General features: G+C 41.9%; 1 protein-coding gene across 1 annotated transcript; it reads left to right on the top strand.

Moving 5' to 3' along the window:
• The first annotated feature begins 46,595 nt into the window (after positions 1 to 46,595).
• CD8B (CD8 subunit beta) lies at positions 46,596 to 60,827 on the top strand. Its single transcript, XM_073562055.1, has 5 exons — positions 46,596 to 46,964; positions 49,443 to 49,544; positions 50,072 to 50,164; positions 54,552 to 54,588; positions 59,805 to 60,827. The coding sequence occupies exons 1-5, from the start codon at positions 46,637 to 46,639 to the stop codon at positions 59,815 to 59,817; spliced, it is 573 nt and encodes a 190-aa protein (XP_073418156.1). The 5' UTR covers positions 46,596 to 46,636; the 3' UTR covers positions 59,818 to 60,827.
• Positions 60,828 to 72,089: the final 11,262 nt, after the last annotated feature.

Raw genomic sequence — 72,089 nt, 5'->3', positions numbered from 1 at the left:
GAAATAACAGTCATCATGATGATTTTTTGGCTCTCTCCACACCATTGGAACACCAAATTTGAAGCTTTTTCTTTGTCCTTTGCTCCATTTTCGTAATAATTCGATACATGCTTTGCACACTATGTGTGGTGCCCAAAACTTGTCTTGGTCCCCAAGCATAACCCCAAAATAGGCAAAATACACTTTTTTTACGAAGTCTGTTATGTTTCTTCTATGTTTTGGCAGTGTATATTCACCACAAATGTAACAGAATGAGTCTGGATCGTTAAGACAACTTCTTCATGATGAGTTCATGCTTTTCACTGGAAAACAGACAACAACATAAAGTTAGTGCAAAAATCAAGCTATGAACAAACTTTTAGAACACTAATTAACACAAAACTATATTGAGAACTGCTCAGTTCAAGTACTAATCCAAAGAAATTAATGAGATGATGCGTCGCATTTACCAACAAGTGCTATAAATAAGATACCAAAAATCTCAAAAACTTGAGCCAATCTGGCAAAACTGATGACATATTCAGAATCAGCACCCCAAAAATACCCCAAATTCATTAAAATATTTTGGACACCAGAAAAAAATTTTTTTTTCGTTGACCTGTGTAATAATCCGGATGTGACCTTTACACCTCTGTCATACATGATGTGGCAAGGGAATCCATAAAGATGAAAAATGTGCTGAATGAATTTCTCCACAAGGTCTGGACCGGAGAGAAGGCCTGGTACAGGAGTGAAATAAGCCATCTTCAAGAAGCATTCCACCACTACCCAGATGACAGAACAGCCTGAAGACATAGGAAGGTATGTAACAAAGTCCTTAGCAATATGCTACCAAGGGACTGAGGGCACAGGAAGAGAGGTAGTATTCGTCCATATGGGATTTGACTTGGAGTTTTACAGGCACAAGAAGGGCAAGCGGAAACAGAGTCCATGATTTCCTTACGCATGGTAGGCCACCAATAGTGATGACATATGAGCTGCAAAGTCTTTTTTTTGCCCAGCATGTCTGGCCGTCATCCTGGCCACCTTGGGTGAATGTCAGCATTGCAGAATTCGCCTCTTATCTGATTCTTACACTAAAGTTTTTACCGGTGGAATTTGGAACAGGTTTACCGGAGCCACAGTAACCATATTGGATGGCTCGATGATGACTTTAGGTTCTTCCTCTTGATATGCGGCAGGAAGGAACCGGAAAGTGCATCAGCTTTGGTGATCTGATCTTGTCAGCAGGCCAAAAATGCAGAATAAAATAAAAATCGGCAAAAAATAACAACCAACTAGCTTGATGTGGGTTCAGTCTTTGCGTGCACTGCAGATACTTGTGGTCAGTATAAATGATGACAGGATGGACTGATCCCTCAAGAAGGGACCGCCATCTTGATTGCTAACAACTCTCGGTTGCCAATCAAAAATTTTTAAATTTGGTGCCCAGAACTGGACAGAGTCGTCCAGATGAAATCTGGCCAACAAGGAGTAGGGGTGGAGTAATTACTTCACTTGGACTGTATGCTTCTGTTACTGCAACCCAGAATTTTGTTTGCCTTTTTTTTATGCTGCATCACGCTGTTGACTCATGTTCAGTCTTTGATCTACAGTTGTGGCCAAAAGTATTGACACCCCTGCAATTCTGTCAGATAATACTCAGTTTCTTCCTGAAAATGATTGCAAACACAAATTCTTTGGTATTATTATCTTCATTTAATTTGTGTTAAATGAAAAAACACAAAAGAGAGTGAAGCAAAAAGCAAAACATTGATCATTTCACACAAAACACCAAAAATGGGCCAGACAAAGGTATTGGCACCCTCAGCCTAATACTTGGTTGCACAACCTTTAGCCAAAATAACTGCGACCTACCGCTTCCGGTAACCATCAATGAGTTTCTTACAATGCTCTGCTGGAATTTAGGCCATTCTTCTTTGGCAAACTGCTCCAGGTCCCTGATATTTGAAGGGTGCCTTCTCCAAACTGCCATTTTTAGATCTTTTCACAGGTGTTCTATGGGATTCAGGTCTTGACTCATTGCTGGCCACCTTAGAAGTCTCCAGTGCTTTTTCTCAAACCATTTTCTAGTGCTTTTTGAAGTGTGTTTTGGGTCATTGTCCTGCTGGAAGACCCATGACCTCTGAGGGAGACCCAGCTTTCTCATACTGGGCCCTACATTATGCTGCAAAATTTGTTGGTAGTCTTCACACTTCATAATGCCATGCACACAGTCAAGCAGTCCAGTGCTAGAGGCAGGAAAGCAACCCCAAAACATCAGGGAACCTCCGCCATGTTTGACTGTAGGGACCGTGTTCTTTTCTTTGAATGCCTCTTTTTTTCTCCTGTAAACTTTATGTTGATGCCTTTGCCCAAAAAGCTCTACTTTTGTCTCATCTGACCAGAGAACATTCTTCCAAAACGTTTTAGGCTTTTTCAGGTAAGTTTTGGCAAACTCCAGCCTGGCTTTTTTATGTCTCGGGGTAAGAAGTGAGGTCTTCCTGGGTCTCCTACCATACAGTCCCTTTTCATTCAGATGTCGACGGATAGTACGGGTTGACACTGTTGTACCCTCGGACTGCAGGGCAGCTTGAACTTGTTTGGATGTTAGTCGAGGTTCTTTATCCAACATCCGCACAATCTTACGTTGAAATCTCTTGTCAATTTTTCTTTTCCGTCCACATCTAGTGAGGTTAGCCACAGTGCCATGGGCTTTAAACTTCTTGATGACACAGCACACGGTAGGCACAGGAACATTCAGGTCTTTGGAGATGGACTTGTAGCCTTGAGATTGCTCATGCTTCCTCACAATTTGGTTTCTCAAGTCCTCAGACAGTTCTTTGGTCTTCTTTCTTTTCTCCATGCTCAATGTGGTACACACAAGGACACAGGACAGAGGTTGAGTCAACTTTAATCCATGTCAACTGGCTGCAAGTGTGATTTAGTTATTGCCAACACCTGTTAGGTGCCACAAGTAAGTTACAGGTGCTGTTAATTACACAAATTAGAGAAGCATCACATGATTTTTCGAACAGTGCCAATACTTTTGTCCACCCTCTTTGTTATGTTTGGTGTGGAATTATATCCAATTTGGCTTTAGGACAATTCTTTTTGTGTTTTTTCATTTAACCCCTTCACTACCAAGGGTGGTTTGCACGTTAACTCCCGGGCCAATTTTTACAATTCTGACCACTGTACCTTTATGAGGTCATAACTCTGGAACGCTTTCATGGATCCCGGTGATTCTGACATTGTTTTCTCGTGACATATTGTACTTCATGTTAGTGGTAAAATTGCATTCAAATAACTTGCGTTTATTTGTGAAAAAAACGGAAATTTGGCGAAAATTTTGAAAATTTCGCAATTTTCCAACTTTGAATTTTTATGCCCTTAAATCACAGCGATACGGCACACAAAAAACTTAATACATAACATTTCCCACATGTTTACTTTACATCAGCACAATTTTAGAACCAAAATTTTTTTTTGTTAGGAAGTTATAAGGGTTAAAAATTGACCAGCGATTTCTCATTTTTGCAACACCATTTTATTTTTAGGGACCACTTCACATTTGAAGCCACTTTGAGGGGTCTATATGATAGAAAATACCCAAAAGTGACACCATTCTAAAAACTGCACCCCTTAAGGCGCTTAAAACCACATTCAAGAAGTTTATTAACCCTTTAGGTGCGTCACAGGAATTTTTTGAATATTAAAAAAAAAAAAACATTTAACTTTTTTTCACAAAAAAAATACTTCAGGTTCAATTTTCTTTATTTTACCAAGGGTAACAGGAGAAATTGGACGGCAAAAGTTATTGTGCAATTTGTCCTGAGTACGCTGATACCTGATATGTGGGGGGAACCACTGTTTCGGCGCATGGCAGACCTCAGTAGGGAAGGAGCGCCGTTTGACTTTTTCAATGCAAAATTGGCTGGAATTCAGATCGGACGCCATGTCGCGTTTGGAGAGCCCCTGATGTACCTAAACAGTGGAAACCCCCCAAGTGACCCCATTTTGGAAACTAGACCCCCCAAGGAACTTATCTAGATGTGTGGTGAGAACTTTGAACCCCCAAGGGCTTCACAGAAGTTTATAACGTACAGCAGTACAATTAAAAAATCATATTTTTTCCACAAAAATGATCTTTTCACCCTCAATTCTTATTTTTCCAAAAGTAACAGGACCCTAAAAGATATTGTGCAATTTATCCTGAGTGTGCTGATACCCCACATGTGGGAGTAAACCACTATTTGGGCGCATGGCAGAGCTCGGAAGGGAAGCAGCGCCATTTGACGTTTTTGGCTGGAATTGAGATCGGACACCATGTCGCGTTAGGAAAGCCCCTGATGTACCAAAACAGTAGAAACCCCCCACAAATGACACCATTTTGGAAACTAGACCCCCCAAGGAACTTATCTAGATGTGTGGTGAGCACTTTGAACCCCCCAGTGCTTCACTGAAGTTTATTTTCCCAAGGGTAACAGGAGAAATTGGACCCCAAAAGTTGTTGTCCAATTTGTCCTGAGTACGCTGATACCTCATATGTGGGAGAAAGCTACTGTATGGGCACACGTCGGGGCTCGGAAGGGAAGTAGTGACGTTTTGGAATGCAGACTTTGATGGATTGGTATGCGGGTGTCATGTGCGTTTGGAGAGCCCCTGATGTACCTAAACTATTGAAACTCCCCACAAGTGACCCCATTTTGGAAACTAGACCCCCCACGGAGCTTATCTAGATGTGTGGAGAGCACTTTGAACCCCCAAGTGCTTCACAGAAGTTTATAACGCCTGGGCGTGAAAATAAAAAAAACATTTTTTTCCGCAAAATTATATTTTTGCCCCCAATTTTTTATTTTCCTAAGGGTAACAGGAGAAATTGGACCCCAAAAGTTGTTTTGTAATTTGTCCTGAGTAGGCTGATACCCTACATGTGGGGGTAAAACACTGTTTGGGCGCATGGCAGAGCTTGGAAGGGAAGGAGCACCATTTGACTTTTTCAATGCAGAATTGGCTGGAATTGAGATCAGACGCCATGTTGCCTTTGGAGAGCACCTGATGTGCCCAAACAGTGGAAACCCCCAATTATAGCTCCAACCCTAACCTCAACACACCCCTAACCCTAATCTGAGCCCTAGCCCTAACCCTAACCCTAGCCCTAACCCTAGCCCTAACCCTAACCCTACCCTAACCCTAACCCTAGCCGGAAAATGGAAATAAATACATTTTCTTTTAGTTTTATTATTTTTCCCTAACTAAGGGGGTGATAACGGGGGGTTTGATTTACTATTTATGGCGGTTTTTATGCTTGGCAGCTGTCGCACGCTAAAAGACGCTTTTTATTGTAAAAATAGTTTTTGCATCACCACATATTGTGAGCTATAATTTTTCCGTATTTTGACCCACCGAGTCATGTGAGGTCTTATTTTTTGCGGGATGAGTTGACGTTTTTATTGGTACCATTTTCGGGCACGTGACATTTTTTGATCGCTTTTTATTCCGATTTTTGGGACGCAGAATGAACAAAAACCAGCGTTTCATGAATTTCTTTTGGGGGGTGTGTTTACACCGTTCCGCGTGCGGTAAAACTGATAACGCGTTTTTATTCTTCGTGTCAGTACGGTTACAGCAATACCTCATTTAGGTCTTTTTTTATGTTTTGTCAGTTTTTTGCAATGAAAACAATTTTATAAAAAAAATAATTATTTTTGTATTGCTTTATTCTGCGAGCTATAACTTTTTTATTTTTTTGCGGATGATGCTGTATGGTGGCTCGTTTTTTGCGGGACAAGATGACGTTTTCAGTGGTACCATGGATATTTATATGCGTCTTTTTGATCGCGCGTTATTGCACTTTTTGTTCGGTGGTATGATAATAAATCATTATTTTTTGCTTCGTTTTTTATTTTTATTTTTTAAGGTGTTCGCTAAAGGGGTTAACTAATGGGACAGTTTTATAGGGCAGGTCATTACGGACGCGGCGATACCAAATATGTGTACTTTTATTGTTTTTGTTTTTTTTTATTTTGAAAAAATGGATTTATTGGTGAATATTTTTTTTTTTTGTTACTAATTTATTTAGCGATTTTTTTTTTTAATTATTCTTAACACTTTTTTTTTTTTTTTTTTTACTTTATTACCTTGTCCCAGGTGGGACATCACTGTCCTGTGACAGATCGCTGATCTTTCACATCACAGATCACTGTGACAGATCAGCGATCTGTCACAGGCACTGCTGCAGACTTCCTCATGCTTGCGGTTTGCAGGCAGTGAGGAAGTCAGCTCCCTGCAGGCCCCCGTCGCCATCTTGGATCCGGGGGCCTGTAGGGAAAGAGCCCCCCGCAGCAGCGCTGCACATTGCGCTGCCGTGGGGGGCTCAGGGAAGCACGGAGGGAGCCCCCTCCCTGCCGATGCTTCCCTTTAACCCCCGGTACACCGCGATCGCGTTTGATCGCGGTGTGCAAGGGGTTAACGTGTCGGGGGCGGTCCGTGACCGCCCCTGACACATTGTGCCGGGTGCCAGCTGTGATAATTAGCTGACACTCGGCCGCGATCAGCGGCGCTCACCACGTGGGCGCCGCTGATCGCGATGACGCAATATTCTGTCCATGGTAATTAGGTCCATGGTCACATGGACGGAATATTACGTCAATTGTAGGTAAGGGGTTAAGACAAACTAAATGAAGATAATAATACCAAAGAATTCGTGTTTGCAATCATTTTCAGGAAGAAACTGAGTATTATCTGACAAAATTGCAGGGGTGTCAAAACTTTTGGCCACAACTGTATTAGTATCCCGAAGTCTTTTTCACATGTGCTGGTGCTTAGCCCTATTCCTCCCATTCTGTATATGTTTTTTTCATTTTTGTAGGATGTAGATGTAGGACTTTGGTTTTTAACAGGGAAAAATGCATTCTGTTGGTTGCTACCATCTGTTCCTGTTTGTTTACATCTTTTTGTATCTTCTCTTCTCTAGTATTAGCTGTATCTCCTTGCTTTATGTCAACATCAAATTGAATCAGTTTACCATCAATCTATGTGTGTGTGTGTGTATGTGTATGTGTGTGTGTGTGTATGTGTGTATGTGTGTGTGTGTGTGTGTGTGTGTGTATGTGTGTGTATGTGTGTGTGTGTGTATGTGTATGTGTGTGTGTGTGTATGTGTGTATGTGTGTGTGTGTGTGTGTGTGTGTGTGTATGTGTGTGTATGTGTGTGTGTGTGTGTGTGTGTATGTGTGTGTGTGTGTATGTGTGTGTGTGTCCGGGATCGGCATCCGCACCGTCGCAGCTACAGCCACAAAATTTGGCACAGTCACACGTCTGGACCCCGAGAGCGTCATAGGCTATGTTGTGAGGTGAAATTTTAACCCCGCGCGTTCCAATTCACCAAACAATTTTGCCCCTATCTACATAATGGGGAAAAAGTGAAAAGGAAAGGAAAAGTGTTGGAGGCAAATTGACATCTGCCAGATGTGAACAAGGGGGACTGAAAGAATGAGAGCGATGGCGCCAAAGAGTATATACCGTACAGTTGCTAAGGTGGGGCCCTGACATGGGATACTCGCCACACACGGGGATATGAACACACACACAAAATGCGCCACACACTACCATGTGCTTCCCCACATAGACCACCCTCAGCACACATTTCACCACACATACACCAACCTCGCCACATAAAAGTCCAAACACAAAAGTCGCCACTCAAAACTCGCCACGCTGTCCCAGAGCTGTTTAAAAGATGAAAGCTGAGCTGTGATTGGCTGCTATCAGCAACAGTTTTCTTTGTAGACAGTTGTGGTAACTGAGGCCTATTATTCTTATCATTTCTATGGTGTTATCGTCCTTCTGTAAAGCTGGAAATAACACAATTTATTACCGTGCCAACACAGACCACCCTCTGACACAGACTGCAGGGGGAGCCCAGTATCACACAGGATAGGATTAGATACACGGCTCAGCAGTCAGTATCACACAGGATAGGATTAGATACACAGGTCAGTATCACACAGGATAGGATTAGATACGCAGCTCAGCAGTCAGTATCACACAGGAGAGGATTAGATACACAGCTCAGCAGACAGTATCACACAGGATAGGATTAGATAGGCAGCTCAGCACACAGTATCACAGAATGGTATTGGATACACAGCTCTGCAGACAGTATCACACAGGATAGGATTAGATACACGGCTCAGCAGTCAGTATCACACAGGAGAGGATTAGATACACAGCTCAGCAGATAGTATCACACAGAATAGGATTAGATACACGGCTCAGCAGTCAGTATCACACAGGATAAGAATAGATACACGGCTCAGCAGACAGTATCACACAGGATAAGATTAGATACGCAGCTCAGCAGTCAGTATCACACAGGATAGGATTAGATACACAGCTCAGCAGTCAGTATCACACAGGATAGGATTAGATACGCAGCGCAGCACAGTGTCACACAGAATAGGATTAGATACACGGCTCAGCTGTCAGTATCACACAGGATAAGATTAGATACGCAGCTCAGCAGTCAGTATCACACAGGATAGGATTAGATACGCAGCTCAGTACTGTACACAGTGTCACACAGAATAGGATTAGATACACGGCTCAGCAGTCAGTATCACACAGGATAGGATTAGATACACAGCTCAGCAGTCAGTATCACACAGGATAGGATTAGATACACAGCTCAGCAGTCAGTATCACACAGGATAGGATTAGATACGCAGCGCAGCACAGTGTCACACAGAATAGGATTAGATACACGGCTCAGCTGACAGTATCACACAGGATAAGATTAGATACGCAGCTCAGCAGTCAGTATTACACAGGATAGGATTAGATACGCAGCTAGTACACAGTGTCACACAGAATAGGATTAGATACACAGCTCAGCAGTCAGTATCACACAGGATAGGATTAGATACATGGCTCAGCAGTCAGTATCACACAGGATAGGATTAGATATACAGCTCAGCAGTCAGTATCACACAGAATAGGATTAGATACACGGCTCAGCAGTCAGTATCACACAGGAGAGGATTAGACACATGGCTCAGCAGACAGTATCACACAGGATAGAATTAGATGCACGTTTTTTTGTGTAATATAATCATTATAATTTGTTATAACTAACCACAGTTGGTTACTATGCCCAGGCAACGCCGGGCTCTTCAGCTAGTTCTTTCATCTAAATCGTTGATAAAGATGTTGAACAATACAGGGCCCAGGACAGAGCCCTGTGGTACCCCACTTGAGACATTCTTCCAACTGGATGTGCAGCCATTTACGACCACTCTTTGGGTCCGATCACTAAGCCAGTTATGAATCCACCTAACAGTTGCCTTGTCCTTTACATACTTGGACATTTTTTCAATAAGGATTGTGTGAGATACTTTGTCAAATGTTTTGCTGAAGTCAATATAACAGGTTTGACTTCAGAAAGGTAACTTTTAAGGGACTCCGAAAGAGGATAGTAGGGATCCAATGGCTGGATGTCCTTAAGGACAGAAATGTCCAGGAAGGATGGGAAATTTAAAAAAATAGGATTCTCAAAGCACAATCATTAACAATTCCTAAAAGAGGGAATAGGAAGTATTTAAGGAAACCAAGATTGATGAACACAGAACTTAAATACACATTAAAAAGGAAGAAAGAAATGTTTATCAAATGGAAATAGGAATGCATATCTAAAGAAGAATATAATGTTGTTTGTAGAACCTGCAGGGCACAAATCAGATTAACTAAAGCCGATAGTGAATTAAAGCTTGCATGAGATGTCAAGAGCAATAAGAAGGGATATTGGGGGTATTTCGAAAGTCAAAGATGCTATAGGATTTTTACAGGATGAAAATAGTGAAGTGGTAAAAAATGATGTTGAGAAGGCCGAACTTTTAAATTTCTATTTTGCATGTTTTCTCTCTGAAAGTAAATGTAAACTTAATAGCAAAACCACAAAAAGAGGACTAAAAATCCTTAAAAAATTCAAGGATTAATACAACAAAAAAGGGATAGCATTGTTTACTAAAAATGGAGGCAACACAGGTGCAAAATGTTGATGAACCAACCACTCACAACCTACCAATTCATGGAGGGTGTGATTGATAAGTATTATATTGCACAAATGCAGCTTATATAGGGCGCTGTTCACATACAGGTACAGTGCCTTGTGAAAGTATTCAGCCCCCTGGAACGTTTCAACCTTTTCCCACATATCTTGCTTCAAACATAAAGATACCAAATGTAAATTTTTGGTGAAGAATCAACAAGAAGTGGGACACCATTGTGAAGTTGAACAAAATTTATTGGATATTTTACATTTTTGTGGAAAGTCAAAAACTGAAAAGTGGGGCGTGCAATATTATTTGGCCCCTTTACTTTCAGTACACAAACAAAAAGCACAGAATGACAAATGTGCAAAAATACCTTAACAGTAGTCAGCAAGTGCTGATAAAAGGTAATAACAAACACAGGGTATTTAGTCGATACGTTTTTTTTGCAAAAAAATGTATACCAAGCTGCCTCACCAACGTCAAGGTAACCCGTATTGAAGCAGTCCCTATCTAATGTATTAAAAACCTGAACATATGAACAATGTCTAAATGAGCAGGATTAAGACAGGCGCAATGTGAACAAGTCTGTTGGACAATGTTCATACCACCCTGACTGAAACACAAACATGCATGTCACATGTGTGCTTTTAATCCAGTTTTTTTCGTGCTTATGCATGATTTGAGAGACCCCACCCCTCTCTTGTGTGACATGCCCATAAGGAGCTGTCTTGCTTTACGTGCCCATACCAGAAAGCGCCTGTCTTAATCCTGCTCATTTAGACATTGTTCATATGTTCAGGTTTTTAATACATTAGATAGGGACTGCTTCAATACGGGTTACCTTGACGTTGGTGAGGCAGCTTGGTATACATTTTTTTGCAAAAAAAAGTATCGACTAAATACCCTGTGTTTGTTATTACCTTTTATCAGCACTTGCTGACTACTGTTATATGTCTTATTGCAAGGTATTTTTGCACATTTGTCATTCTGTGCTTTTTGTTTGTGTTTCAGTCAGGGTGGTGTGAACATGGTCCAACAGACTTGTTCACATTGTGCATGTCACATGTGTGCTTTTAACCCTTTACTTTCAGTGCAGCAAACTCACTCCAGACGTTCATTGTGGATCTCTGAATTATCCAATGTTGTCCTAAATGACTAATGATGATAAATATAATCCACCTGTGTGCAATCAAGTCTCCGTATAAATGCACCTGCTCTGTGATAGTCTCAGGGTTCTGTGTGAAGCACAGAGAGTATCATGAAGACCAAGGAACACAACAGGCAGGTCTGTGATACTGTTGTGGAGAAGTTTAAAGTCAGATTTGGATACAAAATGATTTCCAAAACTTTAAAAATCCCAAGGAGCACTGTGCAAGCGATCATATTGAAATGGAAGGAGTATCATACCACTGCAAATCTACCAAGACCCGTCCGTCCCTCTAAACTTTCATTTCAAACAAGGAGAAGACTGATCAGAGATGCAGCCAAGAGGCCCATGATCACTCTGGATGAACTGCAGAGATCTACAGCTGAGGTGGGAGAGTCTGTCCATAGAATAATAATCAGTCGTACACTGCACAAATCTGGCCTTTATGGAAGAGTGGCAAGAAGAAAGCTATTTCTCAAAGATATCCATAAAATGTGTCATTTAAAGTTTGCAACAACCACCTGGGAGACACAGCAAACATGTGGAAGGTGGTGCTCTGGTCAGATGAAACCAAAATCAAACTTTTTGACTTTTTGGAAACAATGCCAAATGATATGTTTGGCGTAAAGGCAACACAGCTCATCACCCTGAACACACCATCCCCACTGTCAAACATGGTGGTGGCAGCATCATGGTTTGGGGCTGCTTTTCTTCAGCAGGGACAGGGAAGATAGTTAAAATTGATGGGAAGATGGATGGAGCCAAACACAGGACCATTCTTGAAGAAAACCTTTCCTACAAAAAACGGAAGTAAACGCCCAGTACAAATAAATCATAATCCATCTTTATTCAAACATTTATATAAAAAATTCAGACAATGGAGATACATATACAAAAAGTAGGACTACTAGCCACAGATCACTTTAGCACAATTGTAGGATTTTGAAAAAATTACATACAATATTAAGAAGATACTCCTCTACTGGAGATAAATATATATGACCAAGTAATGGTCTATAATAGAAATAAGAATCCTCAAAAAATCCTAAAAAACATGTTGGTGTTTACACAATGAAAGAATATATATTGGTATCTACATGAAAAGTTGGATAGATGTCCAACAAGTATTGCAAAGAAAAAGATTTTTTCAACATGCATCAATATGTACCAGCAGCACTTTCATAAAAAAGGGTCCTTAATAAGTTATTAAACATGCAAAAGGAAGCTATTTCATGTACAATAACTGCTAATGCCATAGAGTGAAAACCGCTATTTTATATATAATTATTGCTAGTGCCATAAAGTGAAAAACCACCTATAAAATGCACTAATGCAATACACCTTCAAAATGTAACATGGCTCAATAGACTTTAAAACAATTAGCATAATGATAGTACGCCTGCAAAGTGCAGATAGTGCACAGCAGCTTAAGTAAACATATGGAGATTTAGTCCACTGAACACATCATAGTGTAAAAAATAACACCTTTGAATTGGACCTGACCTGAGAGTAGTCTTGGTGCCCCGACGCACGTTTCGCATTTAGCTTCTTCTATGGGGGAAAGTATACTTTGCTGGAGTACTATCATTATGCTAATTGTTTTAAAGTCTATTGAGCATTGTTACATTTTGAAGGTGTATTGCATTAGTGCATTTTATAGGCGGTTTTTCACTTTATGGCAATAATTTTATATAAAATAGCGGTTTTCACTCTATGGCATTAGCAGTTATTGTACATGAAATAGCTTCCTTTTGCTGACTTGCACTATTGCATGTTTAATAACTTATTAAGGACCCTTTTTTTATGAAAGTGCTGCTGGTACATATTGATGCATGTTGAAAAAATGTTTTTCTTTGCAATACCTGTTGGACATCTATCCAGCATTTCATGTAGATACCAATATATATTCTTTCATTGTGTAAACACCTACATGTTTTTTAGGATTTTTTGAGGATTTTTATTTCTATTATAGACCTTTACTTGGTCATATATATTTATCTCCACTAGAGGAGTATCTTCTTAATATTGTATGCAATTTTTTCAAAATCCTACAATTGTGCTAAAGTGATCTGTGGCTAGTAGTCCTACTTTTTGTATATGTATCTCCATTGTCTGAATTTTTTATATAAATGTTTGAATAAAGATGGATTATGATTCATTTGTACTGGGCGTTTACTTCCGTTTTTTGTAGGAATTGTTTATGTAAGGGAAGTGCCATTATTAGGCTGTTGGATTTCTTTTTTGGTTATATCTTGAAGAAAACCTGTTGGAGTCTGCAAAATACCTGAGACTGGGACGGAGATTTGTCTTCCAACTAGACAATGATCCCAAACATAAAGCAAAATCTACAATGGAATGGTTCACAAATAAACGTATCCAGGTGTTAGAATGGCCAAGTCAAAGTCCAGACCTGAATCCAATCGAGAATCTGTGGAAAGAGCTGAAAACTGCTGTTCACAAACGATCTCCATCCAACCTCACTGAGCTCGAGCTGTTTGCCAAAGAAGAATGGGCAAGAATTTCAGTCTCTCGATGTACAAAATTGATAGAGACATACCCCAAGCGACTTGCAGCTGTAATCGCAGCAAAAGGTGGCGCAACAAAGTATTAAGTTACAGGGGCCGAATAATATTGCACGCCCCACTTTTCAGTTTTTGAATTTCCACAAAAATTTAAAATAACCAATAAATTTTGTTCAACTTCACAATTGTGTCCCACTTGTTGTTGATTCTTCACCAAAAATGTACATTTGGTATCTTTATGTGTGAAGCATGATATGTGGGAAAAGGTTGAAAATGTCCAGGGGATGAATACTTTCGCAAGGCACTGTAAGGCACAGTATCTGGCTTGCAGCCTATTAGTGACCCCCATACTATTAGATTAGGCGGGCTGCCCAGTACTATCTAATGTAAATGTAACAACTAATCTTCACTGTACTAATGAAACATTAGAAAAATGCACACTATCTAAAAACAGAGAAATAGTTAGGGATTACTTACCTAACATAAATGAATTCAAGTCTCCAGGTCCAGATGAATTACACCCCAGAGTACTAGAGGAGATAGCAGAGGAAATTATTGAACCACTCTCCATAACCTTTGAAAATTCTTGGAGAACAGGAGGAGAGCAAATGTTTTCCGTATCTTCAAAATGGGGAAGAAGGTGGACACAGGGAACTATAGGCCTTGAAGTCTGAGTCTTGACAGGTCCTCCTCTAATTTTCCAAAATTCAATGATAGCATGATTGCTGCCTCATAGGGTCCCAGCCACTCTTACCTCTTCAACCATTTCCTTCCTGTTTATAAGGATTAGATCTAAGGTAGCAGACCCCCTTGTCTTCTCCTCTACTTTTTATAAGATAAAATCTGCAAGAAAAGATAAGAATTTACTGGAACTGTTGCCCTGATCTTTTGCCTGAGAGGGATTCCCAACAAATTTCTGGATGGATGAAATCTCCCATGATCACTACATCATATTTTTTGAGAACATGATCAGCTGATGCATAAATAGTTCATCCATATCTTCAGCTTGCACAGGCGGCCTGTAGTAAATGCCTATAGTGGTGTCCTTTCCGTTGTTCTCTTCTTGTATTCTTACCCAAACAGTTTTCACAGAAGCTTCAATCTCTGTGGAGATTGTAACACCGCTGTGTTTGTACTCTGTTTAACCTGCCTTACTCTACATATCTCTGCTTTAACCCTTCGCTCCTTTCCCCATAATGAGCTGGAATGCTGTTGTCAGGTACCTGTATGGATGCTGCTCAGTTCCCGGCTCCGCTGCGTAGCCGTACATGCGTGAGTGTCTCCGATGCGCTGCATGACCACCCGCATGTGTGGTCCCTGGCTGCCGCAGTGGAAGCTACCCACGGGTTGCAAGGTCCTCTGCAGTTGTGCATGACTTAACATGTGTGTTCAGGCTTGCAGCCACTGCCAGGTGTTCTTTGCTATGCTGATTTGTTTCTGGCTGTGCTTAGGGTGCGCGTGGCCACACCTCCCCAGCTTTTATGAGGAATGAGTGTGTGCTTGAATTGCTGTCCCCAGCCTAGCGCTGTGGGGCAGCTCCTATGTAAAGTTCACATGCCCTGTGGGGCATTGCCCGAGCTTCGCATTAAGTTTCTGAGTCTTGCCATGTGTGTTTGGTGTTCAGTTCCTGTTCTGTCTGTGTGCAGTTCTAGGGGAGCTGATGCCTGTTTTTCTGCCTGCTCTGGGGACTGAGTACCCAGATCCGTTTCTGTTTGTGTCTTGTTTTTTCCGCCTGATCTGAGGGCTGAGTACCCAGATCCGCCTTTCCTGGAGACTGCATATCCAGGCCCATTTCTGTTGTCTTGTTTTTCTGCCTTCCCTGGAGGCTGCATATCCAGGCCTGAACCCTTGATCCTGTATCTGTTCCTGTACCTGACCCTGTCTGACCTGTGTCCTCTGTGTTATGTTCCTGAAGTCCCTCTGTGTCTGGGACCCTGTACCCACCTACTGAGAACTAACCTGGGTTCGTCTTTTAAAGATGGAGTCTGGTGTTTTTACTGAGCGTTTACTATGCAATGCTCAGCTAACTCCATCCTGCCCCAGTCCAAACAGGCAGTGCTTGCACCATCATGATGCTCGGAGCTTGACGGCCATAGTTTGGAACCTGACGACCGCTGCCTAGTGCCTAGATGGTGTCCGATGTCCGGAGTCTGGTGACCGCTGTCTGATTCCCGGAGCTCCACCCCCGCTGCCTGATCCTGTGCCGTACGTGTCTCTGCCAATGATCTGAGCTGCCATGGCGGTGTACCTGGACCTGCACTGTCCGTGTCTCTGTCAATACATAGTAACATAGTAAGGCCGAAAAAAGACATTAGTCCATCCAGTTCAGCCTATAAAATTCTGTCAGAATAAATCCCCAGATCTACGTCCTTCTACGCTCCAGGAAGACATCCAGGCCTCTCTTGAACCCTTCGACTGAGTTCGCCATCACCACCTCCTCAGGCAGGGAATTCCAGATTCTCACTGCCCTAACAGTAAAGAATCCTCTTCTATGTTGGTGGAAAAACCTTTTCTCCTCCAGACGCAGAGAATGCCCCCTTGTGACCGTCACCTTCCTTGGTATAAACATCCTCGGAGAGATATTTGTATTGTTCCCTTATATACTTATACATGGTTATTAGATCGCCCCTCAGTCGTCTTTTTTCTAGACTAAATAATCCTAATTTTGCTAATCTCTCTGGGTATTGCAGTTCCCCCATCCCCTTTATTAATTTTGTTGCCCTCCTTTGTACCCGCTCTAGTTCCATTATATCCTTCCTGAGCATCCATTATATCATTCCATTATATCCTTCAATGATCTGAGCTGCCACGCTGTTTATGGTTCTGTGCCGTCCGTGTCCCAGCCGATGACCTGGGCTGCCACGCCAGTGTCCTGATATCCAATCTGTGTCCAGATGTCCTGATGTCCTGCCTGTGTTCTGATGTTCTGCCTGAGCCCTGATGTATCCTGTCCAGATGTCCTGATGTTCTGCCTGTGTCCAGATGTCCTGATGTCCTGCCTGTGACCGGATGTTCCGATGTCCCGTCTGTGACCGGATGTTCCGATGTCCAGCCTGTGACCAGATGTCCTGATGTCCAGCCTGTGACCTGATGTCCAGCCTGTGACCAGATTTCCTGATGTCCTGTCTTTGTCCTGATGTCCAGCTTGTGTCCAATGTTCCGATGTCCTGCTTGTGTCCTGATGTCCAGCCTGTGTCCTGATGTTCCACCTGTGTCCTGATGTCCTGCCTGAGTCCGATGTCAGTCTGTGTTCTGATGTCCAGCCTGTGTCCAGATTTCCAGTCCGTGGCCCTGGTGGTCCAGCCTGTGCTCTTGAGTCGGTCCCATTTGTGTTCCTGGATGGATTCCTCCTCCGTGGTTCTCGGGAGTCTCCAGCTCTGTTTCCCGGTGACGGTCCCGCGAGTGAGCCCTGTATCTGATCAGCCGATGCCCGGTGCTGTAGTCCCAACGTTCCTGGATCTGTGCTATCCGTTTCTTGTTTATGTTCCGATATCCTGCCGGTTCCCTGGGGTCTTACCCGTGATGGCTCCTGCCATTGTCAGCAGACTGTCCGAGGTAGGTGTCTTATGTTCTCCTGTGCCTGTGCTACTCCTGAGGCCTGAGAGAGAGGCCATCCTAGTATGCCCGTGCCAGACAACCCTGGACTGCATCAACCAGTGATGACCCTAGCTATCGTCTGAAGTCTGCCCGAGGTCGGTGTCTGATGTTCTCCTGCTGTGCCTGTGCCTCTCCTGTGGGCCGAGAGAGAGGTCCTCCTAGGATGCCCGTGCCAGATGTTCCTGGACTGCATCAACCAGTGATGACCTCCTGCTTTGTCTGTCAACCTGAGATACGTTCCCTTCTTGATGTGCGTAATTGGGAACCTGGTGTCTAGATGTCTTTTGCTTCATTTAAGTAAACTTTATGTTTCTTCATACCTGAAGTTGTGCTGTGTCTTTTAGTTCTGCATATGGCCATCTTGTCCACTAGCTCAGCTGCCACGGACCCCGGTCGCTACCCTTCCCTAGTCGGGTAGGCCTGGGTCCACATTACACGATCACCTGGGACGCATACCCTGTCGTTGTTATGGTTTGACGACGTGGGAGCGTTGGCTGGAAGGCCACATTGCGTTCGCGATCGTAACAGTGATATACGCTTTTCTAACATATAATGCGACACCTCCTCCCCGTTTATAAGTCTGTTTCTTGCAAATAAGTTGTATCCTTCTAGCTTTGTATTCCAATCATGTGTATTGTCCCACCAAGTTTCGGTGATGCCAATAACATTATATTTCATTTCCTGCGTTAGTAGTTTTAATTCTTCTTGTTTGCTGCCCTACTTATTTGTATAGAAACATCTTAGTTTGTGATCGGTTTCTCTTTCTCCTTTGTGCTGGGTCCACACCTGGTGTCCTGTGCCTGCTCCCTATATCGGTAAGCATTGCCCCACTTGATTTGCATGTTTGCCATGATAACTTATATGGTTATGAGTACTTTGACTTCAGTTGGGGGCAACTCTCTGCCCGGGTATTAGTACATCTAGGTGGCATAGTACATTGGGCTTGGGGGTCTTAGCTTGGTTCACACCTGGTGTCCCGTGCCTGCTCGCTATATTGGAAAACGTTGCCCCACTTGATCTTCATGTTTTTTATGACAACTCACACGGTTATGAGTACTTTGATTTTATTTGGGGGCAACCTTTTGCCTGGGTATTAGTACATTCAGCTGGCATAGGACATTGGGATTCTCCCTCAGTCTGTCCTTCCATTTTTGCATTTTGCACTGTCTATTTATGTACTTCATTGAGGTTGTTATGACTGTTTTGATATGATATAATAAAATTTTGCATTTTATATATATGCTCCTTTTTCTCCTTTATATCTTGCATGGAGCTTGCGCTTTATCCAGTTTTTGGATTATTTTTGTGCTATTTTTCACTTTTGCCTCTGTAAATATCATGCTACCTGGTGTTGCCATTACGAGAAGTAACTCAGCCTGGTTCATCAAATTCTTAGTGGAACGCCTTCAGGAAGGTTTGTAAATCCGAGACTATCGAATCTTCTCTTTCCCACAAGGGGTTGATCCATGCAAGGGTCTCTCCTCCAAGATGAGACATCAAAAAGGCTCTCTTCCCACGATCAGAGGGAAACTGGTGGGCCAACAGTTTAAAGTGCATCGAGCACTGATTGATAATGGTCAGATTGCATGGTCACTGCCAAGGTTAATGCCACTTGAACAGGAGCGGATGCAGTGGCTGATGTCGGAGCGTCCAGGTGGGTGTTAGCAGTCAGCAGGTAAGATAGGATCTTGTCTTGCTGATCTCTCTGAAGGGTCATCTCATGGTACATGTCTGAGACTGAAGGAGTTTGAGAGTCAGCTGATTCCATGGACTTTAGCAAAAGGTTATGCACATGAGTGGAACCATTGTGCCAGGGAAAGCCTGGAAGGGCATACACGTGCTACTCCAGGACGAAGCCATGGCAGCTAACCCCTACGGGGAACAACGAAGCAGGACCGGCCAGTAACTGGTTAGCATTTTAGGATGGTATGGCACAAGTAGGACTGGAACAGGAACATGGGACGGCCACAGTGCAGGATCACAAATGCAGGTTCTCAGGTGCAAGTTCAGACTGGGCAGGTGAGCGGCACAGGTGCAAGTCAGATAGATCAGGATCGGGACTAGACTCAGGCTGGGTGGATTCAGGTATGGGTACAGCAGGGTGAACAGGGACAGGTCAGGAGTACGGGAACCTTATAACTAACTAGCAGGAAACAGACTGAGTTGCTAAGGCACCTCCCACTAGGGAAGGATGCCTTATATACAAGATGTCTGCCAGCTATTGGCTATGGACGTGCTTAGTAACGAGCGCGCTGGCCCTTTAAGAGTCAGGGATCGCACACTCTAAGGCTATGTGCACACGTTGCGGATTCTGCTGCGTTTCCGCAGCATTTTTGGCCTTGCGGAAATGCAGCAGTTCCGCAGACATGGTACAGTACCATGTTAGCCTATGGCATTTCGATCCGCTGTGCTCACGCTGTTGTTTTTTTCCGCGCGGTTTTGCTTGCGGTTTACAAACCGCAGCATGTCAATTGTTAGTGCGGATTCCGCATCGGTTTCACACCTTTAACATAGTAGAGGTGTGAAACCGCAGGGCAAAACCGCAGGCTAATCCGCAGGAAAACCGCAGGTCACTTTACCTGCGGATCCACGCGGAAAAACCCGCAGGTGAATCCGCAGCGTGTGCAGATAGCCTTAGTCCACTCCCAAGAGACTTGCATGCTGCACGCAGGTCTTGGGAACAGATAGACGTTGAGGGAGCTCCAACACGTAAGTACACATGCTGGCGTCTTTGCAGGGAGGGAGAGGACATGTGCAGGGGCACCGGCTGTATCCTATCAAAACTACTTTAAGTTTGCTTCCACATGAAAAGGTTTATTGTTTTATAATATTTAATGATAAGAAAAAACTTCCTCAATTGTAGACATTTGTTAATAAATATCAAGCCCGAGACTTTGTCCACGCTTTTAATTTTGGGCCTCTATGTATTTGAGTTTGACATCCCTGCCTTACAGCCTATCAGTTTTCTTTGCTCTCAGTAGAATGGTGGTAACTCAACCAAGAATAACTGCAGGCATTGAATAGATTTGATCAAGTAGGGCACGTGGGCATGCCTACTACATTTTTGGTTTTAGATTATTTCCTTCAAAAATTTCCATCTTTTGGTATTCACTGGCTAAATAGCTCTTGGTTTTGATTGCTTCTTTCATCTGATGTAGGAACTCTTTCATACAAAGCTCCCTGGGGAAAAGTATGCAAATTAGTTCTCAAGAAAGAAGAAAACTTTGAGGAGGGGATAGATTATACGCCAGTCTTGACAAGAAGTACTTAAGATGCATTCATCATGCTTCTTGTTGGATTTGAGTTTTAGGATGAGACATTTTGCTGAAAGAGGACCTTTGTCCGGGTCAAATGTGGCAAGGTTTAGTTCCTAGATTATTCCCACTGTTGCCCTGAGTATTCTCATTTTTTTTCTTTTTTAAAATCCACTATCCGGTTCTAAAGGTTTGAGCTTTTTTCTTTATGCTAATTTTTGTAGTCTTTACAAGGGTGTGTAATTCACAATTCCTCAGGGGCGTGTTTTTTTAGCTACTTTGCATTATTACTCAGATCACCATCCCACTTTGTAAAGATCATAAAAATTAATGCTAAATAAAAGGGCCCATATGTCTGGAAATATGTGTCAAGTCAAACCAAAATCTTCTTGAAAAAGAAAAGCATCCATTTGTAGACAACTGTTTCAGGGTTCATTCCCCTTGTCAGTGCAATGTAGGAAGCTGGTTGGCTGGGTGAAGAGGATATTTACATATTTTTTCTGAATTTGGTATATCTTGTGTGTGTCCATGTCAGAAGAGGTACTCCAATCATGGGCTTGAGTACATTTCTACCATTTACACCTCTTTCTGGTGCAAGACTATGCCCCTGCAGAAAATGTTGGGCAAAAAGTTGTGACTTTTATGTGCCAGGTTAATGATTTCCTCTTTGTGCCACATATAGTTAGGTGCCCTGTATGTCAATGTGTGACCAATTAAAAGAGCTTCAAACCCTTCAAGGGTAATCAGCCAAATTAGAGACACCCATCTGTACAAATAAAGCATCATGCTGCCCTGCGTGAAAGTGACAGTGTAAGGGGTCACAAGGAATGGTTATTCCCCACATTTATCCCTGTATACTAATGGTTAATGTTTTACCTTGTAAATAATGTTTTATGCCTGTTTGCTATAGAATGTACACTAATGCTAGGGAAAGTGCAGTACAGTCTATAGGCCAGTAGATGGGGATACTTTGGTGTAGATAGTTAACATAGGAGGGACCAGCTGCGGGTAAGCTAGGGGGTTTTCCTCTTTTGATTGAGTAGGGCCAGGGAGCCCAGAAAGCCCAGTAGGGCCAGAGAGCCCAGACAGTCCTGTAGGGCCTTAGAGCCCAGGACAGCACAGTGACCCCGCAACGTTTACAAGATAGGAGCCCAGACGTCCAGATCTTGAGAACTGAGGAACCTAGCAACAGTGGAATGCAGGGCAGCTCCAGAATGTGGCAGCTTACTACATGGGCAGATGCCCTTATGTCTGGTGCGAAACAGACAGGGGAGCTCCTGAAGGTAGTAAAGATGGACAGAAGGAACACTACGGTACCAGACGAAACAGTACAATCCGGGAGCATTCAAGAAGAAGTAGGGAAAAACACAGGAATAGACAAGGATGTATACTGTGATTTTCCCTGTGAAGTTTCTGTAACTGAACTGGATGTACTGTGAAAGAAAACAAGTAAAGTTGTCTGTTACAAGTTGAAACTGGACTCTGTCTCTCTTTGTGTAAACCTAATAGGAGTGATCTGATCCCACAGCAGACCAGAGGGGACCCTGATGGTTCAGAAGGCGTCACAAAGGATACGCTGCAAAGGGGACATTGTATGCAAGTGACGGGAGACCAGGGCGTGGTTGAGCAATTTATGTCAGCCACGACTATGGCCCTGGCTCTCCTCACAACCAAACGGTTCAGTTCTCCACATGGCATGGGAGTCATCATACACCATTCATAGAATCATAGAATCATAGAATCGTAGAGTTGGAAGGGACCTCCTGGGCCATCTGGTCCAACCCCCTGCTCAAAGCAGGATTCGCTAAATCATCCCAGTCAGATGTCTGTCCAGCCTCTGTTTGAAGACTTCCATTGAAGGAGAACTCACCACTTCTCGTGGCAGCCTGTTCCACTCATTGATCACTCTAACTGTCAAAAAGTTTTTTCTAATATCTAATCTGTGTCTCCTCCCATTCAGTTTCATCCCATTGCTTCTAGTCTTTCCTTGTGCAAATGAGAATAAAGTTGATCCTTCTACAATGTGACAGCCCTTTAGATATTTGTAGACAGCAATTAAGTCTCCTCTCAGTCTTCTCTTTTGCAAACTAAACATTCCCAAATCCTGCAACCTTTCCTCATAAGACAGGGTTTGCAGACCGGTCACCATTCTGGTCGCTCTTTTCTGAACTTGCTCCAGTTTGTTGATGTCTTTTTTAAAATGTGGTGCCCAAAACTGGACACAATATTCCAGATGAGGTCTGACCAAAGAGGAGTAGAGGGAAATAATGACTTCACGTGATCTAGACTGTATGCTTCTGTTAATACATCCTAGAACTGCATTTGCCTTTTTTGCTGCTGCATCACACTGTTGACTCATATTCAGTCTGTGATCTATTAGTATACCCAAGTCTTTTTCACATGTGCTGTCACTTAGCCCTATTCCTCCCATTCTATATATGCTTTTTTCATTTTTATTGCCCAGATGTAGTACTTTGCATTTCTCCCTGTTAAAAACCATTCTGTTAGTTACTGCCCACTTCTCCAGTTTATTTAAATCTTTTTGAATCCTCTCTCTCTCTTCTCTAGTATTAGCTATCCCTCCTAGCTTTGTGTCATCAGCAAATTTAATCAGTTTACCCTCAATTCCTTCATCTAAATCGTTGATAAAGATGTTGAACAATACAGGGCCCAGGACAGAGCCCTGTGGTACCCCACTTGAGACATTCTTCCAACTGGATGTGCAGCCATTTACGACCACTCTTTGGGTCCGATCACTAAGCCAGCTATGAATCCACCTAACAGTTGCCTTGTCCATTCCATACTTAGTCATTTTTTCAATAAGGATTGTATGAGAGACTTTGTCAAATGCTTTGCTGAAGTCAAGATATACTATATCTACAGCATTTCCTTGATCCACCCAATCAGTGATACCGTCATAGAAGGAAATTAAGTTAGTCTGACATGACTTATTAGTTACAAACCCATGCTGACTCTGTTTGATCACTTCATTCTTATCCAGGTATTGACTTACATGTTGTTTAATAATTTGTTCAAAGATCTTTCCTGGTATAGAAGTCAGACTCACCGGCCTATAGTTGCCTGGGTCCACCTTCTTCCCCTTTTTGAAGATAGGAACAACATTTGCTCTTCTCCAGTCTTCTGGCACTTCTCCTGTTCTCCAAGAATTTTCAAAGATTATGGAGAGTGGTTCAGAAATGTCTTCTGCTATCTCCTTCAGTACTCTGGGGTGTAATTCATCTGGACCTGGAGACTTGAATTCATTTAGGTTAGCTAAGTGTTTCCTCACTATCTTTCTGTTTATAGATATCCTGGATTCTTCTATTCCCTTAATAGGACAGTGAATAACAGTTGGTGTTACATTTCCTTTCTGAGAGAAAACAGATGCAAAATAGGAATTTAAAAGTTCAGCCTTCTCAACATCCTGTCTTACCATTTCATCATTTTCATCCTGTAAAAATCCTATAGCATCTTTGAATTTTCTTTTACTTTTGACATATCCCCAAAATCCTTTATTATTGCTTTTGACATCTCTTGCAAGCCTCAATTCATTTTCAGCTTTAGATAATCTGATTTGTGCCCTGCAGATTCTGCAGACAGCATTATATTCTTCTTTAGATATGCCTCCCTCTTTCCATTTTATAAACATCTTTTTCTTCCTTTTTAGCATGTGCTTAAGTTCTGTGTTCACCCATCCTGGTTTCCTTAAATGCTTCCTATTCTTCCCTCTTTTCGGAATTGTTAACAACTGTGCTTTGAGAATTTCATTTTTCAAGATTTCCCATCCTTCCTGGACATTTTTGTCTTTAAGGATATCCAGCCATTGGATCCCTCCAATTATCTTTCTGAATCCCTTAAAATCTGCCTTTCTGAAATCTAACCTTGACGTCTGAGTCTTCACAGGTCTTCCGCCTCTAGTTATCCAAAATTCTAAAATAGCATGGTCGCTACCTCCTAGGGTTCCAGCCACTTTTACCTCCTCAACCATTTCCTCCCTGTTTATAAGGATTAGATCCAAGGTAGCAGTTCCCCTTGTTTTCTCCCCTACCTTTTGTAAGATAAAGTTGTCAGCAAGAGAGGATAAGAATTTCCTTGACCTGTTAGTTTTGCCTGAGAGAGATTCCCAACAAATGTCTGGATAGTTGAAATCTCCCATGACAACTATGTCATATTTTTTGGAGAACTTGGCCATTTGATGCATAAAGAGTTCATCCATATCTTCAGCTTGCACAGGCGGCCTGTAGTAAATGCCTACAATGGTGTCCTTTCCATTGTTCTGTCCTTGTATTCTTATCCAAACAGTTTCCACAGAACTCCCAGTCTCTGAAGCTTCAATCTCTGTGCAGATATACGCGTTTCTAACATACAATGCAACACCCCCTCCTCGTTTATCAAGTCTGTTTCTTGCAAATAAGTTGTATCCTTCTAGTCTTGTATTCCAATCATGTGTATCGTCCCACCAAGTTTCAGTGATTCCAATGACATCATATTTCTTTTCCTGTGTTAGTAGTTCCAATTCTCCTTGTTTGTTGCCCATGCTTTGTGCATTAGTATAGAAACATTTTAGTTTGTGATTGGTTTCTCTTTCTCCAATATTTTTATTAATTAGATTCTTTCGTCTTTGTTCTTCCTTTCCACTTCTATTAGCAGAGTTCTCAATAGCATTTGTCAGGTGTATGGCTTTTTCTGGTCTTTTGCTTCCCTTCCCATGTTGTTCTAGTTTAAAGCTCTCCTTACAAGTGTAGCAAGGCGACTTCCAAATACATGCTTTCCAGTCTTCGTAAGGTGCACCCCATCTCTAGCAAGTAGTCCATCGTATAAGTAGTTCACTCCGTGATCCAGAAATCCAAATCGTTGCTGACGGCACCATCGACGTAGCCAGTTGTTCACCTGCAGAATCTTATTCCACCTCCTTGTTCCATGGCCATCCACTGGGAGGATGGAAGAGAAGACCACCTGCGCTCCCAGTTCTTTCACTTTCTTGCCTAAGTCTTCAAAGTCTCTGCAGATGGTTTCCAGGTCGTTTCTTGCGGTGTCATTTGTCCCCACATGTAGTAGCAGGAATGAGTAGTCATCTGTAGGTCTGAAGAGTCCTGATATCCTGTCAGACACATCTTTAATTTTTGCACCTGGAAGACAGCACATTTCTCTTGAAGTTATATCCGGTCTGCAGATAGCGGCCTCTGTTCCTCTCAACAGGGAATCCCCCATGACCACCACTCTCCGTTTCTTCTTCACAACATTTTTCTTTCTCCATCCAGGAGGACTCTGAAGGCTTACAAGGTTGCTGTTTGTTGGCAAAGTCTTATCCTGATGTATTTCTTCATCGTTTTCCTGCGTGAGAGCCTGGTACTGGTTTCTGAGCAGTATGGGTGCTGACTGCCTCCTGATCCTCCTGCTTCTCTGGGTCACATGTCTCCATTCCTCTGTTTCTTCAGGTGCACTTCGAATTTCTTCTCTTTCTGTAACATGAAGAGATAATTCTGCTCTGTCCAAGAACTCTTCACCTTCCTTAATGATCTTCAACGTAGCCAACCTCTCTTCGAGATTTTGCAACTTTTCCTCCAACAGGGACACAAGCTTGCATTTGTGGCATGTGAAGTTCGGCTTTTCCACTGGTAAGTCTGTGAACATGTAGCAAGAAATGCAGCTCACCAAATGGCTCCTGGCCTCTTCCATCTTGAGATTTCTTAAAAACGATGAAAGATGAGCCAAAATTCGCGCGCCGATGGGCGCGCGGTTTTTCCGATTTCCTCTTTTCAGCTGCAACGGCCAAAACCCAGTGATCGTTGAGCTCGCGGAGACTCTTCACTTATCCCAGAAGGCACTGGGAATATGCAAATGATCTCCTCAAGACTCTTCCCCTGGTTTTCCGATTTCCTCTTTTCAGCTGAAACGGCCAAAACCCAGTGATCGTTGAGCTCGCGGAGACTCTTCACTTATCCCAGAAGGCACTGGGAATATGCAAATGATCTCCTCAAGACTCTTCCCCTGGTTTTCCGATTTCCTCTTTTCAGCTGCAACGGCCAAAACCCAGTGATCGTTGAGCTCGCGGAGACTCTTCACTTATCCCAGAAGGCACTGGGAATATGCAAATGATCTCCTCAAGACTCTTCCCCTGGTTTTCCGATTTCCTCTTTTCAGCTGCAACGGCCAAAACCCAGTGATCGTTGAGCTCGCGGAGACTCTTCACTTATCCCAGAAGGCACTGGGAATATGCAAATGATCTCCTCAAGACTCTTCCCCTGGTTTTCCGATTTCCTCTTTTCAGCTGCAACGGCCAAAACCCATTGATCGTTGAGCTCGCGGAGACTCTTCACTTATCCCAGAAGGCACTGGGAATATGCAAATGATCTCCTCAAGACTCTTCCCCTGGTTTTCCGATTTCCTCTTTTCAGCTGCAACGGCCAAAACCCAGTGATCGTTGAGCTCGCGGAGACTCTTCACTTATCCCAGAAGGCACTGGGAATATGCAAATGATCTCCTCAAGACTCTTCCCCTGGTTTTCCGATTTCCTCTTTTCAGCTGCAACGGCCAAAACCCAGTGATCGTTGAGCTCGCGGAGACTCTTCACTTATCCCAGAAGGCACTGGGAATATGCAAATGATCTCCTCAAGACTCTTCCCCTGGTTTTCCGATTTCCTCTTTTCAGCTGAAACGGCCAAAACCCAGTGATCGTTGAGCTCGCGGAGACTCTTCACTTATCCCAGAAGGCACTGGGAATATGCAAATGATCTCCTCAAGACTCTTCCCCTGGTTTTCCGATTTCCTCTTTTCAGCTGCAACGGCCAAAACCCAGTGATCGTTGAGCTCGCGGAGACTCTTCACTTATCCCAGAAGGCACTGGGAATATGCAAATGATCTCCTCAAGACTCTTCCCCTGGTTTTCCGATTTCCTCTTTTCAGCTGCAACGGCCAAAACCCAGTGATCGTTGAGCTCGCGGAGACTCTTCACTTATCCCAGAAGGCACTGGGAATATGCAAATGATCTCCTCAAGACTCTTCCCCTGGTTTTCCGATTTCCTCTTTTCAGCTGCAACGGCCAAAACCCAGTGATCGTTGAGCTCGCGGAGACTCTTCACTTATCCCAGAAGGCACTGGGAATATGCAAATGATCTCCTCGAGACTCTTTCCCTGGTTTTCCGATTTCCTCTTTTCAGCTGCAATGGCCAAAACCCAGTGATCGTTGAGCTCGCGGAGACTCTTCACTTATCCCAGAAGGCACTGGGAATATGCAAATGATCTCCTCAAGACTCTTCCCCTGGTTTTCCGAATTCCTCTTTTCAGCTGCAACGGCCAAAACCCAGTGATCGTTGAGCTCGCGGAGACTCTTCACTTATCCCAGAAGGCACTGGGAATATGCAAATGATCTCCTCAAGACTCTTTCCCCTGTTTTTTTTCCTACTTGTATGAGTTCCTGGTGTCATAACTAAACATATAAAATATACATACACTTCCTGTAGATCCCTCCATAGTGTCCCAGGTGCCATTTTTCAACACAAGTCCAGGTCGCACGGTGCTCGAGATATACTGCGCCAACTGCATTGTCTTGATGATTTGCCCATGTGCTTTTAGAGTGGCAGAACATTACTCGGACAACTATGGTGTACTTATGTGCTCATGGTAAGAGGGTATTCAACAAAACAGCTCCTTGCCGCTTTCCTGCACATCATCAAGGAAAATTTCTCTTTACCACTTGAGGGAGCTTTGTGCATATAGATGTATACAGCAGATCACTGAGTTCAATATGCAGTGAGCTCCCCCTAGTGGTTGCTGCAGATGGACAAAATGTAATCATTCAACTCAAGTTTTTTTATTTTTTTTCTCATTTATTGTGATTTTTGATTGGGGCTTGTTCCAGCTTTTGTGCACAAGAAGAAAAGTATTAGATACTACAAGCAAATATATTACTAATTAAATAAAGATTATAAAGTGCTTCCATGATCCTCAGTGAGGAAAAGGTGGATGTGAAATTAAAAAATAAATGGAGAAGCTTCATATTATATTCTAGTAAGTAGATGTAAATGTACAGACTGAGACACTTTACTTCTAGCACATTTTAAGCAGTTTAGCAGGGGCTGTGAAGTGTATGTATCCTAGATAGGATGTTAATGTGGTGAATTCTGTGGTGAGACCTATCAACATGTTGGTTTATCTTCATTCTGCATCTCCTGCTGCCATGTACACAGCTCCTATACACCCCGTCTGAGCCTGAAATTTCTTGAAGTTATTTTCTTCCTGTAAAATATGACTGTCCTCTATTGTTTATTATATTTTCATCTTGTGAATATTTGTTAACTTTTTTATAGTTATTTTTACTATTTTATGCTTATTTTTTTATTTATATTTTTAATCAGTATTTATGGGATTATCCAGGAACTTAAAATATTCTAAGAGGAAATTTAATAAAAAGAAAAATAAAAACCAATACTCACCTTTTAAATCCCCTGCTTCTCCAGCGCCCGTTCTCCTGTGGTTTTTATATATTTTTATGTAGTGAAATCTCCCACATCCATGGGACCACTGCAGCTGATGATGGACCTAAGCAGTCCTGCTAGGATGTACAGCAGGAAAACACATTCACCAAATGTTTCCTGCTGACCTGGACACATGATGTAATAGTGGCTTCAGAACAAAATGAAAACTTTTTTTATTATCATTCAAAGTATGTGGCACATAATGAGTTAACACCCACTTTGGAATTGACAAACTATCAGATAGTTTTCATTGGGGGCGTTTACTTCTCCTACTGAATGATGCCACCCAATCATAAGCAGGCAGCAGTAACACAATAGGAAAAGAACACGCCCCCACAATAGCTTACAGCTGTTTTCTCAGTGTGTGAGATGAAATCACACTTATATCTGCTGTGCTCAAGCAATTTGTTACTCCTTCTGTAGTGAGGACAGGCTGTCATTACATCTCACATTAGAGCAAGTAGAACAGTGATGCAATAATGACAGCTTGTTCTGATCTCACTACAGAGCAAGTTCAAGTTGCTGTGAGCACAACAGACATACAGTGGGGAAAATAAGCATTCAATAGACTGCTGATTTTGTACCTTTTTCCACCTACAAAGAATGGAGAGGTCTGTAATTTTTAGCGTACGTACACTTCACCTGTGAGAGACAGAATCTAAAAATAAAAACAGAAAATCACATTCTATGATTTTTAAATACTAAATTGCTTTTTATTGCAAGAAATAAGTATTTGATCACTTTCAAACCAGCAAGAATTCTGGCTCTCACAGTCCTGTTAGTTTTTCTTTAAGAAGCCCTCCTACTCTGCACTCATTACCTGTATTAATTGTACCTGTTTGAACTTGTTACTTTTATAAAAAGACACCTGTCCACACACTCAATAAATCATACTCCAACCTCTCCACCATGGCCAAGATCAAAGAACTGTCTAAGGACACCAGGGACACAATTGTAGACCTGCACAAGGCTGGGATGGGCTTCAGGATAATAAGAAAGCAGCTTAGTGAGAACACAACTGTTGGCACAATTATTAGAAAATGGAAGAAACACAAGATGACAGTCAATCTTCATCGGTCTGGGGCTCCATGTAAGATCTCGCCTCATACGGTAAGGATAATTCTCAGAAGGATCAGAAATTAGCCCAGAGCTACATGGAAGGATCTGGTCAATGACCTGAAGAGTGCTGGGGTCACAGTCTCAAACATTACCGTTAGTAACGCACTACACCGTCATGGATTAAAATCCTGCAGGGCACGCAAGGTCCCCGTGCTCAAGACAGCACATGTCCAGACCCTTTTGATGTTCACCAATGACCACCTGGATGATGTAGAGAAGGTCATGTGGTCAGATGAGACCAAAATGGAACATTTTGGTCTCAACTCCACTTGCCGTGTTTGGAGAAAGAAGAATGATGAGTACAACCCCAAGAACACCTTCCTAAATGTGAAGCATGGTGGGGGAAACATCACACTTTTGGGGATGCTTTTCTGCAGAAGGGACAGGACAACTGCACTGTATTAAAGAGAGGAGGGATGGGGTCATGGATTGCAAGATTTTGGCCAACAATCTTCTTCCCTTAGTATGAACATTGAAGATGGATCATGGTTGGGTCTTCCAGCATGACAATGACCTGAAACAAACACACAGTAATAGCAACTAAGGCGTCGCTCCATAAGAAGCATTTCAAGGTCCTAGAGTGGCCTAGCTGAAACTCAATGTTGCCCAGCAAAAGCTCCAAAACCTGAAAGATCTGGAGAAGATCTGTATGGAGGAGTGGTCCAAAATCACTGTTGCAGTGTGTGCAAACTTGGTCAAGAACTACAGGAAACGTCTGTCTTTTGTGAACAAATGTTTCTGTACCAAATATTAAGTTCTCTTTCTATTGTAATAAACACTTATTTCATGCAATAAAATGCAATTTAATTATGTAAAAATCATACAATGTGATTGTCTGGATTTTTTTTAAGATTCTGTGTCTCACAGGTGAAGTGTACCTCCGATAACAATTACAGGCCTAATACTTATTATCCCCATGGTAAGTGCAATTACTGACTCATCTACGGATAGACAGTGTGGGAAAGCAGCAGTACAGCACAGCTGACATTGCTTCGAGAGGAGGAGAGCTGATACCAGGGTTTGTAATATGACACAGCTAAACTCAGCTGCACTGTCCCTCCCCCACAGGGATATTTTTTGAAAAGTGTTTGTCATCTGTTCTTTTCTCTCAGCACTTCCTAATCATGCAGGAGGTTAGACCAGGAGATCAAAGCTGTATGATTACATCTCATACACTGAGAAACCTGCTTTAAGCTAAGCTGGGGGCGTGTTCTTGCTCCGGTGTGCTGCTGCCTGCTCATGATTGGTCAGCATCATATAGGGAGGAGAAGTACACGTCCCAGAGAAAAATCTTCTTGGACTTAACAACACTTACCTCATTAGGTGCTAAACATTTTGATTACTAATTGGTGAACTAAAAATTCCGCTGCACAGCCACTTTTACATTCTGTGTCTAGTTCAACATGAAAAATTTGCTGAAAGGTGCTCTTTAACCTCTTTGTAGAAAGGCCAGTCTTATTTTTACTACTTTTATGTTTTATCTCCCAGAGCTAATACTTTTTTAAATTTTTTCCATTGACCTCACTATATCAGGGCTTGAATTTTTGTATTTATTGGGATGCATATGACTTTTTGAAAGCTTTTTATTCTCTTGTGTAGTGGGGAAAGGATGAGATGAACAAAACATGACAATTCTGGCTTTTTCATTTTCACAAATGCAGAAACATCCAATATGCTGATTTCTTTTATTTATTATTATTTTGTGTAGCCTCTTTCCCCTCCCCCGAGCGGACTTGCTCCATTAGTTGCTTGAGCACTTGTACAAGACTCAGTATATTGAAAGTCTACCAAGCTATAAAGCCCGGTTGCAGGCTGGAGTTCAGAGGACCACGAAGATGACGTTGACGGACCTTCAGGAGGACCTCGGCTGCCATTGTAACCAACTGGCACCATGCTAGTGTGTTGCGTTGGAAGAGAAAATGCAGTTCTTGTAGGAAAAGGAACTAACTCCAAACTGTTTTTATTTCTTAATAAAACAATATATTTTAGACTTAAGGGGAATCCTGACCTTTTTTTCTGAGCCAGAAAGCATAAGTCATAAGTATAAGGAGGTTTCCTGATTACTAATAGTATGATCGCAGACAGAGCGGGGGAGGAGGGTTCTTGTCATATGGTGCTCTTGAATGGGAGTCCTCATACCCAGCATCATGGAGAATAAATACAGTTTGGGTTTTTTGGAAGGAGAAGGCCAGATTGGTGCATCATTTTGGACCCATTCACATCACATTTTTTAACTCTGGATTGTGCACTGAAGACTCAAAGATTACGGTTCCCTCATCTGTCGCCCGCGCTGCGGTGGAGTCACAATACAATCGGTTCGATCCGCAACTAGAGAGGTAGAAGATGACCGGATGTAGATGTCAAATTGACAGCGAGGATCACTTTACGCCGCAAATTTTCAGCTCAGTAAATCTATGTTCCTCACGGAAATGTACATTTAAATATGGATGTTTTGTGCAGGCAAAATGCAGAGAACAGGAGAGAGATGGGAGGTTGGTTATTTTTTAGAGGACTCATTTTAGTACACAACTTTGTAAAAAAGACGATCCATAGCACAAACCATTGATTTCCCCTGAGGGCAAAAAAAAGGATTAATTGTCCAGTTGGTCAATAGTTAGACAGTGCTGGTGGCCATGTACAGTGGAAGCAGGTACGGACTCGGGCTGAAATTCAGTCCTGGCATTTGAAATCACACAGGCCCATGCTGTCCCTGTCCCCAAGCATCAGATAGGGATATATTAGTAATATTACCCTGGATGGAGGAAAGGAAGATTTACTACAAGACCAATATTTCTAATGATACACGTGGCCTGCTGGGGTAAGTGATGGAATCAGCGACTTTGTTCTACATCACAATTCTTAGCAGTATAGACGTGTTGAGAACACCAATTCTGTTAACAATGTAGCAGACATGGCAGCCCATGACTAGGCAGAATTGCCAGATGGCCAGTCCGGCCCTGAGCTGAGGACTAGGTTCTGCTTTAGGGGTTTATACAGTTAAAGTTAGAACAAAATAATTTCTTGATTTCTTCATCTTGGCTCTACAAAGAAAGAAAGTTCTCTCTGAACTCTTTATAAGGTCGGGGTCACACTTGTGAGAAACTCGCACGAGTCTTGCCTCTTAATATCCAGCACTCGGAACCGGAGTGTGCGGCTGCATGTATTTCTATGCAGCTGAGCGCTCCGATCTGAGTGCCGAGTATTGAGATGCGTTGAGACTCGTGCGAGTTTCTCATAAGTGTGACTCCGGGGTACGTCAGCAAATAGTATGTGTATATACAGTATGTGTGTGTGCATATATATTTATATATGTATGTGCGTATAGATGTATATGTGTGTATATTTAGTATGTGTATGTATATATACTTTTTGTGTATGTATATATATGTGTGTATATATATAGTGTGTGTTAATATATATACATGTGTCAGTATAAATGTCTGTGTATAGATTTATATGTGTGTGTATAAACACATGCCTTGGAAAAACTAATGTTTATTTGGTCGTGCCAATCAAGCTTCTTTGAATTGAATTTGAATTATATCTATATATATTTGTGTACAATTATATATGTGTATATTTTTATATACATGTTTGTATATATATGTGTGCGTGTATATGTTTATGTATGTGTATCTATATATATATATGTGTGCTTGTATAGATTTAGAAGCGCATGTGTGTATATATGTGTATATATTTATGCATGTGTGTGTAGTGTATATATATATATATATATATATATATATATATATACACACACACAATTATGGCTGAGGTTGTCAGTTACGCACGGTACGGTAGTAATAATGCACTAATAAAGAAATCAGTGCAGAAAAATCTATGAAAACTGCAGATAAAGACATTTGCATCCTCTTTTTCTATAAAATAACTTTATTTAATTTTTTTTTTTTTGCTTTATTTTTATTTCTTTTATTTTGAATTCAAAATCTTTACCTCGTTAGACGACGGTGACTTTCAGAACACGAACAGAACGTTCATTACATTGTTAATCTGAAATACTCTTTTAGGTCACAGAAAGTAAGTCAAAAAAAAAAAAACTGTTCTGCAACATAGAAAAGTTCTTGTATTTGTCACAAAAAAAAAAAAAAAAACATTGCAATGACCAAAAATAATATGGATGATTACAAAAAAAAAAAAACGAAAAATAAAGGTAGATCTTAAAACTCAGGGGCCCAAATTTCACATATGTAACCTACCGAATACAACTTAGAATGGCGGCGTCTTAGTTTTTTATTTTTTTTTGTATAATGTTTTTGTGGCTATAAATGAAAGGTTTCCAGGTGCAGAGCGCAGAAGTGTGTGATATGTGATGTCCCAGATGTCGTGTAGCTGGAGACATAGGTCCCGAAAGCGTAGAGCCAGCTGGAGAATTAGACTTTTAATGTTTCGGCCATTTTTATTTATCATGTGTTTATTTTGCTATTGATGTTATAACATTTATGTATTAAATTCATTAATTTTCTACTTTATAGACGGTAGGTACAAGAAGCGGAAAACCTCCTGAATACTTTTTTTCTTCTCTTTGAAGATGAACCTAAATACAAAACGTAAAAAAAATGTAGATATTTGTGTCATATAGCCGACACTTAGACACATGGGCCGTATGGGAGGACGCTCTATAAGGAAGCAAATTAATACGGAGCAAATTGTGTCAGATTCATGAAAATGGCGCCACGCCGTGCCTACGACACGCCGCTGGTCTCTAATCAGTGAGGCCTAGCCGTGGACGATTGTCATAAATTCAATGAAAATTCGCAATTACCAAAAAGGACAGTATTCTTCTAGAGAGGCGGTCGTAATTAAAGAAGAGGGACAAAATACACAGGATAGTAGAGAACTTGGAACTCTGGTCTGAATTACAGGTGGTCTCATCGAAGCGGTCAACTTCTGAAGAGGTTTGACTTTGTGCCCGGACCGTGTCGGGTGTCGGCACCATTTCTAGCATCTGATTTCATTTTTCTAGTACGGTAATTTTATTTTTGGCTAAAAAAAAAAAAAGCCAAATTGACTTTGAGATGGATAGATACAGAGTGGCTGGTAGATGAGAGCCATAGATGGTAGGGAGAAGATGACAGACTTATAGATAGACTGAAGAGGCAGAATTGAAGCAGCATTAGGGTAACAATCAATGGGGTGCTCGCCATCCAGGGAAAGACACGGACTTTTATATTCACCCACTAGTGTAAATGTGACAGCTGCAAACAGAATCCTGAGCCGTCCTCAAGCTGCGCACGTGGGGGGGTCTAATACTTATATGTGGTGTTACTAATAGCGGAATTCTGTATCATTATATGGGATTATTATAAGTACTAAACTCCCAAAGTGCACTGCTTGAGAATGGCCGGGGTGGATGGAGGTGGAGTGATTCCTTCTTTTCTCTGGATTAGATACATATGGGATGGATAGATGATAGATAGATAGATAGATAGATAGAAAGAAAATAGATAGATGATAGATAATAGATAGATAGATAGATAATAGATAGATAGATAATAGTTAGATAGATAATAGATAGATGATAGATAGATAGATAGATAGATAAATAGATAATAGATAGATAGATAGAAAGAAAGAAAGAAAATAGATAGATGATAGATAGATAATAGATAGATAATAGCTAGATAGATAGATAGATAGATAGATAGATAGATAATAGATAGATGATAGATAGATAAATAGATAATAGTTAGATGGATAATAGATAGATAATGGATAGATAGATATGATAGCTATAGATAGATAGATAGATAGATAGATAATAGATAGAAGGATAATAGATAGATGATAAATAATAGATAGATAATGGATAGATAGATAGATATGATAGCTATAGATAGATAGATAGATAGATAGATAATAGATAGATATAGATAGATAATAGATAGATGATAGATAATAGATGGATGGATGGATAGATAATAGATAGATAATAGATAGATAATAGAAAGATAATGGCTAGACAATCGATAGGTAGATGACAGATAGATAATAGATAAATAGATAGAAATTGGATAGATATGGGATATATTGATAATAGATGGATAGGGAGAACTCCAATATGAATAGGCAATAAGTGGGGGTACATTATCGACCCATCTCAGTCTTTTTGCCTCCAGAATAAATCATCGGTCAGTTTTTCTGAAGCATCTTGTAGAGAAATAGAACAGAATCTTGTAGAATAGAATATATCAAATATCATCAATAAGAGAGGAAATCATGATAATATTGGCGGCACAATGCCATATAGCGTCTTATAGCGTAAAGCGCCACGTCACACCGGACACAGCAAGCGGGGGCATCGTCATCATCCCACAGCATTCCTTATTATCATCCTCAGAGCTCCTGCGTGTATGTCTGTAATCCTGCACAGACCTCATAGGTAGGACGTGTGTCCGGAACGCGTCTGCCAGAACTTTCAGCCTTACACGAGGTGGTCGGTGGAGGGTGTTTGTGGATTTTAATGACTATATGAATAAATGCTTGGAGTTTTTTTTACAGGATCTGCTGCTGCTGGTGGAATTCCTCTCGTATCTATGTGTGCAATGTTGTACAGACATCGCACCTCATCGGTAGAGACAGATGCAGATATTGGAGGGATATGGACTTTATTAGGCCGTATGTGATAGATATAGATAGATATGAGTTACAACACATGGTGAACTTTTATTTATCATTTGTTCTGATTTTTTCCAGATTGTGTTCTGAATTGTTCCTTTTTTATATGTATAAATATATAAATTTTTTATGTGCTGGTAAAATATGGATGGTAAAAAAAAAACCACAAAAACCTCCACATGTAAAAATGCAAATGAAAACGATGATTTAAAATAAAAAAGTTAAAAAAAAAAACGGCCCATTGACTTCTTCAGGCAAAAAAAAACACATATTGTTAGACCAGGCTGTGTACCGAAAAAAGGATTGTCTGTAAAAATAAATTCCATTTTTCGGGTCTTGTATGAATGTAACGATGTATTGGGGGGAATGACATAGATGTCAGGAGGTACTGCGGAGGTTGTCAACTGCGGAGGTTGTCAGCTGTGGAGGTTGTCACCTCCCTCTTTCTAGACCCAATAATCTAAAGGTAAAAGACCCTCTAGAATAAATCCTATAACAATTGATGTGATGATATATGGTGGAGTGTGGTGTGCCCTTCATATGTGTCTACACATGATGCCCTCTAACCCTCCCAGTATGGCCACCATTGACCCATACAGGATGTCTGGGTGACTTGCTGGCTTCTCGATAGAGGATGTGATACGGGGGGATTGGCTGCGGCCGGCACACGTGTGTCTGGAGGAGGATGCTTGTATATGGCTTACACAGAATCAGCTGCGAGCGTCTTACATCCAAGTGTTCTGCAGAGATGAAGCCGCTCAGACGGAGGGGGTCCTGCATCACACGCTGCCTCTTCCTCATCGGTTTCTGTGTCACAGGTAAGCCGGTTACAGAGGGGAGAGATGAGATGATAAGAAATCTAGGACATAAGTGGCAGCCAAGCATGATATTATGTTTTTTTTACTGACTCATGTTAAGTTTTGATAGAAAACAATTCTACATAAGACCAGAACCATATTCAGGGGTGTACCTACCATAGGGGCAGGGGTCCCAATCGCACCCGGGTCCTGGAGCCTAATGGGCCCCAACAGTCCCTGTAGCCCATATAACAAGACCAACACTATTAAAGACTTGCAAAAATTGAAGGCCCCGTTTGAGCTTTTGCATTGGGGCCCATGAGCTTCAAGTTAAGCCACAGGCCATATACCTCATATACCAGTTCTGGTGTAATTAAGGGAACAAAAGGAGCCATGACTGACTTCTAGGCTAACGTCCTCCACCTTGCACGTCCTGATTCCTTGCCCCCACAGCACGTTAGGTTGATAAACGCCATCTTGCTCTGTGAAAATTTCATCCCCATTCCGTAAACTCAACCTTTAGGATTCTTAATGGGATCGCTCCGATCGACACTTATGTAGGCTCGGGCGGGGGGAATAACTTTATAGGTTACTAGCGAGAACTATGTATCACATATCGATCATTTATCGAGGGGAAAAAGTATACAAAGAACCACATTTTTCAGAACAATACGGTTTGTGGCGATCAGCAAATTTTTTTTTATTAATTTTTAAAATTTCTCTCTATTCTGTATTTTTGGTTCTTCTCTTTTAATTGCTTGCGGTGGTCACCAGCAGGTTTAATTCTGTCTATTTTTATGTTAATAATGTTCTTTTCAGATAGTTTATATCTATATTTGTATACGAAGTTATACGTATTTATTACGATTACTAATATGTATTATATTATTATTTATTATTATTATCTATTAATTTTTTCATTGAGAAAAAAATACATTTTTACTTTTGGCCTTTGTCTTACATGATCGGACAGTGAGGCCACGATTTAGATGAAGTTATGGTGTATTCATAGAGTAACGTCACCATTGACCTTCTAATAATCAGTTATACCGCTGTCAATTGCCTTTTTTTTAACCACTAAAACAAAAATGAATGCACAAAATACAAACATTGAAACTTTTACAATTCTGCCACAAAACTCTGGAAAAGAAGAATAAAAAAACCTGTTACCGTGTTTATTTTACCACAGGCGCAAATTTTTGGTTTCTTATCAATTTTTAGGAAATAAAATCACATAAATATTCACTAAAAGAAAGATTTACCTTCATTTTTAGAACTTTTTTAAATATATGTTTTTAAGAAAATTCTCTATTCTCTATTTGACTGTAAGGATCCTATCAGAACTGGGTGGAGGAACGGACCAGGAAGTTTAAAAACTTTTTCAAAAAAACTTCAGTCCAGTTTTAGACGTCTGTTTTGCTAAAAATGAAACAGAAATTGAATTGTGTGGATGTTTATTAGTTACGTCCCGAATTGATGGCAGGGGGAAGGAAATATTTAGTGCATTTTTTTAAAAAATTTTTAGTAGTATTTATATTAATGGGTGTTTTTTTATCATTTTCAAGTGAAAATTAAATCATTTTACAGCAGATGATTATGACAGTCTATAGCCTCCTACGCTTCATGTTAAAACTCAATTTGAGAGTGAAAACAAAACACCTTCCCAATAACCGGTGTTATCGTGGGGGGGGGCGATAAACAGTAGCAGCGTCTTAAATTGTCGAAAACAATTTAACACAGAGATATCTCGATTATTTTCTGCATTTTATTATATTTTCTTGATTCGATTCTTTTATTAATTGATATATTACCCCCTGCTTGTTTAATGCTGTTTGCTAAAATTGGCCTAAAAAATGGAAAAAAAAAAATACACAGAGTACAAAAAAAGAAAAAAAAGATGAAGAAAATGAGGGGGTCACAGAATATGTGGGATCCATAAGGGTGAAGAGGAGCTTAATTTATGTATTTTTCTTTTTTTAGTCACCATCAACTATGACTAAGAGAGTAATATTTTTAATATAAAGTCACCTATGAGCTAAATACTATACGGTCACATGATAATGGCCAAGGACTAGATGGATATTTTTTTATTTGGATTTTTTTTTGTCATATTTTTTGTTTGCTTGAATCACTCAATAAAAATAGCACCGTAGCAAAAATTTTACACAATGATTTTTCGGGCCACTCGTGACCCTACCAATGAGCCCGATCTAAAGCAAGCACCGATGATCAGACGATCTATTAATATTTGGCTTAGAATTTCCAATTTTGGGAACCAAGGTTGAACATGCGGCTTTTAGAAGCACTTTATGGCGGCATATGGAGTGCTGGTGACTTGGAAAATTAAATTGTGCCGCTCCGCCGACTTTTCCTTGTTCATAAGGCCTAAATACGGTGAACGGAAGAATTGGAAATGGTGAATGTCACCACACGAGTCATCTTCATTGTCGTATATTGTTTGATATGGACTTTGGCGCAGATTTTGTGCCAAGATATGCATCAAACTTGACCCCATCCATATGATGACCAAGGTTCCTGCAACTTTGGTAAGATTCAGTTGATTGTAATCTGGCAGATTTCGAATATACTGTCAAAATAAATGGGACAATTTTTTTGCCGGTTCTGCACAGAAATCTCTCCGAAAAGTCCGACTGAATGGAGATAATCATCTTGCGGATAAGCTGAACACTGACCGGCACATCCACAGGAGTAATTCAAGCACCAGCCTATATTTCCGCTGTGAATTTATGTAATCACATATCTGTAAAAGTGCGCTGTCAGACAGCCGTAAAAATTGGACCAAGATCGGACCGCCATGCTCGGACTGGCCGGCGACACTTCCGACCCATGCGTGACAGCTGCATATATTTCTGTGCAGCTTTCATGCACGGGTGGGGAGAGCCGCCGGCCAGTCCGAGCATAACAAATCCGATCTCGGTCCGCAATGTCATGTGCAACATCCACATCCAATATAAAATGCCAAATTTGATTCTAAAACTTTGCATGAATTGTCAATATGTCGTATGGATGAGATTATAGGAGAATGAAGGTTGGAAGTAAAGACTTTTTAGGTAAACTGGAAAGCATAGCAGATGCTCCTCACGTTGACAGATGACAATCAATGTGGGTCAGGACTCAGAAGCTACTTTGTAGCAAAAGATCAAAAAGTAAAATAGAAAACTGCAGTAAACACACGACAAAGGCGCAAATAAACAGGTGTGACGAAAATTAGGATACCAAGACACTGAAAAATATATATATTTTCTACCTCGTTTTACTTGACATTTTTTCAGAATCTACAGGAATTCTTCTCAAAAGTATTTTTGTTTTTTTTTGTGGCCCAGGAAATTTAATAATTTATTTAATGAAATTTGAGGTTTTTTTATATACTTTGCTCATTTAATGGCCATTTCCTACATGGAATAAATTTTATTTGAAAAAAAAATGGTGATCGGTTATGCCTTAAAAAAAAGACACTTGTGACCGTAAGTCCAGGCTACATGTGACTTCTTGTAGCGCCACTTTCCAGTGGCTATAGAATGCCTCAAGCGGCAGGAAAGTTACACTATGTAAATTCACCCGGTATCCCCAGCTACAAATAACAGGAAATTGGGGTAAATTGCTACAAAATTGCCGTAAAAAAAAAGACAGAAAGACGAGGAAGAGACGCTTCAGGAAAAATACAGTGTTTTCCTGAAGCGCCTTCTGCTTCAAAAACTATACTTGTGCAGACACCCTTAGAAGTTGTTATCTAAGGCCTGTGTCACACTTGTGAATGTCACACTGCCGCCAACACTCAGACCGGAGCGTGCGACTGCATAGAAATACATGCAACCGCACGCTCCTGTCCGAGTGCCGGCGGCAGTGCCGAGTGTTGATGCGATTTTCTCGCATCACATTCGCAAGGTGACACCGACCTAAGAGGGAAGGTTTTGGCTCCAGTATTTCACATTTCCTGAAGCTGGACACCATGTGCTTCAATGTTTACAGGACTTGTTAGATATTTTAAGATGAATGTCACCTTTAATGATGGCTATAGAAATAGGTCAAATGTCAACCAAACGATCATTTGGCCAACTGTTAACAGCCCTAATTTCCGGATCAGTCCTAATTTTTGACTTCTTAGGCCCATTTCACTTGGTCCAAGTACAAGGTCTCCGAGCAGATCAGAAAACTCAGATTGACCACCGGGTCTACCAGCCGAAGTAGATGTTATCGAACTGCTTCAGATAAGCATATGAAGCAATTAGCTCAGGCTGGAGGACTTTGCGGTCAAGCCAAGTTCTCTGATGCGAAGAAGGTCCTTACTAGATGTATAAAACTGACTTCAGTCAATCCAGCTCAGGAGATGCCCGGTGGACTGCAACTCCAACCTGACCTAGATCCAAGACATTTCACTGTTAACAGATCTCACTGCTCTAACTATAAAGAAGCTTTCTTGTACGAATGTCTGAATTTCCTTTTTCTCCACTTGTATCTAATGTCCTCTCTTGATTAATCATGAGTTGCTTCTTTATACTTAAAAGAAAAACTATAAATGTTAATAAGTTCACTTCGAAGGTGCCTCGTTATAAGACCGACCTCGCCTCTCACTTAATATTCTAGGGGTCCACTTTTAATCCTTCTCCGACCCCTGTTTATGTGAAGACCAAAACTATTTTCCACGCTTAAGATGTAATTTTAAAAGGCATTTATTTAGGGGCATTATTACATGTGGTGACAGATTTTTACCTGTCTTTTTCAGGGGTGGACATACCATTGGTGCAGCTGCACAGGGGCCCATGAGGTAACGGGGCCCATTTCTACCTCCCAAAAAAGTGGAAATGTGCAAGATGATGATTTATTGGACTGTAAAAGGCAAAAATATTAATCTTGCACAGGGGCCAGAATGAGGATAGAAGAACGAGGATAGAAGAACCATAGAAGAACCTGGATATTTCGGATACAAGTGGGAAAGGCAGTAATAATCAATGTCAGGTAGCAGCTGCAAAGCTGAAAAAGTGAAGGTTGTATATAAAAAAAAAACTGACGAACACAGATAAAAAAAAGTACTAAAGTATCTTCTAACAACCTTCACTTTCCCAGCTTTGCTTTTCCCGCTTGTTCTTCCCTGGTTCTTCTATCCTTGTTCTTATTCCGCGGTGCTCTCTACAGAACCAACACTTATATGTCTGGGTGAAATCAGAGGCATACAGCAGTACAATAAAGTGGCAGCACTATTACTTCTTTGAATAAATACAAAGCAGCCGTAAAAAAAAATCCTCCATGTAAACTTGGCCCTAATCTCGGAAATCTTGTTTGATACTAGACATGCATTAGTATCTAGGACCTCACTGTCTGCACAGAACATGTGTACATGTGTGCACTGTGGTATATGGCCTGTGATACTATACAGGTTTATGTACATGGCCGTAATTAGGTGAGGCTCAGACAGAGTTTTTTTAATGCTTCATTGGAACAAATCTGCTCCAGAAATAATCTTAAAACATATAGAAAACTCTTCATATTCATTTCTATAAGAAATCCACATCGCCGTTCACGTGAAGAGATTTTTTGAGCACGAAGACGATTTAGAATGCGTTCACATCTGTGATCGCTTTGCTGAGTTTTCAGATTGAAAAAGTGAGAAAAAAATTCCAAGTTTTGGAGGAGATTTTAGTTTTTGAGAAGGAATTTGAAGAGTTTCCGCCCAGTGAGTATGTGCACACGGAGTCTTTTTGTTCAGTTGTCGGAGCAAAAACTGATCAGAAACGCCAAGTTTTTGAGAATTTTTGAGATCTGCAGCAGGATTAGGATAAACTCTGTGTGTACAGAGCAAATTTCCACTCCAAAAAGACCCAGTTGTGAACACATCCACTCCAAACTAGGCACTGTCCAATCAAAAAGAAATGTTCCTGGAAAAGAAAAAACTCCTCCAAATTCGTTGCTAAAAAAATAAAGAATTTCATGAAGTGGTCTATGTGAAAAACTCAAAGTTTTTGATTGTCTCAAAAAACTTCATATAAACATAGTTTTAGGCTATGTATTCTCTAAGGCATCGGCGCATCTGCCGAGGCTTTTCTAGGCGAAGCCGCATCCAAGCCGGCGGCCTTTTTTCTTAAGCGGCTTAGTTGGCGATTTTGTTGTCGTTGTCATCGCATTCATCTTTTTTATGCAATTTGAACTATAACTGGAGAGGAAAATCCTAGCGAAAGCCACCCAAGGAATCTTAGAAAACTCAAAGATTTTCACTTGATAGTAACCACCGCCTGGACAGATGACGTGGCATCCAAATACCGTAGGGTACATGCCAGTCTTGTGAAAATGGACTTGTGAGAATAAATGCTTGGAAAAACTCCTGTAAACTTTTCAGAAGTTTGACACCAGTTGCTTCCGCAACACTTACTGCAAATCGGACCGGTTGTGGTACTGCTGTGTGCGCTCTATCCATAAGGGTCTGCCTGGTGAACAAACCTAAGAGCGCAGTTAGACGGCCGTATAACACAGACGAAGATTGAATCTCAATTCTCAGACTGGCCAGTGGCTTTCCTAACCTGGGCGTAAAAGCTGCAAAGCAATACATGCTGTAACGCTCAGGTGAGAATAGCCGACCGGCCAGTCCAAGCGTTGCGATGCGATCGTCGTCCATATTATACAGTCGTCTCACTGCACCCTTAGGTCCAGAATCATACATTCATCTTTTACAGACTGGGATTCCTTCACTCAATCTTGACAGCCTTACAGGCATATCAGGCCCGAGACAGAAGACCCACAGCCGGTCCGTGCATCATGGTCCGAACTCAGAAGTAATAATGGCATCAGACCCCTTAAATAACTATTTTGGGGGTTCTTTGCCTCCTGACATCAAGCAGTATGGAAATCATGCTATTTCTATGTATATGAATTATAAATAAAATGCCACAGTACAACAGTGAAAAAAATATATAAAATATATTAATAAATATATAAAATATTTTGGAAAAAAATACAATAATATGCTATAAAAGATAAATATTTTTTCCATTCTAACATAGTGGAGACTTTGCAGGGAAACCTCGCAGTTATTCTCCATGAATCATATTAAGTGACGTGTATAACGCAGCACATGGGGCTTCCATCCATGTAGGAGTCAGAGGTAAAACAGATCTCCCCCAGCAATGACTAACACCAAGCTCTGAGCTCTCACTTTCTATACCAGCAATCAGTGGAGGTGGTAACTGTGTATCCTACGTTATTATAACATAACTTTATAATTTTAGTGCCATAAAAATTTTTGCTAAAAAAAAAAATTGTTTTGTGTCACCATTTTCCAAGAACCAGAACATTTTTTTTTATTTTTCCAACAATGGAGCTGTTTGAGGGATTTGCGGTGTTTTAGTGCTGAGTGTTAGTTTTTCTTTGCACCATATTTGTTTACATGAGGTTTTGATTGCTTTTTATTGCATTCTTTTGTGGAGTACCGTAAGTGGGGGTCAAATAAAGGTAATTTTGGCATTTTGATTTTTTCTTTCTGCCATTTGCTTAATGATTAAATAATTTTAGATTTTTGTAGATAGGACCTTTACGGACAGACAAATACCAAATCTGTTTGTATTTGTATTTCTTTTAATGTATTTTTTTTAAACTTGTGAAATGCAGGTGATAAGTTTTTGTTTTAACAACATTTTTATATTTTCGTATACACCTGTTTTTTTTTTATTAGTTTCCAAAAGGGTTTTGAACCTGTGATAGCTTGTACTATATACTGCAATACCACAGTGACTGGAGGGCTGCACATTACTGATGAGTTTCTTACAACTATTAAAATTATTTGACCTGTATGAGAAAGGTAGTAAAGAAAAAAATTGACACACTTTTTTTTTACTACCAAACCTTGACAAAATAATACATAAAATAAAAAGTGATCAAAACATTTTATGCAAAATTTTGCTGACCACGCAAAAAAAAACCCTCACAAAGAAAAGTTTTGATTCTCAGAAAACAGTGATACAAGTCAATTTTGTATAAACAAACAAAAAACTAGACAAGCTTGGTATTGCCGTAATTGTAATTTTTATCACACAAAAAAAAACATGTGTAAACAGTATCCAAATTCAATGGCAATTTTTTTTTTTTTTTTGCGATTAAATCAAATGTATAGGAAAAATTATTGGTGTTATTATAAGCTACAACTCACATAGCCGAAAATAAGCCCTCTGGAAGCTATGTCAATGGAAAAATTGAAAAAAGTTATGGGAAGGAATAAAGCGAAAAAGATTAAAAAAAAAAAAAAATTGGCTTCTGTCTGGGAAGGGATAAATTTAAGACCTGATTTGTGTTGAGTTGTGGGAAAAGCAGTATATAAAGAACACTCATCATGGTCTCTTCTGAAGGCTAGCCTATGGCTGGGCATAGTAGAGCCAAGATGGTAATGAAGGAGGTCTACATCAGCAGAGTCGTGGAGCTCAGTAACTGGAGGCCAGGGCAGCAGCGGGGAACCGGCCCTGGACCCGAGGAAGCTCTTTGTGCTGAGTTTTGGGAGCAGAAGCTGTCCAAAATCCTTCTCAAGAACACAAAACTCCTAAAAATCTTGGGAGATTTCACTCCAAGAACTCAGCAAAAGGACTCAGGATGGACATACCCTTAGGTCTTTTGTAACAAAGACCCTTCAAAATCTTCTTTAAAACCTCAAAAGTTTTTAAAAAAATTGGGAGTTGCCACTCAGTGGCTATATGCAAACAGATTTTTTTAATGGCTTTTTGGAGCATAAACTGTGTGGAAACTCTCCAAATCTCAAACTCCTCATAAACTTGGAGGTTTCTGCTCAGTTTTTGCTCTGAAAACACTGAAAACGGCTCATCTTTTCTTCACTTGGTAAACCCTTTTAAATGTCGTTAGGATGTCTTCTAGTTTAGTGCTGTAGTAGTTGTCCTCAACAATTACTTTTCTCAGATGTTTTTGTGTCTGCGCCCGACATTTAACAGCATGTGGACTATCACACTGGGCTTGTCCTTCATTCATGTTCTTCCCGTCTTCTCTCTTCATGCAGGAGTTCATTCCTTATCTGCAGTATTAAGCCAAAGTCCACCATCTATGATCCAATTAGTTAATCAAGTGGTAGAAATTTCTTGTACTGTCAAGGAAGTATCCATGGAAAATCTGGGACTTTACTGGTATCGAAAGCTCGAGAACAATGAAAACTTGGAGTTCATCGTTAGCTCAACAAGTCAATTGGGCAAAGCTTCCTACGGGAACAAAATGACACCAGAAAAATTCAAAATGAAAAGAACCCAATTTCAAGATTATTTCACCTTGATCATAGCCAACCTGGACCATTCAGATAGCGGAGTCTACTACTGCATGGCCGGAACATCACTCAAACTCGAGTACGTGTTTGGAAATGGAACGTGGCTGAGGGTCGGTGAGTGCTTCTTCTCTAGTGATGAGGACCATACAGAGCTGTACTCTAGTAGAAAACTTGAGTAGGGAACTGTAGCATAATGCTCCTCCGTGCCCCCATCCAATCCCAGATTGTGAAACTGGTGTGAAAATGCCAAAAGTTGCTGAATTTTGCTGCAACTCCAAGCTGCTTCAAAATTGTGTGGCTTTTTAAAGCTTTTTATGCCACTCTTTTACTTAAAATCTTTAATGAATCGAGGACAAAGTGTCTTCCAGCTGAGAACCCCAGAGACTAGCTGCAACCAATTGAGTAGTAGGTGCCACCACGGGGCAAATAAAGTATTACACATTTAAATTAAAGGGTTTTATGTCTGGTTCAGTATAGGACAAATTTTCAGTTTGTTAGTTTAAAAAAAAAAAAAACAACACTGCATGTAGGTCACAGAAAGATGAATAATAATAATAATAATAATAATAATTTTATTTCTATAGCGCCAAAATATTCTGCAGCACTTTACATTATAGAAGTGTCTTGGACAGACAATAGACATTACAGCATAACAATAATCACATAGATCATAACAGACACCAAGAGGAATGAGGGCCCTGCTCGCAAGCTTATATTCTATGAGGAAAAGGGGAGACACGGAAAGTAGATGGTAACAATTGCTTTCATTGTTTGGACCAGCCATAGTGTAAGAATCGGGTGTTCTTGTGATGCTGCATGAACCAGTTAACAACCTAAGTATATAACAGTTTAAGTTATTGTGTTGAGGCAGTAGGCCAGTCTTTACAAATGCGTTTTCAGGGCACGCTTAAAACTGTGGGGATTGGGGATTAATCGTATTAAGCTGGGTAGAGTATTCCAAAGAATTGGCACAGCACGTTAAAAGTCTTGGAGACGGGAGTGGTAGGTTCTGATTATTGAGGATGTTAACCTCAGGTCATTAGAAGAATGGAGGGCACAGGTAGGGTGGTAGGCTGAGGTGAGGGAGGAGATGTAGGGTGGTGCTGAGCCATGGAGAGCTTTGTGGGTGAGGGGAATGAGTTTGTACTGGATTCTGGAGTGGATGGGTAGCCAGTGTAATGACTGGCACAAGGTAGAGGCATCGGTGTAACGGTTGGTGAGGAATATGATCCTGGCTGCAGCATTCAAGACAAATTGGAGAGGGGAGTTTTGCTAAGAGGGAGACCGATTAGTAGAGAGTTACAATAGTCCAGATGAGAATGAATAAGAGAAACAGTAAGAGTTTTTGCAGAGTCGAAAGTAAGAAAAGGTCGAATTCTAGAAATGTTTTTGAGGTGCAGATAACAAGAGCGAGCCACTGATCGGATGTGGGGGGTGAATGAAAGCTCATAATCAAGTATGACCCCAAGACAGCGGGCATGTTGCTGGGGAGTAATCGTGGAACCAAACACGGAAATGGCAATGTCGGGTATAGGTAGGTTAGTAGAGGGAGGAAACACGAGGAGTTCAGTTTTTGACAGGTTCAGTTTCAGATAGAGGGAGGACATGATGTTAGGCACAGCGGTAAGACAATCACTGGTGTTTTCTAAAAAGGCTGGCGTGATATCGGGAGAAGAAGTGTATAATTGGGTGTCATCAGCATAGAGATGGTACTGGAACCCAAATATACTGATTGTTTGACCAATAGGGACTGTATAGAAGAGAAGAGGAGGGGACCTAGCGCCGATCCTTGAGGAACCCCAACAGTAAGGAGGAGATGAGAGGAGGAGGAACCAGCAAAAGATACAGTAAAGGAGCGGTCGGAGAGATAGGAGGAGAACCATGAGAGAACGGTGTCCTTGAGGTGAATGGAACGGAGCATAGTGAGGAGGAGCTGATGATCCACAGTGTCGAATGCTGCAGTGAGATGCAAGAGAATTAGCATGGAGTAGTGACCATTAGATTTAGCTGTTAGAAGATCATTAGAGACTTTAGTGAGGGCAGTTTCACTAGAGTGTAGAGAGCAGAAACCGGATTGTAGAGGGTCGAGGAGAGAGTTATCAGAGAGATAGCGGATAAGTCAGGCATCAACCAGGCATTCCAGGAGTTTGAAGATGAAGGGAAGATTAGAGACAGGTCTATAGTTAGCGGCACAGTTTTGGTCGAGGGATGGTTTTTTAAGTAATGGCTGTATGATGGCATGCTTAAATGAGGAGGGAAAGATACCGGAAGAGAGAGAGAGGTTGAATATTTTTGATAGGTGAGAGGTGACAGCAGGGGAAAGGGACTGGAGGAGATGTGATGGAATGGGGTCACTGGTGCAAGTGGTCGAGCGAGAAGCTGCAAGGAGCCTGCTTACTTCTGTGACTGAATAAAATGATATCTGCGATCCGATGTTTTATTCTAGAGAAATCCACATTTTCCTTAATATGTAAATGAGCTATTAAGATCTATGGGCGGGACATAGATCTCCCTTTTAATATGCTTCCAGATTTATCCTCTCTCTCTCTATCATGGCTGCTGTATATAAGCTGCATTTCTTTTGTCTTGCAGTTGATTTTCTACCTACAACAATAAAGCCAAAGACAACAAAAAAGAAGCAAGAAAATGTAAAAAAATGTAAATGCAAGAAAATATCTAAGACATCTCTACCAGGTAAATGATAATCCATAAAGAATACACACGTCTTTATTTTAGGACAGGACTTGAAGATTTGCAACACTCTGCACTCAGAAAATGAAGGATGGAGCTGGGCATGACATTATTTCCAGCACCTTCCCCCCTTGCCATGTCACTCTGGCTCCGCTGGAGCTTTTATCCTGCTTTAAGCCTGGAGCCATGAGAAGAACACCAAAGCTGCAGTGTAAAGTATTGTGGACTGCCAAAGCAGTAGCTTGAGCCTCTGATGATGCCACCACCAGGGGGCGTGCCGGAGCTTACTGCACAGCATTCTATTACTGAGTTCTATGTGTACCTGTATGCAGTCAGCTCTTATGCTCCCCCTAGTGGCGGCTGCAGGCTGTCTGAATGTTAGAACAAGGTATTATGACATTAATCAGCACATAATTTTAGTAATGTTTAGATAAAGGTGATATCACTGTAATATTCTTTATGAAATACACAAATTATCTGTTTTCCATCTCCTGTAATATAATCCGGCAATGCTTTCATGTTGTGCTTAGGTGTGAGCTGCAGCGCGGTGGTCTGGGCCCCTCTGTCAGGATTGGCCCTCGTGCTCCTGATCGGCCTATACTTGCTGGCCTCTCATACATACCGTAAGTCTTCTCCTTCCGTATCCATACAACACAGATACTTGTATATACAGTGCAGTGCGAGGGATACACCGTGTCCATCACCAGCCAGAGGTGCCGACATAGCACATTCAGCTGGGTGTCAGTATGGCAGCACAGGGGCAAAATGACCTTTTCAGACCACCAGGGATCCTGACATCAGCTCTAGACCACCAGGAATAATGACACGTACCCCTTCATTTCCATATACCACTGGGGATACTCTGATCTGGACCACTTAGAGAAAAATGGAATGTGTCATCAGAAAATGACCTATTAAAACCGGTTTTATGGCAAATGTATTTTCTACAAGTTTGTTTTTTCAGTTTTTCACATCACTATCTATTTTAAAAAATGAAAAAAAAAAATCGTGCAATCTTCACACAGTGCACTAGGCCTAATGCTAGACTCATACTTCTTATTGTGTACATGAGACTTCAACATCTCAGAAAGTAACAGAATGAGGAGAAACATCTCTATACACAGTACATAACACACGATCCACCATACACAATAGGTGATGTCACAGCTCACCTCCTCCTCCTGCACAATGACTGATAACACCTCTATACACAGTAGATAACACAGGATCCACTATCCACAATATCTGATGTCACAGCTCACCTCCTCCTCCTGTACAATGACTGCTAACTCTATACACAGTACGTAACACAGGATCCACCATTCAAAATAGGTGATGTCACAGCTCACCTCCTCCTGTACAATCACTGATAAACACCTCTATATACAGTACATAACACAGGATACAGTATCCACAATAGATTATGGCACAGCTCACCTCCCCCTCCTGTGCAATGATTGATAACTCCTCTATATACAGTAGATAACACAGCAGCCACCATTCACAATAGGTTATGTCACAGCTCACCTCCTCCTCCTGTACAATGACTGCTATCTCTATACACAGTACATAACACAGGATCCACCATTCACAATAGATTATGGCACAGCTCACCTCCTCCTCCTGTACAATGATTGATAATTCCTCTATATACAGTAGATAACACAGCATCCACCATTTACAATAAGTGATGTCACAGCTCACCTCCCCCTCCTGTACAATGACTGATACCTCTATACATGGTACATAACACAGGACCAACCATTCACAATAGGTGATGTCACAGCTCACCTCCCCCTCCTGTACAATGACTGATACCTCTATACATGGTACATAACACAGGATCCACCATTCGTCATAGGTGATGTCATAGCTCACCTCCTCCTCTTGTACAATGACTGATAACACCTCTATATACCATAGATAACACAGGATCCACCATTCACAATAGGTGATGTCACAGCTCACCTCCTCCTCCTTAGTGGCTGATGTGGAAATCACAATACATTAGAATTTTTTTATGTAGGTCGTGATTTGGAAATTAAAAAGCAAACATTAATTCAACAAAAAATTTCATTTAAACATTAGGCCATTTTCTGATTACACATTTAACTCCTTGACATTATTAGACTCAGTATTCAAAATTCAAATATGGGGTCATGTGTGTTTGGCCCAAGTGACAATATTACTCAGTCATATCACTATTTTTATATTATACTAATTCCTTCAACTTTCCACAAAAAAGTGTTCACGCTGTCTGGATATTTAGAAATACAAATAAAATAATGTACAGTAGTGTGAAAAAGTAGTAGTGATTGCCCCTTCCTGATTTCCTATTCTTTTGCATGTATGTCACACTTAAATTTTTCATCAACAAATAAATTTAAATATTAGACAAAGATAACACAAGTAAACACAAAATGCAGTTTTAAGGCAGAAAAGAAATCCAAACCTACAGGGCCCTGTGTGAAAAAGTGATTGCCCCTTCTTAAAACATAAATTACCTGTGGTTTATCACATATTTGGGAAGCGGAGTTCAAATTCCCTAGCCACACCCATGCCTGGTTACTGCCACAACTGTTCTCAATCAAGAAATCACTTGAATAGGACCCGCCTGACAAAGTGAAGATCAAAAGTTCTTCAAAAGCTAGACATCATGCTGCCAGCAAACCACAATGAGAGAAATTATCCACAAATGGAGAAAACATGGAATGTGGTGCACTTTCCCAGGAGAGGCACACCGTCCCAAATTACCCCAAAAGCGCAAAAACAACTCATCCAAGAGGCCACAAAAGACCCCAAAAAATCCAAAGAACTGCAGACCTCACTTGCCTCAGTTAAGGTCAGTGTGCATGATTCCACCATAAGAAAAACTGGGCAAAAATGGTCTGCATGGCAGAGTTCCAAGATGAAAACCACTGCTGAGCAATAAGAACATAAAGGCTCATCTCAATTTTGCCAGAAAACATCTCGATAATCCCCAAGACTTTTGGGAGAATAATCTGCGGACTGACGAGACAGAAGTTGAACTTTTAGGAAGGTGTATGTCCCATTACATTTAGCATAGAAGTAACACAGCATTTCATAAAAGGAATATCATACCAACAGTAAAATATGGTGGTGGTAGAGTGATGGTCTGGGACTGTTTTGCTGCTTCAGGACCTGGAAGACTTGCTGTGGTAAATGGAACCATAAATTCTGCTGTCTACGAAAAAATCCTGAAGGAGAATGTCCGGCCATCTGTTCATGACCTCAAGCTGAAGCGTACTTGGGTTATGCAGCAGGAAAATGATCCAAAACACACCAGCAAGTCCATCTCTGTGTTATGCTCGCATTCGGGCTGTTTAGTGCGAGCGTGGATTGTGGTCCCACTGTGCTGTCGACCAAGGAGAGCCTGGAGGGGAATGACTAAGTCCCTACCCAAGACTGACCCCAGATGCACTGCAACAGACTGTGCCATGATCCAAGGAGGCGTGACCAGGTGTTACACCAGGACTGACCTCAGTCACACAGCAACTGATCCTCAGCGAGATATGGTGATGCTGGTGAACACGAATAATATACAGGCAAGCAGATGTAGGATCGAGTTCAGACTGGATGGGCAGGAACAGCTTCATGAAGAACTGGGTCACTGGCAGGTATGACTAGAAAATAGGAACAAGTAGGACCCAATTCAGACAAGTCCAAGACAAGGACAGATACACAGAGGAGAGCCAGAGCCAGACTCACAAAAGGTACTTGCAATGAAGTAGCAAGAGTGGATCCATACAAATAATGTTGCACACAGGCAACAGATAAAGAGATAAGTACAGGTTCAGATACTGCAGGTTTTAGAGATAGATACAGTTTCAGACACAGGGAATTTAGGAAAAGATCCAGACTCAGATGCAAACAGGTTAAGGGATTGGTCTTAATTCAGACCAGGACAGATACAGGTACAAGTTCAGGTCTGGGAATTCAGCCCCCAGAGTGGCGGAAACAGGAAAGATCAGATACAGGTACAAATTGAGATTTCAGGCCTGGGGATGCAGTCTCTGTGGTGGCAGGAACAGGAAAGGACCTGGCAACTCAGAAATTGCTCACACACTGAAAGAGAATGTTGCTCAAGCAGCTACCAACAGGTGGAGGTGCCTTAAGTACCAAATGCCTCTCAGCAATAGGCTGGGGACACATTAGGAATGTGCATACTGTCTCTTTAAAAATCAGGAAGTGCATGCACGGTGCCTTAAGGATTGGTGAGTACATCGGTGTCCCTGCATGGTGGGGAATGGGAAGCCATGCCGGGATGCACGCTGTGGTGTTACACTCTGAATAGCTTAAGAAAAACCACATTAAGACTTTGGAGTGGCCTAGTCAAAGTCCTGACCTTAATCCAATTGAGATGCTGTGGCATGACCATATTATGTAAGTTCATGCTCGGAAACCTTCCAATGTGGCTGAATTATAACAATTCTGCAAAGATGAGTGGCCAAAATTCCTCCAGAGTGATGTAAAAGACTCATTGCCAATTATCGCAAACGCTTGATTGTAGTTGTTGCTGCTAAGGGTGGCCCAAAGTTATTAGGTTTAGGGAGTAATCATTTTTCATGCAGGACCCAGTAGGTTTGGAATTATTTTTCCCTTAATAATAAAGACCTTCATTTATAAACTGTATTTTGTGATTACTTGTGGGATCTTTGTCTATTATTTAAATTTGTTTGGTAATCGGAAACATTTAAGTGTGACACACATGGGAAAGAATAGGAAATCAGGAAGGGGGCAAACACTTTTTCATGGAAATGTATAAAGGTGGCGGCGTCCCTGCTGAGGTTCATCTGCCACCAAGAGGTTTCATTCTAGAGTTATCACAGCATTTAGGGAATAGGGTCATCACTAGGGGACGCTGTTGCGCTGCTATGTAGTAGTGTTACATAGTGGTGCACGGTTAGGCGGCATTAATATGACAGTCTGGGTTTGTCTACATGGCAGTGTGATGTGTAGTAACCTATATTGTATTTTTCTGTGTTCCAGGCGTGTACCGGAGGACATACATGTACTTCAGAAAGTAGTAAGTGTTTTGTGTTTGTGGTGACAACATGTTGTGAGCTCGATCTGATAACCGGGCATAAAACCACATGAGAACCCACAAGAGCGACAACCTGCTGCGTTACATCCCGATATCATCTGCTCCCTGACATGAGACACATGATGGCTTCCCCAGACACCAACCTCATATTTCTCTATGGTCAGGACACACACCCTGGAAATAAAGGGGTATTCCATGTGCTGCGAGGGCACGCTCCCACATAATCACCAGATATCACCTATACAGTGATCACCCCACATAACGACACCGCTGTATAAAATTCATTGTAGAGCCGGCTGGCAATGTCAGCTCCATCAGGTCTGCTCCGGACTATCGGCTCCGGACTATGTGCTCCGGACTATGTGCTCCGGGCTATGTGCTCCGGGCTATGTGCTCCGGGCTATGTGCTCCGGGTTATGTGCTCCGGGCTATGTGCTCTGGGCTATGTGCTCCGGGCTATGTGCTCCGGGCTATGTGCTCCGGGTTATGTGCTCCGGGCTATGTGCTCCGGGCTATGTGCTCCGGGCTATGTGCTCCGGGTTATGTGCTCCGGGCTATGTGCTCCGGGCTATGTGCTCCGGGCTATGTGCTCCGGACTATGTGCTCCGGGCTATGTGCTCCGGGCTATGTGCTCCGGGCTATGTGCTCCGGGCTATGTGCTCCGGGCTATGTGCTCCGGGTTATGTGCTCCGGACTATGTGCTCCGGACTATGTGCGCCGGACTATCGGCTCCGGACTATGTGCTCTGGACTATCCGCTCCGGATTATCAGCTCCAGATTATCTGCCAGAAGCTTAATCTATTGTGAAGTAACTACAAGTATGGCTGCTACTCGCTGTGTCACCTGGATGATGGGAGGGAAGTGCCCTGAACCCACAGACATCACCACAGTAGAAACCTGAGCCCCAATATCATCGCTCTTATGTGAAGAGATAATTAAGAGGCAGAAAATAAGATAATTATCAGCATGCTCTTATAGAAATAAAAAGATGATCGACAGATTAATAGATAGATAATAGATAGATAATAAATAGATAGATAATAGATAGATAGATATCGATAGATAATAGATATAGATGATAGATAGATAATAGATATAGATACTAGATAGATAATAGATATAGATAATAGATAGATAATAGATAGATAATAAATAGATAGATAATAAATAGATAGATAATAGATAATAAATAGATAGATAATAGATAGATAATGGATAGATAATAAATAGCTAGATAATAAATAGATAGATAATAGATAATAGATAGATAGATAATAGATAGATAGATAGATAGATAATAGATAGAAAAGACAGATAGCAGCACAAACTTGAGCAGATTTTGGGGGCAATACTTCCTGAGTAATGCAGTTGTCCAACGCAAAATATGAATGGAAAAAAATCAGGCAGCACTCCAGTTCAAGGAAAAATTGTGGACTTTAATCCAGCGCCAAGTGGTGCAACATTTCGACCTCACAGCACGGTCTTTGTCAAGCAGATAATAGATAGTTAATAGATAGATAATACATAGATAGTTAATATATAGATTGATAGATAGATATTAGATTGATAGATAATAGATACGAGGGGCTGCTGATAAGTCTTTGGCTTTACCCAGAAAGAAACAAGACAAGAAGATGAAGCTTTACATTTATTCCACACACTTCTTACATCGGTATTCCAAGTTCTGTAAGCCGTGCAAAAAGAAGGATTTCGGTTGTGCCTCGAACCAGGCATCCGTAACAGCCATGGCATCAGAAATGGTGTGAAATTTGGTGCCCTTGAGGTGTTTCTTCAGGTTTGGAAACAGATGATAGTCGGAGGGAGCTAGATCTGGTGAATAAGGTGGGTGGTCAGCTCCACCAGTTTTGCCTTGGTCACTTATGCAGTGTGAGTGGAGGTGTCGTCTTGCAGGAACAAGATTCCTTTGGACAGCTTGCTGCACCTTTTGGCCTTCAGCGCTGCCTTCAATTGGTCCAAAAGTTCAATGTAATACCTTGCATTGATGGTGGAACCCTTAGTGGCTGATTTTTGCACCCTGAATTTCTTTGGAACACCGTGACTCCACTCTTTTGATTGCTTCTTGGTTTCAGGGTCATGCAAATAAATCCGGGTCACATCCATAATGACCAGTCGATCCAGGAAGTTCTGATCAGTCTGGAAATGCTGACGAATGGACCGGCATATTGTCACTCGCATGCTTTTCTGATCTGTTGTCAAACATTCGGGGACCCACTATGGAGATCTCTTCTTCATATCCAAATGTTCATGGATAATTACACAAACACGTTCCCGGGAAATCCCCATGATGTCTGCTATTACTTTAGCTGAAATTTGCAGATTCTCCAGTGTGAGGTTGTGCTGAGCATCGACGATCTCCGGAACAACAACCTCTCTCGGTCGTCCAGGACGTTCCTCATCGTTGGTGCTGAAGTGGCCTGTTTCACATTTGGCAACCCAGTACTTAACTGTAGAATATGAAGGGCATTGATCCCCCAATGTCTGCGACATACCACCATGAATATCCCTTGTGGACTTTCCTTGCAGAAACAAGAATTCTATCACTCCTCTGATCTCATGTGCTGTGAATATCGTATTAGACTGCGCCATTTTGTTTTCCCGCGTACGTAGAACACTGTTCCCATAAGCTAAAAACATAAAATTTTAAAAACATATATTAGACACATAAGGTTTTCATGTGATGTAACATTCATTACCATAGAAACCAAAAAAGACCACAAAGCCAAAAACTTATCAACAGCCCCTCGTAGATAGATGATAGATAGATGATAGATAAAAGATAGATACACAGATATTAGATAAATAGATAGATAAATGATAGATAGATGATAGATAGATAATAGATAGATAATAGATAGATGATAGATAATAGGTAGATACACAGATATTAGATAGATAACACTGGTCAACAGCATTTTTGGTGCCAAAGATATTTCATCGAATTTAGGGTATTTTTGGGGTGCTGATTCTGAATATGTCATCAGTTTTGCCAGATTGGCTCAAGTTTTTGAGATTTTTGGTATCTTATTTATAGCACTTGTTGGTAAATGCGACGCATCATCTCATTAATTTCTTTGGATTAGTACTTGAACTGAGCAGTTCTCAATATAGTTTTGTGTTAATTAGTGTTCTAAAAGTTTGTTCATAGCTTGATTTTTGCACTAACTTTATGTTGTTGTCTGTTTTCCAGTGAAAAGCATGAACTCATCAAGAAGAAGTTGTCTTAACGATCCAGACTCATTCTGTTACATTTGTGGTGAATACACACTGCCAAAACATAGAAGAAACATAACAGACTTCGTAAAAAAAGTGTATTTTGCCTATTTTGGGGTTATGCTTGGGGACCAAGACAAGTTTTGGGCACCACACATAGTGTGCAAAGCATGTATCGAATTATTACGAAAATGGAGCAAAGGACAAAGAAAAAGCTTCAAATTTGGTGTTCCAATGGTGTGGAGAGAGCCAAAAAATCATCATGATGACTGTTATTTATGGTAAACACAGGTACAGGCACATCTTCACAATGAGGGACAGGCCTTCTTGCAGATTCCATGTTACTCCCATTTTCGTTTCTTATGCTTATTGAATCCTTGCACTTGCACTGCACAGAAATAACAGTCATCATGATGATTTTTTGGCTCTCTCCACACCATTGGAACACCAAATTTGAAGCTTTTTCTTTGTCCTTTGCTCCATTTTCGTAATAATTCGATACATGCTTTGCACACTATGTGTGGTGCCCAAAACTTGTCTTGGTCCCCAAGCATAACCCCAAAATAGGCAAAATACACTTTTTTTACGAAGTGTGTTATGTTTCTTCTATGTTTTGGCAGTGTATATTCACCACAAATGTAACAGAATGAGTCTGGATCGTTAAGACAACTTCTTCATGATGAGTTCATGCTTTTCACTGGAAAACAGACAACAACATAAAGTTAGTGCAAAAATCAAGCTATGAACAAACTTTTAGAACACTAATTAACACAAAACTATATTGAGAACTGCTCAGTTCAAGTACTAATCCAAAGAAATTAATGAGATGATGCGTCGCATTTACCAACAAGTGCTATAAATAAGATACCAAAAATCTCAAAAACTTGAGCCAATCTGGCAAAACTGATGACATATTCAGAATCAGCACCCCAAAAATACCCCAAATTCATTAAAATATTTTGGACACCAGAAAAAAATTTTTTTTTCGTTGACCTGTGTAATAGATAGATATGTAGTACGTGTGCCAACTGGAGGTGGTCCCTTTCGGCTCCGGAACCGACTGGAGGCAGAAATCCGTTGAATCAGGTCCAAACTTTATTCGGTAGCCTCTTGACATCCACAGCAGACACAACAGCTTCTGCTCCCTGGCCTGGGTACCTGTCACCTTCCTTCTGCTTTGATTGGCGAAGACCCTCTGGGTACTTTCACCGTGGCTGCCATTAGGCCCACGGCCCAGCGCTTCCCCCTGGCTAAGTCTGCCCGCTGTACACCTACTCACTCTTCGGTGTCCCAGCCGTCCGGTACCCAAACCTTCCGTCAGTCGCTGCCGTCCCTTCCTCTGGCTCTCCTCTGTCCTTCCTGAGCTTGTCCTCTCTTCGTCCTCTCCTGTGCTAGTCTCACTTCTTTCTTCCCGTGGGTGTCTCTCTGCCCTGCCCCTGCGACTCTCCTCTCTTATATCTCCTCTCTCTGGAAATCCCCTTCTCAGTCCCGTAACTCCGCCCACCATGACTATGCAGTTTCCCTAGCCTGAGGCTTGCTGTTAAGCCCATTTCTCACTGCTCTCTGTCTCCATCTTGTGGCCAAAACCCATTACTATGTCATCCTGCACTAATTCCCAGCTGTTAACCATACACATACAATAAAGCATAGTGCACATCATCCTTTACATGTTCTTTCCATCTCAGACAGGTCCATGGGTCAGTCAACCCCCTACAGATAATATATAGATGAATAGATAATAGATTTAGTCATTTTTGCTATCAGAGAAATCTGCTTAGTCTCGGATTCATATTTCCTCTCAGTTCAGGAGTAAAATGTGTATTCAGTGAATTCAGATTTTTCCATTACTGAGATAGGGGATGACAGTTGGTGCTTATTCGGTTCTATGGAGGGAGGATCTAGAGGTGACACTGACATTCCTGATTGATTGCTTAGTTGATTCTTCTTCATTTCTTATTTCTTCACAGTTCTCCAAAGTAGGAAATAAAGCCTCCCAGCCGCCATGTATCCTGAACATGTACAGAAGACATTGTCACAATGAGGCCGTCAGGGATACTGATCTGTACATATATGTAGATTTATGGGAATCAGGGACAATCCGCCCCTGTCCAAGACTTCTCTATCCTTCTGTTGTTTGATCCATGGCTTCTTCTTGGATGATATTATCTTGGACTGATCATCCTCACACAGGAACATATCCAGGAACCTGACTTGTGACATTGGTGACATGATCAATGATTATCTGGACACAGAAGCAGATCTGGAAATATCTGGAAAACCAATCAATGACATCTACTATACCCACATTGCGCACTTATTTGATGTTGTATGTGACATCTCTCAAGGGTTTTTGTTTTTTTTAATAATATTTTTTTTAATTTTTTTTTTTCTTAGCATAATGCAGAGTGTCTGTCTCTGGAGGACCTGCCCTGTGTTACACACACACACAGCACATTGATGGAAATTGTGTAATACTTCATTTCACCTGTGGAGGCAGTGCAGAGAAACTAGAGACTTACTACTAGATTTCCCAGAGATCACACAGATCACAGGAGGCAAATTGTCCAATATGTAAAACATGAGTATTTTTCATATTTTTTATTTCATACACACTTGGGGTGTGTTCACACTGAGTTTTTTTGTTCATGAGGTTTTTGAGCGAAAACTCTTCAAAATCCTTCTCAAATTTCAAACACTTAAAAAACTCAACTTTAATTCATTTCTATGGCAAAGCCACAGTTTTTTTTTTAGGAGATTTTGGAGAGTTTTTGCTCCAACAACTCAGCAAAAAGATCAAGTGTGAACACACCCTTAAAGGGAATCTCTAAGCAGGATGGAATCCGCTCCAAAACTGGGCGCCTTCCAATGAAAATGCTGCAGAAAACTCTTCGGAAAAAAACTGCTTTAAAAAAACACTGCTTCCGGACCGAAAAAGTTGCTGTTTTTGACTGCCCCCCCCCAAAAAAAAAAAACACATGGCTTTACAGAACCCCAGCCGAATAATTATATATTTCTTTGGTTTATATGTAAATAAAGACAAAATTGTAAAACCATCAGAAGTTAATGGTGTCGTCGACTACCTGTGATATGGCTGCAGATGGAGCGGCCCGTCACAGCGGCTCATGTCAACCTATTTTTCATTTTTATTATTCTTTTATTTTACTCTTATTTTTTGCACTTTATTTTATGTGTTCCCCGGCTTTGTTTTGTTTTTTTTTCTGTATTTGTGTTTTTTTATTTTGCCATTGTGGGCAGAGTTTGAGGGTTTCAGATGTTTACGAATGAATAGGACGATCAGAACTTAAAGCACAAGTCTCCCCAACAAGTTTCACCACATGTGTGGCTTCATCAGGGGTATCATGCCGGTGTTACATCCCCTGATGAAGCCATACATGTGGTGAAACATGTTGGGGGACTTGTGCTATAAGTTCTGATTGTCCTATTAATCCTAATCCTAGTCCTAATAAAAGCTAAATTTTATGGTTTGATAGAGAGGGATGTTTATGGGGTGCTCCCCACTATGTTAATTATTATTATATTCCTCCCAAGTCATTTTTGTCCTCTTTTTTTGTGTTCTATCTCCTGTAGAGTGTAAACTTTTATGGTCATCACAGGTGATCGGACAATCACAGCTTCAAGTTTCCTAAGGAAAATATTAAATACAGTAGAAAGTGAGAAAAAAAGTTTTTAAAAATATGAAAAATATTTTAAAAAAACACAAAAATTTTTAATCACTCCCTTTTGCCCCATTAAAAATAAAACAATTAAAAATACCAAATATGTGTATCGATGCATTTGTAAAAGTCCGATGTACCAAAATATAAAGTAAATTAATCTGATTGGTAAAAGGAAAAATGGCAAAAAAAAATTAAAACTCCAGAAATACGTTTTTTGGCCACAGCAATATTGCAATAAAATGCGATAAGAGGTGATCAAAAAATCATATCTACAGTAAAATGGTATCAAGAAAAACATCAGCTCGGTGCGCAAAAAATAAGCCCTCACTCTGCCCCAGATCCTGAAAAATGGAGACGCTCTGGGTCTTGGAAAATGGCGCGAAAAACAAAAAATTATTTTTTTTCATGCAAATTTAAAAAAAAAAATTCACCACTTTAAAATAAACTATACATGTTTGGTATCTGCATACTCGTACTGAGGGCGAGAATCATAACGGCAGGTCAGTTTTACTATATAACGAACATGGGAAATAAAAAACTCAAAAAACAAATTGTGGAATTGCACTTTCTTTTGCAACTTCCTCGCACTTGGAATTTTTTCTCCCTATTTTCCAGTGCGTAACATGATAAAATAAATGGTGTCATTCAAAAGTATATACACGGCGCAAGTCAGAAGCGGCTGTATGGAGCGGGCTCAGGCAGCGAGCCCGCCCCAATACTCAGCTGGCGATGGCAGTGTATTATAGTGACGGCCTGCCTCTAACAATCGTGGGTGGATCGGAGCTCCACCCGCAATTGTTAACCTGCTAGATGCCGCTGTCAATCTCTGTACTTCCGCCAATCGACCCGCTCATGACGTGATTGCGGGTTGCCAATGGGTTGTCTTGACCGCCGGGGGTCAGCTATGGGCAAGTGTGGTGCTGGAAGAAAGCAGCCATGTTTTCTAAGCTCACCTCTGCTACATCTGTACCTGTTAGTTTGGGGTAAGATCAGGGGCGTAAGGATTGCAGTCACAGAAGTTGCGGCCATGACCTTGTCCGTACAGGATGGAGCACGCCGACACCAGCACCTATTTCAGCTGAATGTATATCCGAGAATCACGGCACAGAGACCTACAGGCTCCCTGCACTGCAGTGCATGCCTCCAACCAATCAGAGGCCGGCAGCTGACATAGTGACATTATTCCACACCAATAACAGTCACGCCAACGTCAGCTGCAGGCATCTACGCCAGAGATAGAGGAGGACACCGGACATCGTGAAAGCAGGCGAAGGTGAGAAGAATCATTTGTGATTTTTTTAAAAAATATGTTAGCAAAAAGCAAGGAACATTATTACAGGATGGGCCCAGGAGGCGGGGCATTATTACTGGAAGGGGACTGGATGGGGACAATATACCAGGATGGGGACATTACACCAGGATTGGGGACATTATACAAGGAAGAATGAGGGGCATCTTTTACTGGAAGGGGCCAGGATGAGGACATTACACCAGGATGGTGGAAATTATACCAGGATGGGGGATACTATACCAGGAAGGGACACAGAATGGGGAACATATATTACTGAAAGTGAAAAAACCAAAGGCAGAAACATAATAATAGCATACCCTGCAGTAAATAAACAGAATAGTGCATGGAATTAATATACTGTACTTAGGTAACATGCTTTTTGATGAAAAAACATGTTCACTAAATACGTTGCATTAATTTCATGCACTATGCTATTTATTTACTGCAGGGTATTTTATTATTGTGTTTCTGTCTTTGGTTTTTCTGTTCAGTGGCCAATGTGAACCTGTGCTTACACGCTGCATGCACACACGTTTATAATCCAGTTCATACCTTTGGGGTTTTTTGTCTGGCGTTCGCATTTTTTTTTTCAAGAAACATGTTAACTTAGGCTAGCTTCAGACTAGCGCATTTTACATGCAGCGCATGGTGCCGCTAAGCCCCGCCCCCTGCTTGCCCCGTCCAGTCATTTCATCCTACTATCGCTCATGGCTGCATGCGATCTGCGCACCCTATCTTTAGCATAGGGTGCGCAGACCATGCGCTGGCCGTGCGCTAGTAGGCACACTTTTGAAGGTGCGCCGAGCTCACCAAAATGCAACATGGTGCATTCGGCGCACACCGGCGCAGCGCACGCAAAAATCCTACTAGCGCACGGTCTGCGCACCCTATGCTAAAGATAGGGTGTGCAGATCGCATGCAGCCGTGTGCGATAGTAGGAGGAAGTGACCGGACGGGGCGGGCAGGGGGCGGGGCTTAGCGGCGCCGTGTACTGCATGTAAAATGCGCTAGTGTGAAGCTAGCCTAAGTACTGTATATTATTTTCATGCACTATGCTGTTTATTTATTTCCTGCAGAGTATTTAATCATTATGTTTCTGTCTCTGCTTTTTTTCTGTTTAGTGGCCAGTGTGAACGTGCGCTTACACGCTGCATGCGCACCAGTTTATATCCCAGTTCATACCTTTTGTTTTTTTTATTACTGGAAGTGACAAGGATGGGGACACAGGATGGGGGAAATTATTACTGAAAGGGGAAGGGGTACATTATGCCAGGAAGATGCCCAGGATGGGGAAAATTATTACTGTCCAGCCGCTTCCACCTAGCGCCAGTCATTACACTGGTTACCCATTCGCTACAGATTCATATTTCTCACCCACAAAGCCCTCCACAGTTCTGCACCACCCTATATCTGCTCCCTCACCTCCGTCTATGGCCATAAACATGCCATCCATTAGGAAACAGACCTAAAACTAACATCCTCCATAATCCGAACCTCGCTTCTCCATCTTCAAGACATCCCGTGCAGCGCCAGTTCCCTGGAATGCATTATCCCAGACGATCTCATTGTTACCTAGCCCCCACGTTTTTAAGAGTGCTTTTAAAACATGTCTCTCTAAACAGGCCTATCACCTCAATTCACTAACCTAACTCTCCCATGCTGCCTCCTCCTAAATATTATTCAGAATCTGCGACCTCCTATTCATCTGTCTCCACACCCTCCATGCACCTGATAACTATCTGATAACTGCACTTAGGATGGAGTCACACATGACGTATAAAAATACGGTCCATTTTTCACAGACCAGAATCGCACAAATGTTTCATGAACGGTGATCCATATGTCAGTCGGTTGTAATGCGAGGATGCGATTTTCTAAGCATCCGTGTGACATCTGTGTGACATCCGTCTGGCGAGATTTTCTTGCCGGCTTGCAAAATGGACATGTAATGGAGCCCAATGACAGGTTAAAACACAAATGAAAGAATAGATATATACACATAGAATATATATATATATATACATATATATATATATATATATATACACATGTCATTGAGACACATATATATATATTTATAGTTCGTAGACTTCTACTTAGCAGAATAGCCGCTAAATCAATTGCCGGCTTCTGTAAAATTATTACAGAACCCGACATGAAATGACACATGGTTACATACAGTAAACCATTTCTTTCATTTAGTTTTTTATATGTACAGTATTTGATTAATAATTAGATTAGTTTATGTGTGTAGAATTTGGGACATATAGGTGTTAAATTAACGGGTAAATTTGTTGAAAAAAATTGTGTGGGCTCCTGCGGTATTTTCTCCACCAGAGAGGGAAAGCCAGTGAGTGAGGGCAGATATTAATAGCTTAGAGAGGGACCATTGTTTTTGGCCCCCCCTGGCTAAAAAAAATCTGCCCCCAGCCACCCCAGAAAAGGCGCATCTATTCCCATTTCCTTTAGCAGTAGCTCATGGGTTAATAAGGGGTTAATGTCACCTTGCTATTGAAAGGTGACATTAAGCCGGGTTAATAATGGAGAGGTGTCAATAAGACACCTATCCATTATTAATCCTATAGTAGTAAAGGGTGGTGGCTGGGGGCAGATTTTTTTTAGTAGGGGGGGCCAAAAACAATGGTCCCTCTCTAGGCTATTAATATCTGCCCTCACTCACTGGCTTTCCCTCTCTGGCGCAGAAAATTGTGCGGGAGCCAACGCAATTTTTTTCCACAATTATAGTCTTAAATTTAAGCCCTAGAGTTCCAAATTTTTCCTGACACAAACTAATAAATTTATTAAACAATGACATATATAGATCGTTTTGATATGATATGGTTCACTGTATGTAAACCATGTGTCATATCATGGTTTACAGAAGCTGGCAATTGATTTAGCAGCTATTATGCTATGTAGAACTCTATGAAAGATAAATATATATATATATATATATATGTGTCTCAATGACATGTATGTGTATATATATATATATATCGCTAGGGTGACTCCGGCCTTACACACACACTAACTGACGACCGGATCATGCAGCTTTATATGAAAATTCCTATTTATTATAATGGCTGGGACCTGAAATAACAAGCACTTTTCACCTATTGTGTCCCCGCTATTTCCTTGTATATTGTCAGCTTGCGAGCAGCCGGACCCTCACTCCTGATGTTACGGTTTCCACTGTCTTACCCTGTATTGAATTTACTGTCTGTATATGTTACCTCTTAATTGTAAAGTGCTGCGGAATATGTTGGCGCTATATAAATACAACTTATTATTAAATTATTATTACTTGAAGGGGCCTAGGATATAACACCAGGATGGGGGACAATATACCAGTAAAATGTCCAGGATGGGGATAATGTCCCCACGGGAAGGGACTCAGGATAGGTGGCATTATACCAGGAAGGGTTCCAAGATGTTGGAAATTATTACTGCAAGGGGCCTGGGATAGGAGACATTATTTCGGGAAGGGGCCCCGGATGGAGGACACTATACCAGAAAGGGGTCCAGGGTGGGTGACATTATTACATTATTTAGGGGGCAAACACATATCGTATGTGATTTAGAATGTTACAAGGGCCAATACATTTGAGCAGAATGTAGGTAGGGCCCAGGCCCAAATTTTGCACCAGGGCCATCAGATTTTGGTTACGCCACTCTGTAAGTTGTCTGGAGCTCCATCTGCACCATGTAGTAGGTGGAATGTCATTGTTTTAGACTTCCTGGAGCTCAGCCATGTTCATCTCTGCTACATCTGCACTGTGAGTGTGCATAGACGCGTATATGAATACATTTGACACCGTGTTATTATAAGCCATGCTCACAAGTTCTGATCTGATTCGAAAGGAGATGACAGACCAGACACAATATCACAGCGCCACCCAGTGGTAGATAGCCTGGTGGGCGCTACTGCACCCATGGAGCAGAATAAACGCCATCATCAAAGCGTTGTTTGGGACAGGAGAGGTGAGACAGTGGATGAAGGGTAAGTAGATCTATTTGTTGGAAAATTGGTGGAATTAGAATGACAGCAGCATCTATGCCCAGATCTGGAGCAGTAGGGATCATACTAGGAGACAGACTTCTTGTCTTCTAAGTTTAAAACACAGTCAGCTGTCTACACTGACAGGTCCATGCTTCATGCAGCCGAGCTTCTAACTTCTATCCGGAACCCTTGTGGTTATTATAGCAGCCAATTACTGTTTTACTGATACAGTCGGAACAAGAACGATTAATGGATATGACGCAACTTTATATATCACTTACACAAAGCTCTATAGTAGAAAGAATATATTTGCAATATGAACCACATTAGTAGTGGTGGCAGCCATGATTCACGGATATATATAGTAGTTATATTCTTGTACATAGGGGCAGTATTATCTAGACTATAACGCTGGGAGCGTCACTCTGTCTGAAGCCATTATAGACTGCGCAAGCGCGACGCGCCTACACAGTCTGGCTCCAAACAGAATAAGGCATCCAGCGTATGGCGCCAAAGATGGCGGTACGCGTAGACACTGTATGCCTACCGCTGTCTCCGACACCATACTTAGATACTTAGGCCTCTTTCACACTTCAGTCTTTTGACGTCAGTCGAAATCCACCCTTTTTAGAAAAAACGGATCCATCGCAGATTGTGACTAAACCGATGCGACGGATCCGTTTTTTCGCTGGGTCCGACTCCCCTATCTGTTAATAATATTTGGAGAGCGCTTAGTTTAAAAAAACCGAATCCGTCGTTGGATTCCATCATGTGATGGACGGATCCGTCTTTTTGATGCAGACAAAAAACATTACAAAGTCCGTCTACTCCAAACGACGGACACTGAAATTCCGACGGATCCGTCAAATGATGGAAGAAGCGGCCGGCCATCCGTCGCAATCCGTCGCTAATGCAAGTCTATGAGAAAAAAATGGATTCCGCTAAAAAACGACTAATCCATTTTTTTTTAAAAAGGGCGGATTTTGACTGCCATCAAAAGACTGAAGTGTGAAAGAGGTCTTACCTGACCGGGAGGAGCGTTGACACAGCACTTCTCTTCTGACCGGGGCAGGAGATCGTTGTCAGAATCGCGCATGCACATAGTGCTATCCGGCGCCATTTTACTGAAGACACATTTGCCTCTGGCAGAACGAGACAGCGTTGGAGCACAGGGAAGAAAGGTGAGTATAATATTGTTGTTTTTTTGTATGTGTGAAGCTTGATAGGGGGGTGAGGGGGACCATACATTCCAGGATAGGGGGGTGAGGGGACCATGCATACCAGGATAGGGGGGTGAGGGGACAATGCATTCCAGGATTGGGGGGGTGAGGGGACCATGCATACCAGGAAAGGGGGGTGAGGGGACCATGCATTCCAGAATAGGGGGGTGAGAGGACCATGCATACCAGGATTGGGGGTGAGAGGACCATGCATATCAGGAAAGGGGGGTGAGGGGGCCATGCATACCAGGAAAGGGGGGTGAGGGGACCATGCATACCAGGATTGGGGGGGTGAGGGGACCATGCCTACCAGGAAAGGGGGGTGAGGGGACAATGCATTCCAGGATTGGGGGGGTGAGGGGACCATGCATACCAGGAAAGGGGGGTGAGGGGACCATGCATTCCAGGATAGGGGGGTGAGGGGACCATGCATTCCAGAATAGGGGGGTGAGAGGACTATGCATACCAGGATTGGGGGTGAGAGGACCATGCATATCAGGAAAGGGGGGTGAGGGGGCCATGCATACCAGGAAAGGGGGGTGAGGGGACCATGCATACCAGGATTGGGGGGGTGAGGGGACCATGCCTACCAGGAAAGGAGGGTGAGGGGACCATGAATTCCAGGATAGGGGGGTGAGGGGACCATGCATTCAAGAATAGGGGGGTGAGAGGGCCATGCATATCAGGAAAGGGGGGTGAGGGGGCCATGCATACCAGGAAAGGGGGGTGAGGGGACCATGCATACCAGGATTGGGGGGTGAGGGGGCCATGCATTCCAGAATAGGGGGGTGGGGGTGCCATGCATACCAGGAAAGGGGGGTGAGGGGACCATGCATACCAGGATTGGGGGGTGAGGGGGCCATGCATTCTAGAATAGGGGGGTGAGAGGACCATGCATACCAGGATTGGGGGGTGAGGGGACCATGCATTCCAGGATAGGGGGGTGAGAGGACCATGCATACCAGAATAGGGGGGTGAGAGGACCATGCATACCAGGATAGGGGGGTGAGGGGGCCATGCATTCCAGGATAGGGGGGTGAGGGGACCATGCCTACCAGGACAGGGGGGTGAGGGGACCATGAATTCCAGGATAGGGGGGTGAGGGGACCATGCATTCCAGAATAGGGGGGTGAGAGGACCATGCATACCAGATAGGGGGTTGAGAGGACCATGCATATCAGGAAAGGGGGGTGAGGGGCCATGCATACCAGGAAAGGGGGGTGAGGGGACCATGCATACCAGGATTGGGGGGTGAGGGGGCCATGCATACCAGGAAAGGGGGGTGAGAGGACCATGCATACCAGGATTGGAGGGTGAGAGGACCATGCATACCAGGATAGGTGGTTGAGGGGGCCATGCATACCAGGAAAGGGGGGTGAGGGGACCATGCATACCAGGATTGGGGGGTGAGGGGGCCATGCATACCAGGAAAGGGGGGTGCGAGGACCATGCATACCAGGAAACGGGGTTGAAGGGACCATACATACTAGGATTGTGGGATGAGAGGACCATGCATACCAGGATTGAGGGGCGAGGGGACCATGCATACCAGGATAGGGGGGTGAGGGGACCATGCATACCAGGATTGGGGGTGAGGTGACCATGCATTCCAGGATAGGAGGGGAGGCAGCATTTACCAGGACGGGAGACCAAATACCAATAAAAATGCTCACCACCAGGGCGTAGAACGGGTTCTGTTGTGAGTTCATTTTCCCCTTCACCGTTGATGTCTGATAAACTCCCTCTGCTGGTGAGGAGAGGTAGTGAAATTGATTGGGTTGGGAAGAACCTGTCATCTGAACAGGTGGAGCCTGATTGGACACCCGGAATCACTGAGTGGATATAAGGCAGCCGACGCCCTACAGGGGTGCTGGTGATCCTTTCTGCTCTGAGCTCTTGCAAACCAGTTCAGTACCTGTCTTCTGAAAGCTAAGTTTTTGCTCTCTTATTTTTCCATGAGATTGTGTCTGTTTACTTAGTGTTTGTGTTCTGCCTGCTCTTGTTGGTACAGGCTGAGCTCCATTTTTGTCTCTGGTCAAGTTGATCTTTTGCTCAGTCTTCAGAATATACCTGAGTGCTGATATAATGATTTTTGAAGTCTAGTGACTTCAGGGTCTTTTTTCTATCAGACGTGTTGGACATTATTTTGGCAGAATTTTTGCGGATTGCAGCCAGCATCTTTTCTGTCCTTTCCTATTTAGTTAGTTGGGCCCCATCGTTTGCTCAACCTGTCTTTCTGTCTGTGTTTGTGTTTTCATCTGCTTTTCACCGACAATACATGTTGGGGGCTGTCTATTGCTTTGGGGTCTGCTCTGGGGCAGTTTAGATTTCCCCTTTCTTTCTTTAGGCTTATTTAGTTCTCCGGCTGTGAACGAGGGGTCTAGGGCACCGTAGGAACCCCCCACGGATACTGTTAGTTGTGTGAATAGGATCAGGGGTCTGCAATCCGATAGATACCAACCTCACCAGTTTTCTGGACTTAGCTTGTATTTTTGTTTTTTCCTCCTTCGGTGACTCATTCATAACAGAATCACCAGCCATACTGCAGATTCTAGGGTACTCAATAGCAGGAAAGAATTGTAAAAAAAAGTGTCAGAATTTTTTTTTTTTTGTGTGTATATTTTTTCCTCTATGTCTTTGAGGCCGTAGGGGGAATTTTTTTTTTCTTCTCAATGGAGATGAAGCAATTGTCTGATCGTGTGGAGCAGCTCGCTGCTGAAGTGCGGGGAATTTCCGCCTATCTTGCTCATTCACATGTTGCTGAACCAAAGATCCCTACTCCTGATGTGTTTTTTGGGGATCGGTCTAAATTTTTGAACTTTAAGAATAATTGTGAATTATTTTTTGCCTTGAAGCCTAACTCATCAGGGAGCTCCGCGCAGCAGGTTAAAATTGTCATCTCTTTGCTGTGCGGCGATCCTCAGGATTGGGCGTTTTCTTTGAAACCTGATGATCCTATTCTAGCTAATGTGAACACATTTTTTCAAGCCTTAGGGCTGTTGTATGATGAACCTAATGCTATTGATCAGGCTGAGCCAGGGTCAGGATTCTGCAGAGTTGTACTGTCAAAAATTCCGAAAGTGGGAGGTCCTTACTACTTGGAATGATGGTGCCTTGGTAGCTCTCTTTCGGAAGGGTTTGTCAGAAACCGTAAAAGATACTATGGTGGGATTTCCTGTTCCCTCTGGTCTTGACGATTCTATGTCATTAGCCATTCAGGTTGATCGGCGTTTGAGCGAACGCAAAACTGCTCGAGAGGTGTTGCCACCTGTTGAACAAATGTCTGAACATATGCAATGTGATAGAGTTTTGTCTAGGGCACAACGTCAGGAGTTCAGAAGGCGTAATAAGCTGTGTTTTCTGTGGAGATGCCTCGCATGTTTTTTCGGTCTGCCCTAAGCGAGAGAGACGTTTTGCACACACATTTGCTGTGGGTGGTGTTCAACCTAAGTTTCTTCTGGCAATTACTCTGATCTGCTCCCTGTCCACATTTTCCGCTAAGGCTTTCGTGGATTCGGGAGCAGCTCTGAACCTGATGGACTTGGATTTTGCTAAACGTTGTGGATTTCCTATGACACCTCTGCGGACGCCCATCCCTTTGAGGGGTATTGATGCTACTCCTTTGGCGAAGAATTAACCTCAGTTTTGGACCCAGGTGGTAATGCGGGTCGCCCCAGATCAAGAAAATTGCAGATTTTTGGTGTTGCATAATCTGCATGATACCATTGTTCTGGGGTTTCCCTGGTTACAAATCCATAATCCAGTTTTGGATTGGAAATCTGTGTCTGTAGTGAGTTGGGGTTGTCGGTGTGCCCTGGGTGACGCTCCTGTTTTCTCCACCTCTTCCCAGTCGCATGATGTTCCTGACTATTTGGCTGATTTTTATGATGTATTTAGTGAGAATGAGTCTGCGTCTTTGCCTCCTCCTAGGAGTTATGACTGTGCAATTGAGCTGAGCCCTGGGTGTAAATTTCCCAAGGTTCGACTTTTCAATTTATCTGTACCCGAGCACGAGGCTATGCGATCGTATATTAAGGAGTCGTTGGAGAAGGGTCATATTAGAC

Source organism: Dendrobates tinctorius, unplaced genomic scaffold, assembly GCF_039654945.1.
Source record: "Dendrobates tinctorius isolate UK_male_01 unplaced genomic scaffold, ASM3965494v1 ptg000334l, whole genome shotgun sequence".
Taxonomy (NCBI): domain Eukaryota; kingdom Metazoa; phylum Chordata; class Amphibia; order Anura; family Dendrobatidae; genus Dendrobates; species Dendrobates tinctorius.
Note: the sequence above shows the minus strand (reverse complement) of the source record. Positions and strands in the feature narration are given on the sequence as shown.

What these genes read in the sequence shown, in the direction of transcription:
- CD8B (XM_073562055.1), top strand. Translation starts at nt 46,637, where the DNA reads ATGATCCAATTAGTTAATCAAGTGGTAGAAATTTCTTGTACTGTCAAG. An exon ending in TGGAACGTGGCTGAGGGTCG is followed by an intron (nt 46,965 to 49,442) that starts GTGAGTGCTTCT and finishes TTTGTCTTGCAG; the next exon opens with TTGATTTTCTACCTACAACA. An exon ending in GCTGGCCTCTCATACATACC is followed by an intron (nt 50,165 to 54,551) that starts GTAAGTCTTCTC and finishes TCTGTGTTCCAG; the next exon opens with GCGTGTACCGGAGGACATAC.